Source organism: Stegostoma tigrinum, chromosome 24 (genome assembly GCF_030684315.1).
Source record: "Stegostoma tigrinum isolate sSteTig4 chromosome 24, sSteTig4.hap1, whole genome shotgun sequence".
Lineage (NCBI taxonomy): Eukaryota > Metazoa > Chordata > Chondrichthyes > Orectolobiformes > Stegostomatidae > Stegostoma > Stegostoma tigrinum.
This window is the reverse complement of record NC_081377.1, coordinates 28,994,137-29,066,225: the sequence shown is the minus strand read 5'-3', so window position 1 is coordinate 29,066,225 and position 72,089 is coordinate 28,994,137. Positions and strand designations below refer to the sequence as shown.

The following is a 72,089-nucleotide window of genomic DNA, read 5'->3' as shown; positions in this document are numbered from 1 at the left end:
CTTCAATATTTAGGTCTCAATCTGTTGTTATCCTGCAACCATATCTCTGTACCAGCTATAAGATCAACTTTATTTCTGGTTGAATTATCAGTCCATCCGTTTTGTTTCAAATGCTCTGAATTCAGTGTATTCAGTGCTCTGCAAGAATTGGCAGACTATTGTAAAAAGGGTAAAAAAAAAGGGCGGGGTGGGTTTGGGAAGAAAGGGTATGACTCACGTCAGCTAATGCTCTGTCTCCATTTCTGTGTCAGCCTCCCCTTTGTTTATCTTCAATATTCTCACACACATCCTTATTCAGTTTCTCTATTGTAGGGAAGAGTGGACAAATGGGAAGTCCTTTCACCCTTGCTAACTGAGACTACCTAGTTCATTGGGGCAATGAACATTTCCATCTGACTGGGTCATTGGACAGTGCAATCACCATTTGACTGATCATGGGATTGTATTACATGCCACATGAATAGTGCTAAAGTAACTTAGCCTTCAGCTGGCAGAATTCAATGAAATACTAAAATGCTTTCTATTGTAACATGACTGTTCAAAGCTCTTCTATCCATCACAGCATGAAAATTGACGAAGGGTTTTGAGGAGTGTCACTTGGGCCTTTTGTAGCATCTGACACTGCAGTACAGTAAGGGTTAAAGTGTGCAAATTTGGCTCAGTTTGGGAATCATGTTCATCACTCTTACTCTTCTGAGTCAGGTGGTCATGGGTCTGAGTCCAGTGTGCAACCCAGACTGACTCTCAATCCAGCTCTGAAAGTATGCTACCTTCCAGATGGGGTAGCAGTAAGAGAGTATTGCATTGTCAGAAGAAGTTTGTAGGAGTGCTGTAATGTCAAACGTGCTGTTGTATGACAAAATGCTGAACCAAGCATCTAGCTGCCCATTCCTGTGACAATGTGGGTAAGTGGTACAAATAGCTGTACATGAAAAACGATTATCCTCATATCCTAACAAACATCCTTCCTTAACTAATAAGAGAAAATTGAGTGAACAAGTCATCTGCCTAGTGAGCTGTGAGATTTTGCTATTGTGCAAAATGGCTGAGGGATTTTTTAAACATTTAGATGATTGTGGAATGTGGTTGTCATTAGCTCAGACAATATATGTTGCCCTTCCCTAACTGCACTTCTTGAACTGCTGTGTTCCACATGGCTTAGGTACATCCACAGGGCTGTTAGGAAGGGAATTCCAGGATTTTCACCCAGAGATAGTGAAGGAATGATGATATTATTCAAGTCAGGATGGCTTGTTACTTGGAGGGAAACCTGGAGTGATGATATTTACGTGCCTTGAGATGGCTAGGTTGCAGCTTTGAAAGGGGCTGTCAGAATAGTCTTTGTGAGATGTTGCAGCACATCGTGTAGATGGCACATACTACTGCCAGTGCTGATGAAGAGGATGAATGTTTAGAAGGGTGGATGGGGTGTTAATCAAGTGGGTTGCTTTTTCCTGTATGGTGTTGAGCTTGAGTGTTGTTAGAGCTGCACTCAACCAGACAAGAGGAGATAATTACAGCTCAGAAGAAACCTGGGAAGGAGCAAATAGCTATGAGAACTTCAGCAAGAAGAGTAATATCCAGCAGCTGCCACATAGCTTCCAGGTCAAGGCCCACCAAGAAAGGACAGGCAAATGGTAAGAACCAGAGTGCATTGGCTTCATTAAAGTTATCTTCAAATATCCAAATGGCATTAAAGGATGTGACCCTTGGTTTGTGTGTTATAGATGATGCAGAGGCTTTGGTTGGTCAAGAGGTGAGTTACTGCTACAGAATTCCCAATCTCTGATATAGTCTTATAGCCACAGCATTGATATGGCTGAAGGGATACATGGTAAGGTTTCAATCAGCTAGTCCTGGTTGTTGCAGGAACTCAGTTCGACCCAAATCAATCCCACTTGGCAACTAAGCCTCTTGAAGAAACAGCAATCCTAGTTTTAGATTGCATCTCACCATATCATCAGAAAATCTCTACTGAATTCAGGCAAGTTATTTTGAAGCACTGTTAAAATTGGTATTGCAATGTGTGTGATAACTTGTGTAGTTTTGACTTATTATCCAAGCTATGATGTGGTTGTCACTGGAAGGCTATAATTTACTGCCTGACACTAATTTCCTTGAGAAGTTGGTGGTTGGCCGTCTTCTGTTATTATAAATGAGAGGCTTTGGGGCCACTTTAGCTTGCAGTTAAGAGTCAAAAATTTTTAAGGCTTTTAATTGTTGATTATTTCTTCATGGGATGTGTGTGTCATTGGTTAGACCAGCATTTGTTGCTCACTGGGCGGCATGGTGGCACAGTGGTTAGCACTGCAACCTCACAACACCAGGTGACCCAGGTTCAATTCCAGCCTCGGGCAACTGTCTGTGTGGAGTTTGCACATTCTCCCCGTGTCTGCATGGGTTTGATCTGGTTTCCTCCCACAGTGCAAAGATGTGCAGGCTGGGTGGATTGGCCATGCTAAATTGCCCATAGTGTTCAGGGGTGCATGGGTTATAGGGAGATGGGTCTGGGTGGGATGCTTCAAGAGGCGGTGTGGACTTGTTGGGCCAAAGGGCCTGTTTCCACACTGTAGGTAATCTAATCTCTAATTGCCATACAGAAGGTGGTGGTGAGCTGCCTTCTTTATCTGCTGCAGTCCTTGGGGTGTAGGGACATGCACTGTGCAGTCAGGGAAGAAGTTCCAGGATTTAGACTCAGCAACAGTGAAGGAACAGCAGTATATAGTTACAGGTCAGTGTAGTGTATGGCTTGAAGGCATATTATAGGTCAGGCCAGCTAGTTTCCTTCTTTGAAGGACCTCTGTGATTTGGTTGGAAGCTTAAAACAATTTAATGTCTCCTCTTTTTCTGAGTTCAGCTTTCTAATTCACTGGACTTTTTTGACCTAACATATTGGGATTCAAGATAAAGGTTTACTCACTGGATGTGTTTAATCACATTTGTTGTTTATGGGAGCTTGTTGTGCATAAATTAGCTGCTTTGTTTCTCATATTAAATTATTGACTGCCCTTTCTCAACTGTAAAGTATTTTGGGAAGACTTAGTAGACTAATGGAAAGTCAAGAGGTGGAAGGGAGGGAGGAACTTTAAACAATCACAATCTCTGGAGAAAATGTACCAGGATAACTAATAGCATGAAAGGACAACAAATCTCCTGAATCCAGTGTCCTGTTTCCTAGGGCCTTAAAGAAGAAGTTGCAGAGATAGATGATGCTATGGTTGTGATCTTCCAGAATTCCCTAGATTCTACAAAGGTTCCAACATACTGAAAACCACAACTGTAATACCACTATTCAAGAAAGGAGGGAGACAAAAAAAAATTATAGGGCAGATAGTCCGACATCTGTCGTTGGGGAAATGCTAAAATCCATTAATGAGGAAGTAGTAGCAGAATATTAGAAAATCATAACAGATAAAGGCAGGGTCAACACACTTTTATGAAAGGGAAATCAGTTTCACAAATTTATTAAGAGTTTTTTGAGGGTTTGTGATTTCTATGTAACAAGCAAGGAATATGAGAAACCAGTAGATGTTGAGTATTTGGAATTTTCCAAATTTGACAAGGTACAACATTAAAGGTTACAGCTCAAGATGAGAGCTTATGGTGTCAAGGGGGTATATTAGTGGGGTTTGGTTTAACTGGTTTGCAAAGCAGTGTTATACAAACAGTGTGGGCTCAATTCCCATCCGTGCAGAGGTTACCATGAAGGACTCTTCTTCTAAACCTCTGCTCCCGCCAGAGGTATGATGGCCCTTAGGTTAAAGCACCACCAGTCGTCCCTCTGTAATGACAGAGCAGGCTTGTGGTCTAGTAAAACTATGGCAACTTGACTTGGCTAATACATTAGCATGGATAAAAGGTTAACCAACAGGAAACAGACAATTGAGATAAATGGTTAATATTCAACTTGACACACTGTAGTTAGTGGAGTGCCACGAGGGCCAATACCATGGCCTCAAATTTCAAAATCTCTACCAATAACTTGGATGAAAAACTGATCTTTTTTTGTCGTCAAATTCACAGATGATGCAAAATCAAAAAGACAAGCAAATTGTGCAGATTATACAAAGAATCAGTAAAGGCATATCAATAGGTTAAGTGAGTGGGTTAAATCTGGGCAGCTGAAGTACAAAGTGGGAAATGTTAGGTTGACTATTTTGACAAGAAGTGCGGAAAAATTGAATATGGAGACCACAGAATGCTGTGGTCCAGAGGGATCTAGATGTCCTTGTACTTGAATCACAAAATGTTAGTCTACTAGTGCAGCAAGTAATCAGAAATGGAATATTGGCATTTATTGCACATAATTTGAAGTATGAAAGTAGCAAAACCTAGCTATATATGTACAGGGAATTGGTGAGACGACATCTTGAGTGCTGTGCACAGTCTCCCTACTTAATAAGGCGTATTGTGATCAGAGATAATGGGAACTACAGATGCTGGAGAATCCAAGATAACAAAGTGTGGGGCTGAATGAACTCAGCAGGCCAAGCAGCATCTCAGGAGCACAAAAGCTGACGTTTCGGGCCTAGACCCTTCATCCGACCCTCTGATGAAGGGTCTAGGCCTGAAACGTCAGCTTTTGTGCTCCTAAGATGCTGCTTGGCCTGCTGTGTTCATCCAGCCCCACACTTTGCTATCTTAATAAGATGTATACTTGGCTTGGAAGTAGTCCAGAGAAAGGCCACTAGGCTATTTCCTGGCTTGAAGGGGTTATCTTCTGATGAAGGTTGACTGGTCAGGTCTGTTTTCATTAGAGCTCAGAAGAATGAAAGATGATGTTTAAACTAGTATGGCAGGGGGGTGGGAACCTGAGCTGTATACCGGAGGTGAGAGTTGATGCAAGTGAGGCAGTAGCAAGAGGTAGGCCAGCTAGTGGGAAGGAACCAAGGGATCGGTTAAAGTGTGTTTGTTTTAATGCAAGGAGTGTCAGGAATAAAAGTGTTGAGCTTAGAGCATGGATCAGTACCTGGTGCTATGATGTTGTGGCCATAACAGAGACATGGGTTTCTCATGAGCAGGAATGGTTGCTGGATGTTCCAGGGTTTAGAACATTTAAAAAGAATAGGGAGGGGGGAAAAAGAGGAGGGGGTGTAGCACTACTAATCAGAGAGGGTATCACAGCTACAGAAGCTTCCATTGTCGAGGAAGATCTGCCTACTGAGTCAGTATGGGTGGAAATTAGGAACAGCAAGGGAGCAGTCACCTCGTTAGGGGTTTACTACAGGCCGCCCAATAGCAGCAGGGAGATTGAAGAAAGCATAGGTCGACAGATTTTGGAAAAGTGTGGACACAGTAGGGTTGTTTTAATGGGTGACTTTAACTTTCCTAATATTGATTGGAACCTGCTTCGAGCAGATGATTTGAATGGAGCTGTTTTTGTAAGGTGTGTTCAGGAGGGTTTCCTAACGCAGTACATTGACAGGCCGACGAGGGGAGAGGCCATTCTAGACTTGGTGCTCGGAAACGAGCCGGGGCAGGTATCAGATCTTGTGGTGGGAGAGCATTTTGGTGATAGTGACCATAACTGCCTCACATTCTACATAGCTATGGAGAAGGAGAGGATTAGGCAAAATGGGAGGATATTTAATTGGGGAAGAGGAAACTCTGATGCGATTAGACATGAGTTAGGAAGCATGGACTGGGAGCAATTGTTCCATTGTAAGGGAACTATAGACATGTGGAGACTGTTTAAGGAACAGTTGTTGCGAGTGATGAGTAAATATGTCCCTCTGAGACAGGCAAGGTGGGGTAAGATAAAGGAACCTTGGATGACGAGAGCGGTGGAGCTTCTTGTGAAAAGGAAGAAGGTAGCTTACATAAGGTGGAGGAAGCTAGGGTCAAGTTCAGCTAGAGAGGATTACATGCAGGCAAGGAAGGAGCTCAAAAATGGTCTGAAGAGAGCCAGGAGAGGGCACGAGAAAGGCTTGGCAGAAGGAATCAGGGAAAACACAAAGGCATTTTACACTTACGTGAGGAATAAGAGAATGGTCAAAGAAAGAGTAGGGCCGATCAGGGATAGCATAGGGAACTTGTGTGTGGAGTCTGAGGAGGTAGGGGAAGCCCTTAATGAGTTTTTTGCTTCTGTCTTTACGAAAGAAACGAACTTTGTAGTGAATGAAACCTTTGAAGAGCAGGTGTGCATGCTGGAATGGATAGAGATAGAGGAAGCTGATGTGCTGAAAATTTTGTCAAACATTAAGATTGACAAGTCGACAGGCCCGGACCAGATTTGTCCTCGGCTGCTTTGGGAAGCAAGAAATGAAATTACTTCGCCACTTGTGAAGATCTTTGCATCCTCGCTCTCCACTGGAGTCGTACCTGAGGACTGGAGAGAGGCAAATGTAATTCCTCTCTTCAAGAAAGGAAATAGGGAAATCCCCGGCAATTACAGACCAGTAAGTCTCACGTCTGTCGTCTGCAAGGTGTTAGAAAGGATTCTGAGGGATAGGATTTATGACCATCTGGAAGAGCATGGCTTGATCAAATACAGTCAACACGGCTTTGTGAGGGGTAGGTCATGCCTCACAAACCTTATCGTGTTTTTTGAGGATGTGACTAGAAAGGTTGATGAAGGTCGAGCTGTGGATGTGGTGTATATGGACTTCAGTAAGGCATTTGATAAGGTTCCCCATGGTAGGCTCATTCAGAAGGTCAGGTGGAATGGGATACAGGGGAACTTAGCTGCTTGGATACAGAATTGGCTGGCCAACAGAAGACAGCGAGTGGTAGTAGAAGGAAAATATTCTGCCTGGAAGTCAGTGGTGAGTGGGGTTCCACAGGGCTCTGTCCTTGGGCCTCTACTGTTTGTAATTTTTATTAATGACTTGGATGAGGGGATTGAAGGATGGGTCAGCAAATTTGCAGACAACACAAAGGTCGGAGGTGTCGTTGACAGTATAGAGGGCTGTTGTAGGCTGCAGCGGGGCATTGACAGGATGCAGAGATGGGCTGAGAGGTGGCAGATGGAGTTCAACCTGGATAAGTGTTAGGTGATGCATTTTGGAAGGTTGAATTTGAAAGCTGAGTACAGGATTAAGGATAGGATTCTTGGCAGTGTGGAGGAACAGAGGGATCTTGGTGTGCAGATACATAGATCCCTTAAAATGGCCACCCAAGTGGACAGGGTTGTTAAGAAAGCATATGGTGTTTTGGCTTTCATTAACAGGGGGATTGAGTTTAAGAGTCGTGAGATCTTGTTGCAGTTCTATAAAACTTTGTTTAGACCGCAATTGGAATACTGCGTCCAGTTCTGGTCGCCGTATTATAGGAAAGATGTGGATGCTTTGGAGAGGGTTCAGAGAAGGTTTACCAGGATGCTGCCTGGATTGGAGGGCTTATCTTATGAAGAGAGGTTGACTGAGCTCGGTCTCTTTTCATTGGAGAAAAGGAGGAGGAGAGGGGACCTAATTGAGGTATACAAGATAATGAGAGCCATAGATAGAGTTGATAGCCAGAGACTATTTCCCAGGGCAGCAATGGCTAGCACGAGGGGTCATAGTTTTAAGCTGGTTGGAGGAAAGTATAGAGGGGATGTCAGAGGCGGGTTCTTTACACAAGAGAGTTGTGAGAGCATGGAATGCGTTGCCAGCAGCAGTTGTGGAAGCAAGGTCATTGGGGTCATTTAAGAGACTGCTGGACATGCATATGGTCACAGAAATTTGAGGGTGCATACATGAGGATCAATGGTCGGCACAACATTGTGGGCTGAAGGGCCTGTTCTGTGCTGTAGTGTTCTATGTTCTATGTTCTATGTTATTAAAGCATATACAATTCGGAGGAATCTTGATAGGGTAAATACTGAGAGGATATTTCCTCTCTTTGGATGTTTCTAGAACGAGGAGGTACTGTTTAAAGTAAGAAGTTTCCCGTTTAAGATGGAGACGAGAAAGCTTTTCTGAGTTGTCTCTGGAATTCTCTTCCCCACAGAGTGCTGGAAACTGGGTAATTGAATAAATTCAAGGCTGACTTAGGCAGATTTTTATTCTGCAGTGGAGTTAGGGTTGTGTGGGATGGCAGGAAAGTGGATTTAAGGCCACGATCCATTCAGCCATCATTTTATTGAACGGTGATGAGAGCTTGAGGGCTGAATGGCTCACTATTGCTCCATTTTCTTATGATCTTATGTCTATCAGCTGTTGAAGGCACTCAAAAAATAATCTAATTTAAATATAAAAGGTTTTGTCACAAATGCAGTTGGCAACATTTTTTAGTGGATCATTAAACTTGTTATTATCCGTCTATGTTTCCAGAGGCTTGGTAAAAAGATAAAAAAATTATGTTACCAGGACAACACTGCTCCCACTAGGGAGGATTTGCGTTTGTTCAAAAAATTGTCAAAGTACTTTAATTAGTCACTTTGTTATGTAGTTATTAATCTTATGCAGCCACTTTTGCAGACAGCAAGATTCCAAACAATAACGAAATGAACGATGCTTTAGTTTTTTTTAATGTAGAACTTTACCATGTAGATGCAGACCATGCAACCAACCTATGCCAATGTTTAGACTCCACATGAGATTCTACCTCATCCATTATCCATGTGTTGTTATACAGCTTTCTCCCTTATCTAGTTCCACTTTAATGCATCAGGGCAGTTTGTCACAATTACTTCACCTGGTACTCCATATTCTCTCAGAGTAAAGTAGTTACTCCCGAATTCCAGAGGGCAGGTAGCAGTCAACCACATTGCTGTGGGTCTGGAGTCACATAGAGTCCAGACTAGGTAAGGATGGCAGTTTCCTTCCCTAAAGGAAGGACATTAGAGAGCCTGATGGGTTTTTTTTTTCCTGGCAATCAACAATGTTTCATGGTTATCATTAGACTCTTAATTCTAGATTTTTGTTGAATTCAAATTCCGCCATCAACAATGGCGAGATTCAAGTCTAGCTCCCCAAAATATTGCTTCGGTCTCTGAATTAACAGTCTAGCATTAATACCACCTCCCCATATAGGATGCATACATTTATAATTATCCCACCAAACCCTACTTCTAATTTTAAAGACTTCTATCAGGTCAATCTTCAGCTGTCTGCTTACTCTGGTAAAATAAGCCCAACTTTTTCTTGTAATTATGTGAACAGAGTTCTTAAGTCAGCCTTGGAAATAATTTTTCCGCATTCTCTGGTGACTTCAGAGCCTTTTCATAATACCGGTACACACTCCCAAATTTAGCAACCTTGGGACTCAATCTGTGCCAGTCTTTGGAACATGGCAGTCTTCAGAGAGATGATAAACTGGAATTCACTAGTTCAGATTGGAACACTTTAATATGGTAAGTACAGCCTGAAGGGAAACCAACTGATATGACTGCCAAGCACTAAGTTAATATCATGTGCCTGGTGATATTAATTCACCTCTCATGCATCGGATTTAATATCTCTTTCATGCTTTCCCGCTTCGCTATGTCAGTACAACTGGTTAAATTGAGAAAAAAAATCAATTTTAAAAAAAGCCTGCACTTCAGAAAATGCTGGTTTTGGGGTAGCTAGATTTGGAGTGTTTACCTATAAAGGTCAGAACTATGCACAGTACTCCAACAGAGGTCTAATCTAAGTTGTACACAAGTTTAAAATAACACAATATCTTTCCAATCAATTCTATCCCTCTAGAAATTAATCTCAGTGCTCTGGCCTCATTAACCTGCATTGTTATTTTTAGTGATGTGTGCATCTATATCCCTAGAGCTCCTTGCTCCTCTCATTTTGACTCTAATTTTACCCGTTTATTAATGTTCACTACCTCACACTTACCTATACTTAAACAAATCAGTTCTCTTCTGACCTGCTTCATTCACCCTGTATTCCCACCACAGGCAGATGGATGAACTAAGCGCATGGTTTTGGAAATGGCTGTAATCTCAGGAAACTCCACCTCACAACAATTTCTTCACCAAGCCATGTGCAGATTCTGTTCTGCCAGTATGATGTGTGACATACTGATGGAGGAAGTATTTCTCTGCTCCCTAGTTACTTAAAAAAGTTCAGCGTTTTTTTTAATGATTCTGGGCAAAGTGATTCACTTCCTTTGGTACTCATCTCTTCATTAGAGACAAATGAATTGCACTTAGACTGCACTTACCGAGTGGAGTGAAACTGGAAAAAATTTGTGGCTGGGGACGGGTAGCAGGTGTCGAGAAATAGATATTTTTACAACCATTTCTGCAATGTTTGAGTGACAGTGACCTCTGAGACCTCACGCTGTAATGGATGGGCAAAAGTAAGTTTCCTCATGCTTCCAAACAGTTAAAACATGATTGTTAACATTACTCTGATTATTATGAAGTTAGTTTTGAGGTCCAGTTTCCTTTCCATTTTCCCTGCTTTCTCTCTCTCTCACACTTAGTTTGCCACTCTCTCTGTCTCTCCTGTTCTCTCGAGTCCTTTTGTTCATCTGTTTCTACTCACTTATTCCTCTCCTCTTTGTTCATGGTTTCCTCCCAATGTGAAAAGGTGTTTTCTTTCTTCAGTTTCCAACACCAAGGCACAATTGCAGTTTGTTCCTACATCAACAGCCTTCTATTGCTTGAACTCTTCCTGAATCCGACAAAGACTTGGGTTGGGGTTCCCCCTGGGACACCGCTGATCTCGGCTGCAATGGCTTTGGGAAAGTTACAATTGGCCACAATTCCTCTGGGTTAAGGCAAAGGTAAATCAGCCAGCTCCCTGTCGCTGCTCATTATCCAAACACCATGTCATTGAAAGTGCTTTTGTGTGTTGACACTGCATGCTGAAAGGGTGCAAGATTAGCAATAGCAGTTTGCATTTTTTTGAAAAAAATGACCTTGCATTCATATAGCGCCTTTCCCAACCTCAGGACACCATGCAATATCTAATGGCCAAATTTTCGATAAAATAGAATCACATCAGTTTGAGGAGGTAGCTCGCCACTACCTTTTTCAGGGCAATTAACAATGGACAATGAATGTTGGCCTAGCCAGCGGTGCCCACATCACAGGGTCGAATAAAGAAGAATGCAGTAGCCAACCTGTGCATAACAAGATCCCACAATGTGGTCAAAACCAGATATTCTACATTATAATGATGTTTGTTGAGGATGGAGTACTGATCAGGACCCTGGGATGATCTCCCCTGTTCCTCCTTAAGACAATGATGAACAGTCCTTGACAGGAAAGAGGCTGAATCAATTGAACATTGCATTCAAAAGGAAGCACCTTGAACAGTGCAGGACTCCTACAGTTCCCCAGTGGGAATAATGGTCTGGATTACACACTCAAGTCTCCAGATGAGTTTTTAACTCTCAGTCTTGTGTGGTTAGATAACTCACTGCTGTGTCACTTAAACAGCAAACTGCATTTTGGGAGTGGATCATAGAATCCGACAATCACACAGCACAGAAACGGCTTTCGGTCCAACTTGCCATGCTGAACACATATCCTAAATTAAGCCAGTCCCAAATGCTAGCATTGTGCTCATATCCCTCTAAACCTTTCCTATTCACATACCCATCCAGATGCCTTTCAAATGTTGGAATTGTACCAGCCTCCATCACTTCCTCTCACAGCACATTCCTCCCACAGTCATTCATGCATCACCCTCTGCACGAACAAGTTGCCCCTTGGGTCCATTTTAAATCTTTCCCTCTCACCTTAAACCTATGTCCTCTCATTTCGGGCTCCCCTACCCTGGGGAAAAAAGGTCCTTGGCCAGTCACCCTATCCATGCCCCTCATTATTTTATAAACCTCCATAAGGTCATTCCCTCAGCCTCCGCCCCTTCAGGGAAAATAGCCCTGCCTATTCAACCTCTCCCTATAACTGAAACCTTCCAAGCCTCGCAACATCCTTATAACTCTTATCTTCACCCTTTCAAGTTTAACAACATCTTTCTTATAGCAGGGAGACCAGAATTTGAATGTAGTATTCCAAAAGTGCCCCAACAATACCCTTTACAACTGCAACATGACTTCCCAACTCCTATACTCAATGCTCTGATCCAATAAAGACAGGTGTAACAACGGTCTTCTGCACGACCAGGCAGAGAAAGAGAACATCATGCCAAATAATGTAGGTGGCAATGCAGCTTAATAAAGGCAATGTAATGCAAGGAAAAGAAATATAAATTGTTTTCATGAAACCATCATTAATTGTGTCTTTACACAGACTCACTCTCTCACGGCTGCGAAGTATTAAAACAGTCAGGATGCTGTGCAAGCCTCAGCTGGAGTCAGGCTTTTTAAAAAGTCTGTGCTACTCCTGTCGCTTTAAGAAACCAGTTTGAGCGCTGTGATTGGCTACCGTTGCATGTATCCTGGTCAGTTAACCACCAATCAGCGACGGGTATTTGCAACAGATGGCGGGAAATATGAATTTCGCGGCACAGGCTTTGGCGCCAGAGGCTGAGTTTCAGAGTCTGTGAATTAGGCTGCATTCAGGAGCTAGTACAGTTTCTGCAGCCATTTTTCCCCTCTGAATCAGAGGGGACCTTTTACAATCCATTGCATCCTGCTGCATCCAAAGCAACGTTAGCTGTGAGACCCCGTGCAGTTTAATCTCGGGACTCTGCTAATCATTTATATGCCTGCATTTGTTGACTCTGTCTTTTATTTTGTGTTCAAATCCCGGTTTGAAGTTAACCATTTTGTTTTGCCCCTCTCTCTCTCTCTCGTTGCAAACAAAAGGGGGAGAGTGGGGGAAAGATTGCAGCCTTGCCAAAAATGCCAAAGGGAGTTTCCCCAGCCCCAGGCAGGGGAATTATTGGGGCAGTGACTGGTTCCCAGAAAAAGCTAATCAATGTGGAAAATGGGAATACCGGGCTATGTAGCCCCCAGATCCCCACCATCCCTGCCAGTTATTTCACCCAAATTGCAGGAGCAGTATATTCTGATCACAGTGATTGCCTGTATGCAACCCCTCAAGGACCTGAAGTTAGAACAATAAGGACTAGCACAGGGCGCCTGCCGGTAAGTGTAATTTTATAATTTATACATTCATTTTGAAATAATCGCGCGTTTATACTTGGTGTATTTTGCTCAGTTCCTGCAGTTATCAGGACACTGCATTAATAATCATTCAGGGAAATTTACTTAGCTCTTAGTAACATGTTTTACAAAAATGCAGCATTGATAAATTAACCCTACTTTTGTGTATGCGTTTGTGGGATGGGGGTGGGGGTGGGGGGCATGTGGAGTGTGAAGACAGGTTTCGCTTTTTGCTGTGTAACTGGATCTATTGTGATAGAGAAAATGCTCAGATGGCTGTTTACTGTAACTCTAGGCTGCCTTAATTTTTTCATTTATTTCAGGACGATTTAAAAGTTTCTCAAGCCTCCCGATTTATCATCAAAACACGTTGACAATTTTCTTAGGTGATCAAACTGTCACTGAAATTTTGCTGGGCTTGCCTTGGGTTGGCTCTAAAGTTGAGGACATTCTCAATATAATATCTTTTCAATCAAGAGGTGTCAACTTTTTGGAGGGTGCTTCCTTGTATGAAATTCAAATGAAAATGAAAGTAACCAGCCTTTGGCACTTTATTGGCACCAAGCCTTTAACCTCAATATTTTTACTGGAGGGTGGGGAAGGATGTTTAATGCCAATTCTATAGTGTAGGCAGCTTGGGGTTCAAAGGTAAAAATGGAACTGACAGTAGAATCCCCAGCAGAAAAATGTAAAAAATGAAAATGTAATGATTTCAAACTGCAGGGAAATGTTGCTGCTGAACTTTCTTTTTGACCCTCTTCTTTGTGGGAATAGGGCTGTTTCAATTTTTAAATATTGATCTTCTGTGGCTTAATACTTAGATCTAATCTTGTCTCTGTATAGCACCCACCCCTCCCCTCTTGAATTTATTCAAAAGCCCCACTCGGCATCTTTTGAGAATGAGGCAATATTAACGCAAGACAATGCTCACCTGTGGCACCTTGTTTATTACTGACCTCATCGAAGTTTCTTCTCATGGACCAGGGAGCTTGTAAAGCACAGATGATGTTACAGTACCCAAAAACACAGTTTTTAAATACTTACTTTGGTCGTGGCCTACTTTTTTGTGGGGGATGGGGAAGGAGTTTCTTATTGACTGAACTGTTTTTCCGAGGACGGACTCTAGTAGCAGAAGTTTAGTTTTCCAGTATGCAGGGGAATTAATTTACAAGGTGTATTTGTCATCTCTTGCATGCTGTATAAACATTGCTCTTTTGATTCATTGCTCTTGCTCCTTTTGGGCTGGAGTTCTTGTTCAGCTGCTCGCTCCATTGCCTCTGACAGAGAGAGCAGGGAATGCCATTTAGTCCTCTGATTCTTATCTTTGCCCCAAATATTTATTTATACACCAAAGATATCAACAATTGGGAGTCTTTGAGGACACGCTGGAGCTTTCAGAAAGCTAGGCAGGGGTATTTAATTGGAGGCAAAAATTCAGTTTCTTGATAGGTTAAGGTTTTGCAATCAATTTCTGAGGAACTTTCAGATGGGTAAGGTTTCCTAATCCTCATTGAGCACCATTTCTGTACTCATTAGCATGTCATGTTTGTTGTTAACCCACTGGAATTGCATTAATAGGCCCAATCCCATTATCCAAAATGGCAAGATCATGTACTTGCAGATATTCTTGTGTATTCACAGAAAAGCACACAAGCCAGTGCCAGCCAGCGTAGACTGTGCCCTCCGTACTCTGGACAGTATGTATAAACTTCACCAACTTGATTCCCTTTTAATCAAGCTGTTACTTTGCTCAAATGTTTAACGGGTGAAGCCTGACCTGCTCATTCAACTCACTATAAGTCTGCCATATGCAATCTGCCACCTTTTTGTAGTTAAACACTTGAGAAGGGTGAAGCATCTCCATGTTCAGTGGCTCAAGAGAAGTCTTGGCCTTGTGCAGTCTGTTAAGTGTTAACAAGTCAATGTTAGGGTTGAACACTGGACCATCCATCAAGCCTGCCCACACATGGCAGCCAGATTGCCTGATGCCAGCAAACCTGATTGGGGCGGTCAAATGAAGCTTGACTCCCTGGGGCCAGCTTTTGTGCTTGTACCCTTGTTCCATACAAGCCATTGCTGAAAACAATCAGATGTGCATGTTATCAAGTTGTGATGGAAGGTCAGTGAGCTGATGGTGTGTGAGCTGCTGAGTGTTGTAACTCCTTCACTATTTTGCATATGAACCCTCCCAGTTGTGTGGGAGCCAGTAGTACTACGGTATGCAATGCTGCCTTGGTAGCTGGCATTAAGTGACAGACATTGATGGCCCGTGAGGCATCCAGTGGAGTTGCTTGGTTGCCAACCCTCGTATTGCTATCCTCTGTAGAGGCAACCTTACGGTGCTAACTCTCACTCAGAGGGATGTCAAGTGGTACGTACTGAGGTAGAAGGCAGAAGTTATTTAGTCTTCTGGCACTGGAGCTGGGTTCTCTTGAGCTGCCCATAGGCACTGTCTTCATAGCTACCTCCTTCCAAGCTTCCTTTAATCAGTTGGGATGGTCTCTGCTGCAATCCAGAGTAAAAAACTTCCTTTCTTTCTGGGACAGCCGTAAGGAGAACCTCTTGAACTTAATGTCCACTTGTCCATAAATGTTTGATGTTTTGCTGATATGCGTATGTAATGAGCTGAGAAGAAGGTAATTGCACAAAAAAGTTCAACCCACCGCTGAGCAGAATTACCTTCTGCTTTTGAACCAGCCTTCAATCTTGGGGTGGACTTTCCATTCATCTTTCTGAGATGGTGTCTAGCAAAGCGCTATGTGGCTTCATTCTGAAACGTTTGAATTTAATTTGTAGACTTGTACCCCTTATGTTCTAGGCTGTTGAACCATTGGAACTGGTTTCTTCCAATCTAACTTGGCAGTTTCCGTTTTTAATATCTTAAACTTTGCTTGGGCAGGTGATGGTCTAGTGGTGTTATCAGAGATAACAGGTGTTAACCAAGAGACCCAAGTAATGTTCTGGGGACTTGGGTTCAAATCCCACCTTGGCAGATGGGGGAATTTGAACCCAAAAAAACTGGAATTAGGACTCTACTGATGATCATTGAAGGCATTGCTGATGGTTTGGAGATGGAAGTGATAAAACTGGCTCACTAATGCCCTTTAGGGAAGGAAACTGCCATCCTTACTTGTTCTGGATTGCATGTGACTCCACACTTACTGCAATGTGGTTAACTCTTAACTGCCCACTGGGCAGTTTCAAGATGGGCAATTAAATATGCCTGGCCAGTTTTTCATTCATCCTGTGAATCAATAAAGATCATATCTAAATTCCAGTGCTCCAACCCTTGACTGTATAATTCTGCTCTGATACACGAAGTCCAAGGGTTACACTCTGATAAATCCATATTGTACTAATTCCAAAGTTGAGCCTGTATCCCTTGAATGTGAAAGAATATGAGTTTATCATGTTGAAATCTCTGAAATCCCAGAGGGTGGAGCTTGACAGATGGAACATTCTTTTTTGAAAAAAGCATTTCCTTTTGTCAGGGGACCCGGTAGCTAGGGTATAGTATTTCAAAAATAAGTAGCCTCCAAAGTCAGACCAGAAAGTAGGAGAATTTAATTTTTCAGTGTAGTGAGCCTATGGAACACTGTCTTCCTGAGAAAGCCGTGGAGGCTTGGTTGTTGAATATTATTTAAGCTGAGCTGGATAGATTCCTATCAGACAAGGAAGCAAAAGGGAGATGGGGAAAGTAGAGTTGTGGGCACAATTTGATCTGCCACGCCACAATCTCCTCCCTGAGGAGCTGAAAGCTGGTTATAAAGTGTTGATGGAGATAATAAGATGCTGGAGAATCTGAGATAGAAATTTCTGAAGAAGGGCCTAGGCCCGAAACGTCAGCCTTCCTGCTCCTCTGATGCTGCTTGGCCTGCTGTGTTCAACCAGCTGTACAGCTTTTAATCTGTCTGTAAAGTGTCGACAGTTTGTTTGCCCACAGTGAAAACCCTTGCCCCCTCTGTGTAGTTCAAATGGCCATTCTGAGTGAGGAGTCTCAGTAGCTTAGTGATCAAGGTGCAGGAAGTCTGACTGCTTAGCTCACTCATCAGCCCAAGTACACGGAGATTGGGAGAGTCGTGCCAACATTACTTTAAACTGGGCACACTGCTCCTGATGACACACCCTCCTCCAGTAATAGCACCATGATTTGAGGATTGTGTAGTGAGTGGGCAAGTTAGTTTGACTGAACCCCTGTGTCGGCTGCATTGCTGTTATCCAGTCCTCAACAAGGCTCTATTTCTCCCCACACATCTTATGTTTGGTGATCCTGTTTTAAATGCTGTGGGTTTGGAGAGGGCTGTCCTTCTGTTATCCAATCGATTGTTAAACCTTAATTCTGAGAATCATTTGAGTGGAATTAAATAGGAACATGTATGCTCATGGAAATGGGAGAATTGAAGTTTGTGGCCTTTCTCTGAGCTCTGTGATATGTACCTCACAAGGCTGCAGTACAATTTAGGGTGTCCACGACCTAGTCAGCAGCATGTAGCTATGCCTGCTAAAGTAAATGGCTTTCCTGGAGTCTTGTTCACTTCAAAGAAATTATTCCCATTTTCTCCAGATCTTGATTTATTTTTCTCATTGCTTGCAGATTCGTCCACTGACTTCATCTCTGTAACAGTCCCCTTGCAATTCTCAGATCTCCTGCGTTTCTGATCTTTTGTATCCCCTGTTTTGATAGTTCTGCTGTTGGTAGCCAGTGGCAGACACTTCACTCTGGAATTCCCTCCCCAAGCCTTCCTCTTCTCTTTAACTCACTCTCTTCTGAAGCCAGCCTTATGATGAGCCTCCGGGCCACCTGCCCACATAATTCCTTCAGTGGATTAGTGTTGAGTAAAGACAGAAAAAACAGCAGGTGCTGTAAATCAGAAACACACAGAAACTACTGGAAAAGTTCAGCAGGTCTGGCAGCATCTGTGGACAGAAATCAGAGTTAACGTTTCGGGTCAAGTGGCCCTTCCTCGGAACTGATTTCTCTGCATAGATGCTGCCAGACCTGATTTAGTGTTGGTGGGTTTTACAATTTTAACATGATATATGAATGCAGATTTTCTCCTGGCAGCCTCTGCACCATAATGAGCCAGCTTCTGCTTTATTAATGGAGCTCAGTCCATCTTGCTTGCAAACATTTTCACGTGGTGTTGAATTCAGTGTCTTTGTTCTGTTATTTACACATTGTTAAGTATTCTGATTTGTTGAGTGGTTCATTCCAAATCTCTAGGTGCTTAACATACAAATAGACAAATTTAAGTTTAAAGTACAAAATAGAGTTGGTCCGTTTCATAATATCAAATATTCAAAAAAGTATCAGATAAACAAAATCACTATTTCAGGAATGTGTCTTGGCAGGGCTGAGGAAGAAAGAGCCAGAATTGAGATGGGCTGAATGGCTTCATTCAATGCTATCAGAACTTGGAAAGCCCGAAATGCTAGTTTAACAGTCCACTCATACAGCTCGCAGTGTGTGCTCTCTGTAACCAAGCAGATGTTACCTGTTTGTCTCAGTGGGGTTAGCAAGGCTTATGATGCTGGTAGTTTGAAGCTTTGAATGAAAGATTTTGGGAGGTGGCACAAGAACTAGAATGCCCAGCAAAAAGTCTGAGGGAAAACAAGACCTTTCTCCAAAGGGAATAAGAGTTTGTGGTATATTAATTACTAGAGCAAGCCAGTGAAGTAGCTAACATTAATTACAGATTTTTCAATTTCTGTCAAGGAATTTGAGGGTAGGAAGAACAGTGAGGGAAGTGCAATTACAGCCACGTCCTGATCAGCCATTTCCTTCTTCACCAGCAGAGCAGGTTCGAGTGACCGAACGGCCTGTTTCTAATTTGTGTTTTGCTCGGGTTCAAGAGGCAATTGGGTAAAATTTTAGGAAAAAATGTGAGGAGCCAATGAGACTGAATTGCAGAAAACCAACTTGTGTTTCAGGCCTAATGAGGTTTTCCTACCTCCCTTTTTTTAATCCTGTCCAGATTTCCTATTATCATAATCAGCTCTGTGTGTTACAAAAACAGATTGCTGGAAAAGCTCAGTAGCTCTGGCAGTGTCTGAAGAGAGAAATCGGCTGTGTTTGATGCCTGGTGTCTTTCCATGTTCTACCACTGCAGGTGTACTTTAGCTCAAATGCTGTGTGGTTCTCACAGCTGTTGGAGGTTGTCATTCAGTTGTAACCTCCCTTCAGAAAGCTGACTTCAAATTGGCCGGTTTTGGAAGGCATCCCATTTTAGTCACACCCAACTCAGCCAGTGCTGAATTATTTCTCTTCTTTTTTTTTTGAATGACAACTGAAATGGCTGCTGAGATGGTAGGAACTGCAGATGCTGGAAATCTGAGATAACCAGGTGTAGAGCTGGATGAACACAGCAGGCCAAGCAGCATCAGAGGAGCAGGAAAGCCGACATTTTAAGCCGAGACCCTTCTTCGGAATTCAGAAATTCTTCATTTCTGAAGAAGGGTCTAGGCCCGAAACATCAGCTTTCCTGCTCCTCTGCTGCCTGGCCTGCTGTGTTCATCCAGCTCTACACCTTGTTATCTAAAATGGCTGCTCGTTGGGCCTGAAGCCTAACCTTTGCTAGATCCTTTTTTTTTCCCTTTTCCCCCATCCTCTAACTGCTGTGCAAGATATTTGCTCGCACTTCAGTCTTGAAAGTAGCCATATACCAGATGGGAAACCGAACACATTCAAATGCTCACTAGCTAGTTTCAGGGGCGACCTTTTTCGAGCCAGTATTTGAATTTGTGGCTGATAATCTTTTCATAAAACTGGAACAGAAAGCTGATGCTTGTCCACCTCTCTGGAGCTTGCCCCATTAAAACGTCATCCGCTCCTGGAGGGTAGATATTTGTTTCCACGTGTGGCTTTTACAACTTTTAAGCCGGTGCCTTTCTTTTGTTTCTCTTGATCCCATGTGCTGGGGTATTGTTTACTTTGCTTTAATTTGGTGTCAGCCCTAAAAAATGTACGGAAGTAAACGGTACTTCTCTAAACTCACCTAGACCTGAGGACAGCCCTTTTTAAAGTTATGCCTGCCATCTTGGACATAAACAACAGCTTGTAGCTATATAGACAGAAACTTCAGCTCTCTGTTTCTAAGTGCTTTATGGAAGAATTATCAGACAATCTGGTGCAGAGGTACATAGCTTTAATAGGGTGAATGGCCAAATATTTAGTCCAAGGATTAGATTTTTTTTTGAAAGAGCATCTCAAAGGCAGAAAGAGAGGCCGAGAGGTTTAGGGAGGAAACTCCAGAGCTTTGGGCCCAAGCAGCTGAAGGTAAAACTACCCATGGTGGAGGAGTTCAGAGTTGATAAGGAAGTTGAGGGGTGATCTGATTAAAGTCTTTGATAGTTGGGTTTCAGTACAGAGGTACTTGGATAGAGAGAATACTTCCTCTTGGAGGGGAATCAGGAGTCACAAGGAATAAGGAGGCACAATCTTGAAATTCAAGGCAGGCCATTCGGGACAGAGATCAGGAAGCACTTCTTCATGTAAATATAGTTGGAAGTCTGGAACTTCATCCTTCACCAGTATCTAGCCTTTTGGGGTGGAAAAAGGGGTCAATGACACCTTTTAAAGATTGCGGTGGAAGACTTATTCCTTGCATAAGGGTATGGGGCAAAAGTAAATAATTGTAGTTGATGTAATTTGATGCATTTACACCCAGTTAGTTCTGCTTTCTTATCCTCCTGCAAGTTCTCCCTCAAGTCAGTGACTGCACAGGCCTTTTTAGAAATAAATATTCAAGACGACCCAGATTAGATTCTAATGATCTTAACTTCGTAACATGGTTCAGGTACTCTACCCAATAGGTCTTGGAGAAATGGAGGGTTGTTTAGATTTGAATGAGTCAGCAGCCAGGTGTGTTTTTTTTTTAAAGCGTGTGCATTGTTTTGAATACTTTGAACACTTGAATGCCTGTGTGAGTGTCACAAAACCACAACAGATGTGGTCCTACTCCTATTGCGTTCTTGCTTCCCTTCACTTCAGGGCCCAGCTGTCGTCATGGTGGGTGACACTGAGCTGTGCTGAGGTTAACACTGAAGCCAAGGCAAGGACAATGTAGAACAGTCTACTAAAACATGACTGTAGGAAACAACCCGATCTCCTCTGGGGAGTCTCTTGAGATGAAACCAAGCAGATTTGTGGCGATCAGGTATTTTATCGACTTACAAAACAAGCTGCAGCATAGGGATAGGCTATTTGGCCCATCTGTTTTATGCACACTTTACCCATTCATCTTATCAGTGTATCCTTCTGTTCCTTTATCTACTTGTGTAACTTTCCCCTATATGCAATTATGCTATTTGTCTTGAGTACTCCCAAGAGGTTGTGAATTCTCCGTTCTAAGCAATCTCTCAGAAGTATTTTAATATTGTCAGTTCCTTGTTTTTGACTCTGGAAGTGTCATCTCAGTTTAGACTTATTTCTTTTCATAATTTTAATGGCTCCTATTGAGTGAAATTAGATCCTAATCTGGTACTTGAGGTGCGCAGGCTGTTAATATGCAAAAGTGCTGTCAATAATTGACTATACCCAGTCAGGCTCCTTTTTCAGAGGTTTGAAAGGCCATATCTGGGAATTGTCTCATTTGCCTAAAGTCAAGTGCTCAGCTTGGTAGGGTAATTCAATATCTCTCAAGACTATGATGCTCATATCTTAATCTGCACCAGATCCCATTCGCCCGAACCCTGTGTACACTGACCTATATTGCTTCCTGGTCCAGTGATATCTTCATTTTCAAATTTCTATCTTTGTTTTCAGATTCCTCCATATCTCGCCCTATCTCTGTCTGTAAGAGCTTCCATCCCACGGCACTCTGGCATGACTTCCTCTGGTTCTTGCCAATCCTTTGTCCTTTCATTTTTAATTTCTGCCCCATTGTTGGCTGTGCCTTCATCGGGCTGGGCCTCAAACTCTTGGAACCACTCCTATACACCTGTCTCTCCATCAGCCTGTCCTTTTTTGAGGTGCCTCTTAACACATACCTCTTTGACCAAAGTTTTGGTCACTTTGCTGATTATTACTTGATGTGGCTCTGTTCTGTACCATGCTTTCAAACTTGCTTGTGAAGTGGCCTGGGATGATTTACTGCATTTAAGGGTACTGTGTAAATCTTAAGTTGTTGCCCTGACTTGGGGAAACAATGTAATGTTAGGAGCATGCTCACTGTGAACAAAATGCATGACCTTAGTTACTGAACTTCAGGATGGCCAAGTAGCATCTTCTCAGGATTGTGTGGTCATGACATGTCCTTTGTGGCCAAGGTAAGAGTTTGTTCTCTATCATCAAATGAAGTAGTAAGTAGCCTGAAAAGCTTGTTTTAGAGATTAGCAAAACTTTAGAACTCTTGAGCTTGTTGGGCGAGGCAGGGACAGAGGGTGATCTTGGGTTGTGATCATTTTGCCTAATGGACTTGTGTGGTGGGTCTCCAGTCTGCATTCTGAGAGTGAAGGGGGCTGGAGGTTGGGTGTTAGGCTGAGAGAGTAATTCTACACCTCCTATTTGTTAAGCTGTATGCCATAATTAGTGCCTTGTGTTCTGTGACTGTGTTGAATTATTGATCTTATAAATTTGAATGCCATTACCATAACAGGAAGGTGAATCCATCATGGGGACAGTTTGTGTGAATGAATTGTAACTGCACACAAATGGAGTGTTGTTCTGAGAGGGGAGAGGTGACAGGCTGATTGGTATGATAGGGAACAAAAGACAGTTGAGGGAGAGAGAAGGGCGTAGGGTAGTGCTAGAGGGAGAGACAGTGGGGCAGCAAGCCAGTGTTTTGGCAATATAAAACACTGCGAGTTCCATTCTTTTGAAGATTTTCTGTTGGAGACCCAAACACCCTTCTAGTTCAGCCAAAGATATTGGATATGAGACAGAAATGGAGGAGGAAGCAGAGAAGGGAGAAAACTGCTGCCACACTACAGTTTTGATTAGTTTCCACACCTCAACCACAGAATCTAACTTTTATCTTTCTTCACTGGTGCTGTTGATGTAATTACAATCTTGTCTGTGATTCTCTGAATGATCTAGATAAAATGTGCCATAACCGGTTGGTTGAGGTGGGGCCTCACTAGACTTTTCTTTCTTTTCAGCATCTTTTACAACTGGATAATAAAATAGAAATCAAAATTGTACCCCTTTCTTTATTCCATCCCCACCCTTCCCAGAAGCTGGGAGCTCATGTCTCAGCATGATTTCCTATTGAGCATTGTGATGTTTCTACAATACAAACAGGCCATTTTGCCCAATACGATTGTCCCAGTGCAGCAGACAAACCACCACCACCTCTTCTTCATCCAGCCCTATCATTTTAACCTTCCAGTCCTTTCTACCTCTTGGCTTCCTCTTGAGTGTACCTTTGCTCGTCAGCTCAGCCTCTCCCTGTGCTAGTGTCTTCCATACCTTTAATTGAATAATGGGTACAGGGGCTTCTTCTGAAATTCTATATTGGATTTATTACTGACAATCGCATATTTATACATCTTAAGTTTTTTTTTGTACTCCCTTCTTCCCCCCCCCCCCCCCACCCCCCCCGCTCCTTCTTGGGGGGCGGGAGTGGGGAATGTCATCTTCACACCTACTCTATCGAACCCTTGGCACAGTTGTCTAACATTTGCTTTTGGTACAAAAATGAAGAATGATGCTCCGTCATCGTGACCCTGCCCCCATTCTTGGGAGCGGTGTCCCTTGGCACGTGCCACTGAGAGGATTTGACATGGCTTTGTTTTTGTTTCTCTTCCACTCCCATATTGAATAGCCTGTCTGACCAGTCATGGCTCAATGTTTAACAAATCGTCCTATCTGTACAATACTGCCAGCAGCCTGAGGAGAATCTTGGAAATCCTTTCAAATTCTAGTAGTTGTGTTCTAACGATTATAGTTTTAGCTGAAGGGCAGTTCCGTTGTTAGATTGATGTGCATGTTTGGTTCCTTGGTCCACCCTTGTTCTCATTTTGTGTCTTGCAATTAACACTGTTACCTGTCATGACATGGAACAATGCCAGCAGGTTATGATTAACCTCTTCTTTGGTTATAATGTAATTCAATCAAGTTTTCCTTTAAGTCTCATGGTGAAAGTAAACAGTGTTATCCTCATTGCGATTTTTCTAAAATTATAAAGGAGTTGAATTCATTTAAATCACTGGTACGTGCCATACCCTGTTCACCATTGACCCCATGCTTGAAATCTTCATCCTGGCTCACCAGTGCTTCCTAGGTTTTCAAATGTTTGTTCTCATTCAGGTCACTGTGTGGTCTTGCTCTCTCCCATCTGTATCTTTATGCCATACTACAGTGCTTGGAGATCTCTGTTCTCCAATTTTGCCTCTTGCACAAGCTGATTTCTGTTGCTCTATTGACAACCATGAAGAATTTCCTTCTCTCTCCTGGAGAAGCCTGTCAGAATGGGACCTTTTGAGACTAGTGGATTGCAAATTTGTGTCTTTGGCAGCAACAGGACACAGAAGGAGTTTGGATGAAGACATTCATTAACTTTACTTCAATTTGGCAAGAGCATGTTCCAACTTGAGTGCCAACACCTTAATGAGGAGGTAGTTAGTTGAGTGATAGAGGGAGAATTTAAGGGCAGACTTCCAGTATGCATAGAGTTGCCCTGGTTTAGTCTCTGATTGCATCTCTCCTGTTTGCAGTCCAATCCCAGCTTATATCCACTGCCCATGTTTTGTAATTGGGTATTTTCTTTAATCTGGATGCAAAAAAGCCCAGTACAAATTGCTCCTTTGAATTGTCTGGTTTATCTCCAGAAATCATTCTCCTCTTCTTACCGCACCCTCTTGGAATATTGACCTTTTTTGCTTTGGGACTGTGGCATTAAATACTGAAGTTACCTGATACTTAATTCACTGTGATTTCCTCAACAGTGATCTCAAAAGTGCCTTGTTTCTTGCCCTTTACTCTGGTCCTGTCAGAAGGAAAGTAATTGAACTGAAGATAGCCTTTGACTTTGAGCAAAAATCAAATGGAGTGAGATGATTTGGAGAGCACTCCCAAAGGGTTGGCATAGACATGCTGGGCAGAGTGGCACTGCTTGCAATGGAAATTCTTTGCCATGGTTTATTTTGTCAAGTCTCCTCTGTGATTGGGTTTGTTCCAAAGAAGCCGGTGACCTCTGATATTTCTTGCGTCTAATTCAATAGTGTGAGAGATATTCAAAACTAGGTGTTGCACTTAACCGAAAGCCTGGTCTATTTCTAACCTAGTTTGTGGCCAAGCACTATCTGAGGTTATTCCTACAACTGACCCAGCTGAGGGCATTGAGCTTGACATATAACTTTTCCAAGTCTGTGTGACTGCTTACCTGTCCATGTAGGGTGTTAACGCAGTGAATCTCTTGGGTACTCAAGGTGTGGGAATGTTCAGAATGCAGTTATCTAATTAGACATGCTCATTCTGATAGGTTGGTACTTCCCCTTTTTTTGTAACCAGTGCTGCAACCGGTAATCATCACCAGCCCAGTGTGGCAGTGGTGAGGGAATGGGGCACTGGTGACCTGTTGGAGGGTAAATGCTTCAATTTTGATTTGGGGATCTGGCTGTTCAGACGGAGCTCAGTGGGTGGCAATTGTTTTAGGGGTTGGCGACTGGATAAAAAGATCATGTGGCTCTATTTGAAGTATGGGGCTGCTCTGACGAAGGGTTACCGGAACTGAAACGGTAACTCTCTCCCTTCACAGATGTTGCCAGACCTGCTGAGCTTTTCCAGCAACTTCTGTTTTTGTTCACTCAAGTTTCTTGGCCAGTGTAAATCCTACAATCCGCCCTGGAAAACGGATCATCTGGTCACTTCATTTCATTAGTGCTTCTGGGCACCTGCTCTGTGCATGCTAGCTGCCACTTTGTTGCATTGCAAAAATGACTACATTTCACAATTGCCTATTCAGTTTTCAGGCTGGTTGTAGAATGAGTATTGAGGACTCCGGGGGTAGAGGTTAAGTGAGCTGCAACATTTACTCTTGTTTCAGTCACTTTAGACACTGTGACCTGATGAGTTGCTTTATTTTGAATTTTCAACATCTATGGTATTATAACTTATTGCATTGAGAGCAGGAGTTCACTTTAATGTCTCTTGCAAACGACAGCACCTCAGGCAGTGAAGCACTCCTTCAGTACCGCAGTGGGGCTTCAGCCCATGGTTCGAAGCCATCGAGGGTGGTGGTAGTGAGGAGCTGAAGTGTTACTGCCAGAAGTATGGCTGGTGCATCGGGGTCAAGACACTGAAGAAGACCAGTCATTTATTTTCTGATGTGTTGTCCATAGACTCAGTCATACAGTATGAAAATAGACCCTTCGGTCGAACTAATCCATGCTGACCATAATCCCAAACTAAGCTAGGCAAACCTGCTTGTGTTTGGCCCATATGTCTGCAAACCTTTCCTAATCATCAACTTATCCAAATGTCTTTTTAACTGTACCTGTGTCCACCACTTCCTCTGGCAGTTTATTCCACACACTAACCATGTTTTTTTAAAAAAAACAGAAGCCTCCCATGTCCTTTTTGAATCTTTCTCCTGTTGCCCTCAAAATATGTCCCCTAGTCCTGACATCCCCAAATCTTGGTTGGGGGGTGGGAGTGGTGAGGGTGAGTGGGGGAAGACACCTGCTATTCACCTTGTGTATACGCCTCATCATCTTAAACCTCTTTAGGATCGACCAACTACCTTGCCACTTTTTTTTAAGACCAGCTGGTAAATTGAGCAGGCATCCACAGACTGTTAAACAGGATGGAGCTAATACGTTATTCAGGTCAAAGTGCTGGTTTGAATATGGAAAGTGAATAGGGAACCCAAGGAATTTAAAAAATTCTACAACTTGCAAATGACTACCAACCACGGAGAGCAATGAAAGACGCAACATTCTTGTTGATGCGCTGACTGAGGTCTGGCTGTGTTGTCTCTTGATCTTTTTACTCCTTTATTACTGTTTATTTGAAGACTAGGACATTTTAGTTCCCTTGATTTGAGTTGCAAACAGAATGCACTCGACAGCTGCAGAGAGTGAGTAGGCCCCATTGCATGTTTGTGTTGTGACTCTCTTTTTATGACCCGTTATTATTGCACGTCCAATTCTGCCCAAATAGGCACGCTGATAGGAGTTCAATGCAAATGGTAGCTTTAGATGCCCATTAGAAATTGTCACAAGATAAGGCTTTAATTTTATATGGGATGGGAAAGTGGGGCAGAGGCCTGTAGCCAGTGTGTTTTCCAATTACGCTCCTTAGCCAGTGTCATTGGACTTCACTGTGGAATGTGCAGGCTTATGTGGAAGCATTTAAGATTGGCTCATATATTGGTGCCCAGTACATGACAATCCTCCACTCCATGTGCCCATAGTGGTGTGAGTATGGCATTTGGGAATGATTCCTGAGATGTGTTTTTATACTGAGGTTCTATTGTATCACTGAAAATAGAGTGTAGGCCCTGATTCAGGCTTTGAAGAATGTATTTTGTTTTGTGCAGTGATATTGGAGTTTATGCTTTGGCTTTCTGCTTTCACCATCCTTTGTGCCTAGAAATGGATGTGGACTAAAAAAGGAATCCTGCAGAGGTTTAGCGGATAGCAGGTAGAGAGTTAAGCGGGCATTTTCTGTGTTGTATTACCATCCTGTTTATTCCATGCACCTCCGAGCAACTTCTCGGAGCTTCTAATTTTGGTTGATGTGTAGCAACCTCTGTTTAACCATGGGGTATAGGGACATTGGGTCAATGGTGCATAACCTGTTAGCAGGGCCTCACCATGCATTTTATAGGTCCTACCACATCACCTATTCATGAGCTGAAATCTGTGAAAGAAAGGGACAAATTTGCTTTACAAAGGACTTTCCCAATCCCGGGATGTGCCACTGAAGTAACTTTCAAAAATAAATGTTGCCATTCTCAGAATGTATAGAATGGACAACGAATTTATACACAGCAAGCTCCACACAAATTGTAATGTGTATCTACCATTTTGTTGTTTGAGGGACAAATATTGACCAGGACACCAGGGAGAATGTCTTTTGACTTTCTTCAAAGAATGTCATGAAGTTTTGTATACCCTGTATCACCTCTTTGCACGAGATGGTATTCCTGACAATGCAGCACTCTGTGTTGAATTGGAAGCTATAAATTAACTAAAGAGCTGAAGTATTTAGGGTGGGTACTTGAAAGCATGCAGCCCCATCTGGGTTAGTAGGTTCCACCCTCTGAGCTGCCTGCAATTCCAGACTTCCCTTCCTACCGTCAGAACGTGTCTCCTTGAATCACCAGCACAGTTTCTGTATGGAAAGCTGGCTTGCTGTGATTCCCCTGCTACTGATGCTCTAGTAGCTGTTTTCTGACTCTCTCCAGTGTAATCTGTGCCAGCAAGTCCACTGTGGAAGGAATGTAATATTTGAACTCAATCGTCAAGTGGCAACCAGCCAGGAGCACGTAGCGAGCTCACATTTGTTGGAATAAGTGACAGCTGTTTTTAAGCACTAAGATCTGTAGTTTGCAGCCTGGTGCATTGCAGTCTTAACGATTCTCCATCCCCCTGGGAGTAGGTTCTGTACACATGATTACTGGGATTCGGGGAGGCTTTAAAAGTGAGCTCTCTGCTTACTTGATAGCTTCTCCACTCCCTTCCTGTAAATTTCTTTCTCACTGGCTTGTTTTTGTCTCTTTAACTTTATCCAGTTAGAGACAGTGCCTTGTGATGTGTCCCCACATCCTGAGTGGCTTTTGCCCTTCGGTTTCCTTCCCCCCTTGGCCAGTGTGACTCATTGTTTCATCATGGTGCCTCTTGAGTCAGAAACTTGTGTTCAGACATCTATTCCAGAAACTTGACTGTCCACTTCACTCATCCTTGCTGTGTTAGGCAGAGGGAGTGCTGCACTCTTTGAAGCGTTGTCTTTTCAGGGCAGTTGTTAAATCAAGGCCCTGCTCGTTCTTGGGTGAATGCAAATGTTCTTCAACATCATTTTGAAAGGGATCAAGGATGTTCTCTCCAATATCCTGGCCAATGTTTATCTGCAGTTAATGTTGACTTCAGTTTCATGGACAGACTGGAGAAGCTGTTGTTATTCTCTTTGGAGATGATTGAAAGATTTGATAGAGCTGTTCAGTCGTGCTGGTCTGAGCAACTCCAATAGAGGAAAAACTGCTTGCTGTTGGCAGAAGAATTGAGCCAGAGGACTGCAATGTGAGATACAGGTAGTTCTGCAATAACGCATGTTTTGTTAATGCGAATTGGCTGTAACGTGATTGAATAGCAGATGCTGTTTGTATAACACAAACTTTCTGCTGTACAAGTATCGTGATTGTCGGTGGTAGTTTTCATGGCAGGAGATCCCCCAAGGACTCTGCTGTCGCATTATAGGAGAACAGCCTGTAATTAGCAGGAGAACCAGAGTAGAAGAAAAGCTTTTTTTAAATGCAACAAATGGTCAGGATCTGGAGTGCGTTCCTGAGAGTGATGACCAAATTGGAGAATGATCAAGAGTTGCAGAGAAGGTGCATTTGACTCAAAACATAAGCTATGTTTTCTCTCTCTGCAATTGCTGCCAGTCCTGCTGAGTTACTCCAGCATTTTTATTTCAATTCCATAGAATCCCTACATTATGGGAGCTGGCCATTCGGCCCATTGGGTCCACACTGACCCTTCACAAAGCTTCCCACCCTATCACACTCAATTTCCCTTGGCTAATTGACCTGGCCTGCAGACTTATAGACAATTCACCCAACCCGCATATCTTTGTTCTGTGGGAGGAGACCAGAGCATCTGGCAGAAACCCATGCAGACACAGGGGAGAATGTGCAAACTCCACATGGGCAGTCGCTCAAGGATAGAATCGAACCCAGGTTCCTGGAGCTGTCACTGAGCCACCAGCATTCTGCGTTAGGGAGATAATAGGAACTGCAGATGCTGGAGAACCTGAGATAACACGATGTGGAGCTGGATGCAGGCCAAGCAGCATCTTGTGAGCCGGAAAGCTGATGTTTCGGGCCTAGAAGAGCGTAGGCCCGAAACTTCAGCTTTGTTGCTTGGCCTGCTGCGTTCATCCAGCTCCACACCTTGTTATCTAGCATTCTGCGGTATTTTGCTTTCATCAAAAGTGAAGATTTGCCAATCTTTAGAGACAAAGTGGAGAGCTGCACTTGCTGAGAATCAGGTTGTATTTGATTGGTTAAGTGGCCCCCTGCTGTGCTGTTACTAGTCTGGATGTTTGTAACCAACCTGCTAAGACATGTCATGACACACCTAAAGAGCGGGTGTAGTGCTTGAACCCAGGGACACTGCCAGTGTGGATTGGAAACCCTACCTGCCTTCCCCCTACACTGAAAGTTTTGTAATAAATTCAAGCAGATAGATGGGCTATGGTGACTTTCCCTTTTTTTTTATTATTTAAGTTTTTTTTTTAACCTACTATTCTTGACATTTTATGACCCATCTCTTGTGGCAGATGTGACTTGAACCCTGTCTACTGGCCCAGAGGTAGGGACACAACTGCACCACGAGAGCCTTTCCCTCCTATCTTGAGACTGAGACCAACTGTTGCATCTGAGCAATTGCCTTGATTGAGATCAGTTAAGTGTTTTCTGATCCTCAATCTTGCTGCATAGCTATACTCAACATTACATAAGGGTGATTATATACATATTGGAAATAGAGAACAGTGGCCTGTTGATGAGAAGGCTTATTGCTTATTTTAAAAGTTGGCAACTGTAATACCCTTTATAATGCTCCTGTATATGTATGGAGCTGAGTGCTGGGGTGATCCAGTTCATTGCTGCTTTCTCTGTGCTCCTATTTATATAACCCATGCTGCTCCCACGCCTGTGGAATGCAACTTATTTGTATGGATACAGTGGGCTCTGCAGCAGTTCATGATGTGCTGTGAGATTTTAAAAGGCAGTAACTTGCATTTATTTCACACAATCACAGGCAGAAATGTATGAAAATAATGTTATCCTGTAAATAAAGAGAAATCACAGAAATCTTGATACAGAAGGATCGAGGTGTCCTACACAGAACAAAAAAATAGTCAGCAGGGAATATAAAGTGATTAGAAAGGTACATGGATTATTGGCATTTCTCTCAAGGAATTTGGAATATAAAATTGGTTTATTCCGGTACAGTTGTGTTGGACATTGGGGAGACCATGTCCCAGTGTGCAATTGGCCTGACATGATTAAGAAAGCGCACAATTCGAACATTGTAGAGAATGTTCACTTGATTTGATTTCTGGGGTGAGCGATTAGCTTCTGAAAAAAAGGTTGAACAGGGTCACTTGGTCTCCTCTAGAATTGAGAAGAATGAGAGGTGATCTTAAGGTCCTAAGGTGACCTGGCGGGATAGATGCTGATCAGATACTTCCTTTTCTGGGACGAACAAGAACTGGCAGACTAAATTATTAAAAATGTCTCCCATTTAAGACTGAGATTTGGAGATAGTTTCTCCTTGTACAGAGCATTGCAAGTTAATACAACTTGCCACCACCACTCTCTGGAGAAGGGTCATTGAATGTTTTATGTAAAAGTCGATAGATTCTTGACTAAAAGTAGGGAGGGGTTCAAAGATTGTGGGGAGGCAGGAAACTGGAGCCAAGGCAATGATCTTATGAAATGGTGGAACAGGTTCAGGGGAGCTAAATGGTGTATCGCTCTAACTCATTATGTTCATAACAGCCCATTTGGCCCTCGAGATCTATGCTAGTGTTTGCGTTTCACAAGGCTCCTCCCACCCTAGCGTCATCTCACTGTATCAGCATGTCCTTCTGTTCTTTTCTTTGCTGTGTTTATCTGCCTTTTCCTGTAATGTGTTGGTTATACTCGCAATATGCGGTGAATTCTGTGGTCCAGGGGAAATGGGGGTTTCTTCAGAATTTGTTATTGGATTAATTGGGCTGTCTTTTTATTTATAGATTCTATCTTGTGGTCAGAAATAAGTTTTACTCTCTTAGTCCGTGACATTACATTTCCATCAAATAAACCTGGACATCTTAAACGTATTTAGAAGACCACCCCCTCAATCATATCATCGCTGAAGACACCTGGGGTTGCTTTACAGCTAATGAATTTATAGTTTTGGAAACGTAGATGCTGTGATAGTCTAGAAACAGTGACAGTCAGTTTTGGCACAGCAAGCTCCCATAGCTGCAGGATAAACAACAATATGATTGTTCTTGAAATCAGAGTGATAAACATCAGTTCCTGACACATGGAGGAAACCTCCCCGACTCTCTTTTTTTGTGTCCCCAATAGTGTCATGGGATCTCTCCCATGCCCCTGAGAGGCTTATGTTTTAACATCCCATTTAAAACTGGTGTTCTGTGGTTGTGTAATTTTAGATTATGTGCACACGTTTCTGAAATCGCACTTCCTCCCATAGGCAGGAGTGCCACCACCCACTGAAAGAAAAAGTAGTTCTCACTTGTTCAGATTATGACGTTTATATTCAGTTAATGATTCGGAAGTTGTCAAAAGGAAATTTCAGAATTCTGAAACTGAGCATTGATGTGAGCTGGGCTTCCGTTGCTGTTTGGATTGAAAGCTTTCTTAGTAAAGATGTTGTCCATCAAAGTACATTTTCTTCATCTTGTTCTTTTCCTCCTTCTGTCATCTGCAGCTCCTGAGTGGCTTCTTGATTGAATCAGAAGTTTGGAGCTTCATGTCCCTTGCCAGAAACTTGAATGCGTAATTTTAGGCATTGGTGGCAAATATGGACTGAAGCCCATCTTCACTGCTAGGTTTGAGGAAGAGCTGGGAGGGAACATTGATTAGTCATTAGAACCTCAAGACCTCGAAGTACTTACAGATATATTGAACTTTTAATTCCAGCGTGTCCTTTTTGTTTAAATAAAAGTGCTGCAGCCAAAAGATGACTGCAAGTGTAAGTTCCGTGGCTGGAGATAGCAGGAACTGCAGATGCTGGAGAATCTGAGATAACAAAGTGTAGAGCCGGATGAACACAGCGGGCCAAGCAACATCTTAGGAGCAGGAAAGCTGACGTTTCGGGCCTGGACCCTTCCTACCTTTTCCACACTCTTCAGAGACTCTCATTACACCCTTCCTACACTCATCTTTACTGGCTCCATCCTCACCTCTTTAACTTGTCTGTCTCCTCTCCACCTATCTTCTCCTCTATCCATCTTCTATCTGCCTCCCCTTCTCTCTCCCTATTTACTTCAGAACCCCTTCCCCATTTCTGAAGAAGGGTCTAGGCCCGAAACGTCAGCTTTCCTGCTCCTCTGATGCTGCTTGGTCTGCTGTGTTCAACCAGCTCTACAGCTTGTTATCTAAGTTGACTGGCAGAATCCTGTCAATGTCGCACCTGTGCAGAGTCAGAAATCACAGGGCACTGTTATAGTCAAACAGGTTTATTTCACATCGCAGGCTTTCAGAGTGCTGCTCCTTTGTCAGCTGAAATCTGACTCTGTCCGCCCCAGTTCAACATTAGCACCTCCATATCATGGGTACCTATGCAGAATCGGAAATGTCAACTGGAAAAATAATGAGGCTAACTACTGTTCTCAATTGGGAACCATCTCCAGGCATGTTTTGTGTACTACTCTTTCAAGTGTCTACAAAAGGACTTAAAACTGGCTGTAACCACTATTCTGTGTATGCAGCTGATACACTAGTGTGCTGTAATAGCTATTCTATAGCTGTGACTGTTGAGCACCCCTGCACTGCAGGTCAGAAACAACAGCTTAATTTTGCTCTGTATGCTACTAACCAGCCACTATTGAAAATAACTTCAATCAACCTGCAAAGCAAAGTATGTTTTAAGTCCAGTATTAGCTCCCACCGTCAACACGACATGTATAACATAATGGTCACTGCATTCTTCTGTATACTTTTCACGATGAACTCCAATTTAACTTGTGAATATCTTCTGTAATTTTCTTACCTTTTTTATACCCCATTATTCATAACTGTGTTTTGTCTTGCATTATTTCTTGCATTTAGAGACTAATAAACTCACTCTTCTATCACCTCAAGAAAATTTTTGGTTAAATTGACTCCGTTTAAAACGATCTAAAACTTGGTCTGAGGTAAAAGTATTCCTAAGGGAAGGATGTCCTTCTAAATTAACCTGTTGCTACCAATTGAAAGAAGTTGGGGTTACAGCTGAATGAAGAGAAGCCAGTCACTTTATCCCTCTCAAAAAACAAAAGAACTGCAGTGGCTGTAAATCTGAAACAAAAAAAGTTGCTAGAAAAGCTCAGCAGGTCTGGCAGCATCTGTGCAGGAGAAAACAGAGTTAACATTTCGGGTCCAGAGACCAACCCTCATCAATTCTGAAGAAGGGTGACCGGACCTGAAATGCTAACTCTGTTTTCTCCTTCACAGATGCTGCCAGACCTGCTGAGCTTTTCCAGCAACTTCTGTTTTTGTTCCTTTTATCCCTCAATCGGGAGCTTAACCATTTTGGGGTAAGAGGTCTGGAGCCATACAGTTTGGGGAGCCTTACTGCAACGAGAGTTGTCAGTGGTATCCAGGCTAATATTTATATCCCTTCAATGGGCATCACTTCATATTTTTATCAAAGTTCACTTATTCTTCATGTTGCTGTTTTGTGGAATCTTTCCGTGTTCAAAGTTGGCTGCCACGTTTCTTGCGTTCCAATAACAACTGTTTGTTTCAAAAACAAATCAATGAGAAATCAGTTTGGGGTATTGAGGTTTTTTTAAAAGAAGTGCTAGAGAAATGCAGGCTGTTCATTAAAGACCCATGTGTTTGGATCGCTTATGACTAGAGGGGATCTTGTTAAAGAACTGATGAAAGGGATGTTGGAAGGAGATTGGGCATTTGTGTGAAGTGAATTGCTTTGTGCAATTGGGGGCAGCTGTGGGTGTTCTAGACTTGAAGTTTCGAGCTATTTCAGCAAAATGTTCCAACATGTTTTGACCTTTGTTTCAGAAAGGTTGTACCTTGCCATTTTGAAACTGTCTCTCCTACTTGCATTTGTGTAGTGCTTGTTTTTTCTCCCCCAGAACTTCTGGATGTCCTAGAGAGGCTGGCAATTTGAGACACAGCTATTGTTGCGTGGTTGAGAAACACTACAGCAAAGTTGCATACAGAACAGAAATACAATGACAGGCAAATAATTTTGTTTTCTGAGTCTCTTATGATTCCTCAGAGTTTGGTCATGTTCAGCTCACTGTTCTAGGGGTCTTCATGTCGTCAGCAGTTTGTTCATTCAGTCAGTGTTGTCCTCATCCAACACCTATGTATGCTGTTGATCTCTCGCAAAAGCAGAATCTGATTTAGGTTCCATTCGCTGGGCTCCTCATGGGGCTTATTATCATTGGACTGAGCTTTCTGAAGACACAATCATACAAATAGGGCTATTAAGCCCTCAACTTGTTCTGCCATTCAGTGGATCACACAACCGCAATCATACCAGTTGAACAAACGTTCCTGTTTTTATTTGTTGAGATTCTCTAACTGTGAAGCATTTCTACTCGTGGAGTACAGCTGCTTGCTGTACCTTGGACACTGTGATCACAGTACAGTTTGACACCCTCTTAAACATTGCCAGGGCCTAGTGCTGATGAACTGAAGCCAGTTTCTTGCATCAGCTGCAGTGTAACTTAGCTAGTCCTGGTGCTGTTATACAGTGTCGACTGTATCTGAGCCTTGCACACCACCTCGCTGTTGAGACTGTGCAGTTGGAGATGTGGTGTTTTGAATGCCTCAGGTCCCAACATCTCCTTTTTGGCCTGATCAGCACCACTTCTGTCAGTCTGCACACTCCGGTCTCAAATGAGATTTGGGCCCACAATCTTCCGCCTGCGATTGGCTACTGTCCACTGAGCCAAGGATGCGGGTACAATGCTGAGGCGCCTTTCAGCGTTAAACAATATAAGCTCTTGCTGTTCAGACTTTAGTGATTATGGAGAAGAGCAGGAAGGAAGGTGTAGAGTGGACACTTCAGGGGAAACGTTCCACCATCAATCAACCCACCCCTGCTCTTGAATTTGTTTATTGGCCCTTTTTTATAATTTTATCTCCCATCTCCTTTCCACCCAGTTGTCTGTCCTTTCCCGGTTCATTTGACAGGCATTGACTATCTTACCCCAACACAGCATTCCTGTTGGAGTGTTTCGGGAGTTAACAACTGCAGCATCGTACACATAACGGAAAACGGAGTGACAGGAGGTGAATAAGCAAACCTTCTGCAGGGTCCTAGCTCCAGCCTGGTTCTGGCTCTGCCACTGACCAGTTTATCTGTCCTTTGCAAGGCGGTTTCCAGTCCCACCAAAGTGACTGGTGGTAACATCGGTAGCGTTGCTCACCCTCCTAGGGTTTCAGTCTTGATTTGATCTGAGGTCTGTCCAACTCTGATCCTGTAATTTTGTACTGTGCATTTTTTAAAGTTAAAGATGTGACCTGAAAATAAAGCAATAGTCTTTTTAATTTGGATACTTGTGAACTCTAATTGTGCAAACAGCATAATTTTAATGGTGCATTTTTCCCTTCAGATTAACAGGGTGGGTACCTCTGGTAGATTTTGAGAAAAGTTATTGGATTGGCAGTTTCCACTTGTGTGCCCCCTAATAGTGTAAGCATGCTTATAATTCTTACAGGTACTCTTAAACCCTCTGAAGCTGAGAGCTGGGGAGATTTGGGCTGCAAGGGGAGAAGGAAAGAATAACTTTCTCACTCCTCCTATCCCTGAGGTTCCCCCTCCCTCTAAGTGGTACGTATGCACATGTGCATACAAACACACACCTGTCAAGGTGATAGCCAACAGGTGTAGCCCCGTCATGGTGCGGTGTTACCTCAAACCTGAGTAAATCCATTCAGTGACATTGAACTGTTGCCTATTCACTCGAGAGTCCCGATTTAAAGGTCAAAGGCCCACCTTTTTCATCGAATCACATCTGCTGTTGGGCCCTGTAACGACCACCTAAAGAGGAGGCCAGCCAGTGGCACACATTGGGGCAACAAAGTGTAATGCATCTGAAGGACGGGAATATTGGGGCAGGGATCGAAGATTTTGGTTAGAGGCAGATAGCGGATGATTGTTAACAATGCAGGTGAGCCTCCTTCTTGCTTCAGGCTCTTACAATAATTTGGGGTCTGCTCTTTAAAGGGGCAGGACCTCATCAGCTGACTAAATGTGAAGGCCCTTTTTCCAAATTATATAGGAGCCTAATAATGTGCAGAGTCTAAAAGACTATTGCTGCTAATGTAAATTGTATCTGATGTGCAGGATTCACCTCATCTCTGGAATTCAGCTCTTTTGTCCATGTTTGGATAAGGCTAGATGCCAAATGGCCCTGGCAGAACCCAATCTGGGTGTCTATGTGCAAGTTACTGCTAAATAAGTACCATTTGAGAGCATTGCCAATTTCTATCATCTGATGAATGGTGTTATTGACATGAGTTGGTGACTAGCTTAATCGGATGTGTTTTGCTTTTTGTGTCCAGGATATACTTAGGCATTTTTCTACATTGTTGAGTAGATGCCAGTGTTGTAGCCATACAGAAAACAGACCCTTCAGTCATGCTAAGCATTATCCCAAACTAAACTATTCCTACCTGCCTACTCTTGACCCATGTCCCTCCAAACCTTTCCTATTCATATATTCATCCAAATGTCTTTTTAACATTGTAATTGTATCCACATTGATCACTTCATCAGGAAAATCAGATAGTTTGATAGCACAAGTCATCAGAGTCACAGCTGGGAATGTTATCAGCACCCATTGCTTCTGCATGTAGCTGTTCCTTGATATTCTGTTCTCCTGCATTAAAGAGACTATAAGTGCACATCTTTTGTAAACCGTTAGTACTGAATGACTAATATTCTCTGCAGCTTCCAGTGTCTATTATCCAAGTCTCCATTTCTGTTCCATGATGGCAAAGCACACTCCTGGGCAGTGTAAGGAGATGTGTTGGCTTGAAGTTCCAGCACACTACTGCTACGTTACTGATGTTGACCAAAGGCTCTGCAATAAAGACATTTGCAGAGGCAAGTTGGCGACAGCTCTCTGCAGAGCCTGCAATGTTAAGATCACTGAAAGGCCATTTGAAACCTGGGCCCAGAGGGAGAACCAGGGTAAAGGTCAGTGAACCCCAAATTGCAAAATGCACCTCGAGCAGTAAGATGGTTTAAAGACCAGAAAGAGTAAAGTGATTTCTTTTTTCTGTGAAGACCTTTTTTGTTCATTTTCCTGATACAATCATGTGCCAATGGTTGAGTCACCCTGCAGCTTAGTGAGCAACGGAGTGAAATCCATAAAAACCAGAAGAACTGCAGAAGTTGCTGGAAAAGCTCAGCAGGTCTGGCAGCAGCTGCGAAGAAAATAACTTTTCTGGTCCAGTGACTCTTCCTCAGAACTGCTGAGATTTTCCAGCAATTTCTTCTGTTTCTATAATGGAAGCCACAACAACCAGAGTGCCACGAAAACGTCAGCATATCGCTTTGGGGAGTCATTGATTCTCCTGAGGGTGGTCTGTGTTGCCATGCTGAAATCTGAAACCCTCTCCACAAACACTGATGAAACTGTGGAAGGAGGGGGAGTTTATGACGATGGGAGTCGACTGGGAAGCCCCCACCCTGAGCTTGATTAGAGTTTTGCTGAGGATTAAAGAATCTCGGTTAAGATGCCGGTCAGCTATGAACTAACTAAAAAGGCAGCATGGGGTTGAGGGATAGAATGGCTGCCTCCTGCCCCTATTGCAGTCAGGAACAAATATTAAGATCCATACTCTTATCACCTATCCGCCACATCCCTGGCAGCCACATGTAAGCAGAGTGCTAGAATGAGTGGAGGTCCCAACACCATAGGACCAATGATAACAAGGTGTTGAGCTGGATGAACAGACCCTTCAGGGCCTAGGCCCAAAATGTCAGCTTTCCTGCTCCCCTTGGCCAGCTGTGTTCATCCGGCTCTACACCTTGCTATCTCAGATTCTCCGGCATCTGCAGTTCCTACTATCTCTTACCCCAGGATCAATGATTCCTGCAAATTGTGTAGCTCCCCTGATGCCTTGACAATCAGCATATGCAGAACATCTCAAAAGTCTTCTGACAGACTAATTCCGAGCACTGAGAAATAAAACGTGGAGTGTTCCTTGTGCCCATGGTTGGAGGGTTTCCTCAAGTCCATGGCTCCACTGCCATTACTATTTGCTGAGATAGGAAATGGGCTCATACCCATGTTGGAGGTAAAAATGAGAATGAATCCATCGAAACAAATTTGCATTTGTGCACTGCCTTTACCTTTGTGCAGCATCCTAAGGTGCTTCGTAGAAGGATAATTGAGTAAACCATGCAGCAAGATACTGAAATGGGACCTCACTCCAAGAGAGCACAGAGTGGAGCTGGAGCAACACAACAGGCCAGGCAGCGTCAGAGGAGCAGGAAGGTTAATGTTTCGGGTTGAGACCCTTCTTCAGAAAGGGGAGGGGGGTTTGGGGGAAGGGAGCTCAGAAATAGAGAGGAGAGGAGGGGTGGGGCTGTGAGAAGGGAGGTGGAACGGTGTTTAGTGACATCTACAGGTCTTACTATCTCTCGCTCAAAGAGAGCGGTTTTAACTAAGCAATTTGGAAGAGGAGTGAGGGGCGGAGAGGTTTAAAGAGGGATTTCCGTAGCTTAGAACCTAAGCAGCTGAAGGTGCAGCTGTCAGTGATAGAATAAAGGAAGCCAGGGATGCTCAAGGGGCCAGAATTGGGGAATGCAGACATCTCCAAGGGTTGTCAGGCTTCTCTCTGGTTAAAGTGCTGAACTAATTAACACTCCTAGCTGAGCTTTGGATGACTTAATATAGCTGTTGGCAAATTGGGGAATGTTTCTGTAAATTGTTGACAAGGCCCAGGCACCTGCCCTGAAGAGTCTTGTTTGCTGCCTGGGATATAGTTTAATTTAAAAACATAGCGAACTCCCAGAAACAGCAGTGTGATCATGGCCAGATTTTGCTGCTGATTTTAAGGAACAAATGTTCGTCAGGATGATGGAGACAACTTCCCGGCCTCTCCTCTGCATAGTGCCAAGGGATCTTCTGTATCATGTTGAGCGGACAAGTGCCATAGTTTAATGTCTCCTCTGGAAGTTGGCATCTACAACCATGTAGCACTCCTTCAGTACTGTGTTGGAACTTGTGTTCTTGGGCTAAGATGCTACCAACTAGGTTGGTACCAATTAGGCTGGCACTAAGTTTCATGCCCAGTTCCTGGAAAGCTTCGTGCTGCAAAAGATTGGCCCTAATTTGATGGGTAACTGGCAACTTCTATCAGAGGGCATAAAATGTCTGGGACCCTCCATTTGGGGGTGGGGGAAGTGAAAAAGTAGATTTACAGTGTACCTATTGCAAAACTAGTGATCTGCAATTGCTGGATCGAAACTTTTTTGTTTTATTCAATTGCCACTGCTAATGTCAGCTACCTAAAAGCTGTTGGATGATTAAAGTGCTTGAGCTGCCCTGGGAGTCTCTGGGAACCCATTGTGTGGCTGTGACAGTGCTATTCAACACCAACATAATTCATGGTACAGCAGAAGAAAAGATATCATTCAGCAAGTCGAAGCTGAATAGTGGTGGGGGTGGTGGAAGACAGACCAGAATGCGCAGTGACACTGCCAGAGTTTGGGAAGTGTGCGTGGTGTTGGAGTAATCTAGCTGTGTGAACAGGCTCTGGGAATTTGAGAACAGCATGCAGTGAGACTACAGCAAGGCAGTCATCTGGAGGTGGGGGCATTCCAACTGTGTCTGGCGAGTGGGCTTGAGGTGTGAGCCATTGGAGCATGCTTCTGGAAAAATGATCTTTGAACTGAGGCAGAGCTAAAAGGATGGGGGGGGTGGGGTTTAAGAGAGTGAGAGAGATAGGTAGGGGGTAGCGGGGAACCCGTGGAAATGGGGTCAAGTAGAAATGGATAAAGTTGGAATGTAACAAGGCATTCATGCAGTAGGTTAGCCAGCGTGGAAGGAAATGGAGCGAGGTGTCTGTATGTCTCAACTCTTGAATTCCTCACCTAGACTCCCTTGAACACTGATTACAAAATGTGAAGCTGGATGAACACAGCAGGCCAAGCAGCATCTCAGGAGCGCAAAAACTGACGTTTCGGGCCTAGACCCTTCATCAGAGAGCTTAATCAGAAGGGTCTAGGCCCGAAACGTCAGCTTTTGTGCTCCTGAGATGCTGCTTGGCCTGCTGTGTTCATCCAGTTCCACGCTTTGTTATCTTGGATTCTCCAGCATCTGCAGTTCCCATTATCACTCCCTTGAACACTACTGCTCCAAGACACTACTCAACCCAATCTTTTGATTTTGACCTATACTTGTATAGGACTGCGAGCATTCTGAAATAAAATTGGACGCCGTTAGCTACGTGTGAAAGTGATGTACTATATTAGAAGGAATGTCACTTCAAGTTTCTGTTGTACCTGTGAAGGAAAGGGCCTGTGTCCATAAGCACTAGATGAGGGGAAGACCCAGACCGAGCACTGTGTGCCTCTCAGCTGGCCAGAGGTCCCCCTCGATTCTCAGGATATCTGGCAGAAAGATGCCATCGAGGTTAGTAGGCCCCATCAAAATGATAACGACAAGTCAGAAAGGGGGCAGAACCCTGTGAAGCAGGAAGGGAAGGCTTCTTGGCCCATTTTATACTTGTTCAGCGTTGGACTTGGAACTGCAGGTGTCAGGGATTGGTAATGCTGCAAGGAGTGTTCTTGAAATAAAACCTTTTTTTCAGCCTGCACTTGGTACGCAATTCCTGCGTACCAATCATTCAATGGCCAGACTGAAGGTTTGTTGCGGGAAGAGTTTGGGTTTCTTTTTGTGTGTGCATGGCTGAGCTACACTTTATTGCAGCTACAATCCAGCGACGCAGAAGAGAGCACTGGATCCTTCATGACACCCCTCACCCCTCCTCTGCGTTTTGAGGGATAACTAAGGCCTCTGTTTAGCAATGTGACATGCTAGGACAGTGACCATAAGCCACAGGAGATGAATTAGACCATTCTGTCCGTTGAGTCTGCTCAACCATTCAGTGAAATTGTGGCTGATCCTAATAATCCTCAATACCACTTTCCTGCTTCATCTCCATAATCCTTTGGTTCCCTTACTGATTAAAAATTTATCTCTGCCTTGAATATAGTTAACATCCCAGCCTTGACAGATCTCTAGAAAGGAATTCCATGGCTTCACTAACCTCCAATTCCTCCTCATCTCTATCCCTACTGGAAGACTCATTACTCTTGGATTATGCCTTCTGAGCTGAGATTCTTGCCAAAAGGGAAATAAACTCTCTTCGCCCACCAGCAGAGCCGTTGTTGTTTTCAAAGCCTCTGTGGTTTCACCCTTCCCTCTCATCTCCTACAGTCCTCCGATCCCTGCGCTCCTCCAACAATGGCTGGCTGCCTGGTTCATCTTTTACATCTAATTGTTCCTCCATTGGTGACCTCACTGGCTTGTGGTAAAGTGCTGGAATTACCTCTCGCTCCTGAAAATACTGGCCAAGGGTTTCAGCTGAAGCCTCGTCAACCACCGCCCTTTCCTGAGCATCGTTTCTGCTCCAATAATGCAATTATTAGGGCTGTGGAGCAGTAATCAACAGCTCTTAGAACATAGAACAGTACAGCACAGAACAGGCCCTTCAGCCCACGATGTTGTGCCGACCATTGATCCTCATGTGTGCACCCTCAAATTTCTGTGACTATATGCATGTCCAGCAGTCTCCTAAATGACCCCAATGACCTTGCTTCCACAACTGCTGCTGGCAACGCATTCCATGCTCTCACAACTCTGCGTAAAGAACCTGCCTCTGACATCCCCTCTATACTTTCCACCAACCAGCTTAAAACTATGACCCCTCGTGCTAGCCATTGCTGCCCTGGGAAATAGTCTCTGGCTATCAACTCTGTCTATGCCTGTCATTATCTTGTATACCTCAATTAGGTCCCCTCTCCTCCTCCTTTTCTCCAATGAAAAGAAGTCTGAGCTCAGTCAACCTCTCTTCATAAGATAAGCCCTCCAGTCCAGGCAGCATCCTGGTAAACCTCCTCTGAACCCTCTCCAAAGCATCCACATCTTTCCTATAATACGGCGACCAGAACTGGACGCAGTATTCCAATTGCGGTCTAACCAAAGTTTTATAGAGCTGCAACAAGATCTCACGACTCTTAAACTCAATCCCCCTGTTAATGAAAGCCAAAACACCATATGCTTTCTTAACAACCCTGTCCATTTGGGTGGCCATTTTAAGGGATCTATGTATCTGCACACCAAGATCCCTCTGTTCCTCCACACTGCCAAGAATCCTATCCTTAATCCTGTACTCAGCTTTCAAATTCTACCTTCCAAAATGCGTCACCTCACATTTATCCAGGTTGAACGCCATCTGCCACCTCTCAGCCCATCTCTGCATCCTGTCAATGTCCCGCTGCAGCCTACAACAGCCCTCTATACTGTCAACGACACCTCCAACCTTTGTGTCGTCTGCAAATTTGCTGACCCATCCTCCAATCCCCTCATCCAAGTCATTAATAAAATCTTCAGATGACATGGGGAGGAAGTGAGGTCTTGTCTGTAGCAACTCGAGTGGTTGGCTGCCTGTCTCAGTGAGAGAGTGGGGTTGGTACAGAGGTTTTTTTTTTGGTGACAGATCAAATGAACAAGGTGCTCTAGTTGCCACATTTTGTGATAATGTGCCTGGGAAGAAGACCTGGGTTTGGAATCCAGCCAAGCAGCGTGGGATCGCCCCTCAAAAAAAGGCTTTCGCCGTGACAACGCCCCTAGTGATGAATGGCTGCAGTTAATGGTTTTCCTCCACGATATCTTGTGGTTTTGAAGCCCTCTGAAGGTGTGGTAGCTCCTCTGGTGTGGTTTGTGCGGTTGTTTTTATGCTGTGGGCTCCTGTACAGTCAGAACTGCAGAAGTCCTGGCCTGCTGAGCTATGGGTGTGACTTGTCTCAGAGCCAGAGCGTGCACTATAAATGTTACAGAATTTTGGGATGAATGAGAAATGCTAATGATTACAACGATTTAGCTTCTAAACTCTTGGGCACTCCTTCCTGGTTTCCTCCTTCCCTGCAGCTGCTGAGCCCTCCTCCCTTTTCCTAGATGCATTGCCTCTCTGTCAAATAGCTGCTTCTTGCAGTTGTGCCTAGAAGTAAGCGTGAGCATTGCAGTGGAGTCCCGCTCTCCACATCTGTGTTGACAGGAATCACTGGTTGAGATCCTGGCTGTTGTTTGTCCCTCTCTACAACAATTGCGTTGCCAAACTTTTCGGATTTTATTGGACTCGAGGAATTAGAGATTAATCTCTGTGCTTTGGCTGCAGTAACAAAAATATTCTGGGGATAAAATATCATTGGGTCAATTAAATTCTCCACACGCCTCTCATTGGAGGTGAGGTAGTGAACAGCGACAAGTCAGTTTTGAATAGGGGACAAGAATTCAATGGAGTTTTTGAGAATCAGACTGATTGCATGGCTTTTGAGTTTGGCTTTGGCTTTGGAATTGGGATTGCATGGCTTTGAGGGTGGGCGGTCGTTCAATGTAAAGATGTTGGCTGGCATGTGGTGTCATGCGGGTGGAAGTGTAGAGTTTTGATCTTCAGGAACACGTCCATCAGCTGGCAAGGCAAACGAAAGGTACAACTGTCATTACTTGGGGTGGGGAATTTCAAGACTAGGGTGCATATGTTATAGTGAGATAGGAAAGATTTTTTTTTCAAAAATGACATGAGGTGCCTTTTTTTTTAAGTGGTTCATGAACTTCCAGAAGTGGTGATGGATGCAGGTAATGGTGCAATGTTTAAATGACACTTAATAAGTAAATGAAGAATAGGAAATATTTGGAGGGATATGGATCCAGCATAGGCAGGTGGGGCTAGGTTATCATAGTTTTGTTTGGGATTATGGCCTGGTTGGACCAAAGTGTCTGTTTCTGTGCTGGTTGACCCGATGACTGACCGACCGACCGACCGACCGACTACTTTGTGCCTAGTTGGGTGGCGCATTTTCCTGATGGGTCATTGCAGGAATTTGCTGCTTTTAATGAGGCTGTCGGACCTCTCTCTGGATGAGGTGGAGGAGGGTGTGTGCTCTGGTCACTGTTTGACCCTCATTCATTCACTCCATGCCTTTCAACCTTGTTTTTGCGACTGTTTTCATGTTATTTAGCTGGGCCCGCATATTGTCACTTGAGATAAAATTGTTGCCATTCAGCAGAATGTAAATATTATCACTTTGTATAATTAAAGTGCACTTTTTAAAATTACAGCAGTGTGCATAACCAAACTGGGTCTCCTCTTTGAATAGTGTACACATTTCAGAATGTTCAAGGCCATTCATTTGAAGGAAGAATTGCATTTAAGTAGCATCTTTTCATGACTTCTGGATGCTAAAATGCTTTGGAAAGGATGAGTCACCTGTTCTGTAAGTTCATCTTGGCTGCATCGTAAGGGATGGGACATGTTTTTAACAAATTGTCGAAGGGGTATTTATTAGTCAAGACACTGAAGAATTTTGCTGCTTATGTTTTGAGGAAGTGTTGTGCAGACTCTGTTAGTCACCTAAAAGGCAGGTGGGGCTCTGGCTCTGACTCTCCTCCACCAGTGCAGCCCTCATGGCTACATTGACTTATATATCTGTCTGTCGATTGTGATTTAATATCATGCTAAACACTTGGGTTTTAAAGATGAGAAAGTGAACTGGTGTTGAGAATTCATCCATTGCTTGTATTAAAAGGTATATAACGAAGAAATGGGTGACAACAGATCACTAGTTAGTACTACTGCCTCATGGTACTAGAGACCCGTTTCGATACCAACCTTAGGTGACTGTCTGTCTGAGTGGAGTTTGCATGTACTCCCTGTGTCTGTGTGGATTTCCTCCGTGCCCCGGTTTCCTCCCTCAGTCCAAAGATGTACAGGTTAAGGGAATGGGCAATTTAGCATAGCAATAGTGTTCAAGGATGTGCAGGCTCGGGATAGGGTTGAGTGGGATGCTTTTGTTTTTGGGAGGGTTGGTGTGAACTTGATGGGCTGAGTGGCCTGCTCCCACACTGTAGGGGCCTTATGATTCTGTAAAGAGCCTTCTGGAAGGCAGGATAGTGAATTTGAATGGAATAGCAAACTGTGAATAAATAAAGAAACTGTATCAAATACTCCAAATATAGATGTTTGTTCATCCACATGTTCAAAACTGTTACTACACCTGTCTGGAGTAGGGGAGACTTGAGCCAGGTCTCTTGCGTCAGCAGTAGGAACATTACCACTGCATCACAAAACCTGAAAGAGCCAGTAGGCTTGGAGCCCATCTAACATCTAGCTCTGCCACCCACAGTATCTCTTAACCAGTTAAAAATTCTTTCAGGCATGGACTTGCATAAACACATTTTTGGAATTGCCTGCAAACTTGGTGTGTTCCAAGTTTGTGCTAGTTGTACAACTGACTGCTGAACCAATCCCTTGGGCCGAAATTCCTGCCAGTGGTTCTCATCCTATTTTGTCTCTACTTTGTTGAAAGTGGTTGGAATTATATCTGTCTGCCTCTCATAGCTGAATACTTGCTATCTAGCTTCTTGTTGAAGAATAGATGTGTGGGACATGAATATGGGGGTGGTTGAGCGAGCCTTGTTTAAAAACAGGGCTGTCTTCTGATTTTTGTTTTGAGTGGCATGGGAGCTGAATAACTTCAGGAAATTTTTAAAATGTAGCCTTCTTTTAAGAGCTTAAATCAAATCTCTGATCCTTTTTATTCCCCCTCCAGGCAAAACGCAAACTGGACTTGGAAGACAGTGGGCATCAGTATTTACCAGAATTTCGAACTCCCAAAGGCAAAGGCAAAATGCCTGCCAGGATACCTAGCCCGAAAAGTAAGAGTTTGTCATTGTCCTGTGTCAAGGTGAAAAATGGAGGCGTATCCAGGTTCTGTGCAGCTGATTGTGGAATTGAACTCCTCTTTAAAGTTGATCGGACCTGGGTTTGGGGGAAACTGAGATTTAGAACTTATTTGTAGCTTCTGTTCTCCCCACTCTACTTCATTGAGCCAACAGTTATTGTTTGGGTTTTCAGCTGTTGATCACGGGACCTCGCTTCCCGTTTTGAAAGGGCTGGGCTGAAGAGATTTTACAAGGAGCTGTGTGAATATGCTACAACTGTTCACAGTCTAAAACTGCTGAATGAGGCCAACTGGAACTAGCCAAGCCACACTCTGCTAGGGCCTATTACTTTTCAGGTGAAGGCAGAAGAATTGAGTTGAGAGGGGTTATCCCACCCTGCCCCAGCTTTCCACAATTCGCTCAGCTGTCTGTAGCCGATGGTCATCCCCACTGAGATCATCTACACAAAGCAATTCATCCTAAAATAGACCAAGGCTCTTTCTAGATAAGTGTGGAGCTGGAGGAACATAGCAGGCCAGGCAGCATCAGAGGAGTAGTAAAGTGGACGTTTCAGGTTTGGAGGAAGGGTTCCTCCAGCTTCACATTCTGTTATCTCTGAATCCAGCATCTACAGTTCTTACTATCTTTTGGGCTACTTCTAGCCTCCAATTATGGAGGGGCCTTCAGCTATTACCATTTGAAAGTGTTCAGAAATGGTACTGAGATCCAGGGACCTCCATTAGAATAGTCTGGATTATTCTCCAAGGCTGATACAGGACCACATGAAGTTTGTTGGTCAGTTAAATAGGGAGGAACTGTTTCCACTAGTGAGGAGTTTGGTTATCAGAGCATAGCGGAGTTGAACAGAAATGTTTTGCAGCGACTTATGATCTGAAATCCACAACCTGATAGGAGGGTGTAAATGGTTTCAATCATTATTTTCAAATTTGCTAGGCCTCTGAGAAAGAGTAGAGGAATAGGATGTTTAGCCTAAGTTATTTTTTTTAACTAAATGGCCACCATAGTCATGATGGATTGAATGGCCTTTTTCTGAGCTTTATTACTGTAAATGTCAGCGTTTTGCTCCCTTGCCTATGTGAAAGCATCTCTATCATTATCTAAACTCTAGAGGATACAGGCATGGCCTCCTCAATCTTTGTCTAAGGCTATCACTCCAGGAATGAGCCTCCATTGCACTCTCAGTGATATCCTTCCCTAGGTCAGGACTAAAACCGCACACCTGTAAAGGTGCGGTCTTGCCAAGGCATCCTACAATTGAAGCAAAACTTCATATCCTCCAGTACTCTCCTCCTCCCTCCTGCAATGAAAGCCACCATTCCATTTTCCTTCCTAAATGCTAGCTGCCCTTGCATGTTGACTTATGAATTTCCTAACCTCTTTTTAAGGCACATTCTGAACATTGTCCAATGTGCAGGCAGAGAATGCAAGAATGGATTAATGAGATCGTGTTTTTTTTTCCTTGTTTTAATCGTCACTCGCAGCTCCCAAGTCTCCTGGGGAGAAAACGCGATATGACACCTCGCTCGGACTTCTGACCAAGAAGTTTGTCCATCTCCTTAGCGAGTCTCCAGATGGCGTCCTGGACCTGAACCGAGCAGCAGAAGTCCTTGAAGTCCAGAAGAGGAGAATTTACGACATCACCAACGTTTTGGAAGGAATTCAACTCATCCGGAAAAAATCTAAAAACAACATTCAGTGGATGTAAGTCACTGCACTTTTTTTTTGGTCTTTTTCCAGCTAGCCCTCAGTCTGCAGCTAGTCACTGAGTTCCCAAACTTTTTGCTGGTTCATAGGATCAGTTCGTTGGGAGCTGCATTGTTAACTCTGTGGACAGCCCAGTGGAGGCTTGTGACATCAAATTGCCTTGTGGCCCCGCACTCCCCATTGATTTAAAGTAAACCACTCCTCCAGGGGCCAGTTCAAAAAAGGAGCAGACTTGTCGTTTTGAATTGTCCAATAAAATCTTTCCATAGCACTTTCATATAACAGAACAAATAGCGTTGCATTCCATTTTGGAGCAGCAATGACTTCTTACAGCTTGCAGCAGTGTCCTGGAGAATAGTCTTTCACTTTTGGTGAATCCAGGCTTTTCCAGAAGATTCGGCACCCTTCCTTGTGGGGTGTGAGAGGTATGTCTGTGAATAGATCCTGAAGTGATATCTATAGGCAGGACATCCCTCCTGAGTTTAGAGGTGTAGAATTAGGTGATCCAGATCTTGGAAAACAGTGAGAGCTCCAATTTGTGGGAACTAGATCAATCATTGAACTCCCCCTCTCTAATGGGAGGCCAGTTTCCTCTCCCAGCAATTAACTCGGAGTGCCTCTTTCCAATAAGTCATCAACGTGGCCAGTAATGAAACATGGTCCTTTTTTACTTTCTGTAATTATTGAGAGGTCATTTGAGGTGACGGGGGCCATGCCAGTGTCCAAGGGAGGAGACACTGAGAATTGTAAAGTATGCCGACTTGTCTTGGGCTCATGACCTCACTGCCTTTTCTCCTGCCTGTTAAAGCTGGGATTGGGAATGGGTTAACATTTCCAGCCTGGCCAAAGAGTTGCCACCTCACAAACCAATGGCCAATTGGAGATTGAGTTGACCCTTCTTAACCGATTCTCCAAACCAATGAAACAACTTCTTCCCTAGCTCTAAAATTTTCTAAAATTACAAGTAAGCAAAACTCTTCAGAGAGAATTTTAAAAACACAATGCTTTAATCCCTGTATGATGTTTCTGTGTAAGCTTTGATTACAGCGGTGTCTCAAATTAACTTCCAATTCCAGTGCTTGAGTTTCCAGGGAATTTCAGAGGGTTGGCATGACTTGCTAAAGCAGTGTTCTTGATATTAAACCTCCTTCATATTCTGTGATTTGTGTTATCCCTTCCTTTGCCTCACTTTATTTTTAAAACACGACATGGTATGTAGGATCAGAGCCATCCAAAACTGGGGCTCTCTTTGAACTATGTATGATGCAGGTTGCAGACTGAGGAGAGAAGGCTCACTGTCACTGCTTTCCTACCGCAGGGGCCGCAGTCTGTTTGAAGACACCTCGGTGGTGGCGAAACAGCAGTGCCTCAGGCAGGATCTGACTGACCTTGTGAGGAAGGAGCGATCCCTTGACGACCTCATCCAGAACTGTAGCACGCAGCTGAAAATGCTGACGGATGATGAGGAAAATCAGAGATATCCTTCCACGTGTTAATGGTTCTATTCACAATTTCTCTATAATGAGTTTTACCTTTATCTCGGAGATAATAGGAACTGCAGATGCTGGAGAATCTGAAACAACAAGGTGTAGAGCTGGATGAACACAGCATCTTAGGAGCACAAAAGCTGACGTTTCGGGCCTAGAGCCTTCATCAGAAATGGTCTATTCCAGAAACGTCGGCTTTTGTGCTCCTCTGATGCTGCTTGGCCTGCCGTGTTCGTCCAGCTCTACACCTTGTCGTATCTTCATCTCATTGGTGGAGCTATGTTGTGTATCTCCTCTGTCCTTCGTCATCCTTGTCCTGTCCTTTTTTTTTTTCTATTTCCATCATCTAACATCTACAAAAACAAATGCATCTACTCATTCACACTCCTGTTAATGTGACCTTGCTGTGTGCGCATTAGCTGCCTTGTTTCTAACTCGGTCATGGTGGCTGCACTTTAGAAATCACCTCAGTAGCAGTGAGGTAGTTTTGGGATGTGCTGAGATTATGAAAGTTGCTGAATAAATGTGGCCCCTCTTGTGAGCCTTTCTGGGAGCTTGCTTCGTGTCTTCCTCCAGAAATAGGGCGTGTCAAACATAACGACTGAGTGCTTCAGTCCTGGAGATCATGGGGGTGCAGTGCCTTATGGCAGCATCACTTACCTCCTGCGTGTCAGTATCCTGATTGGGTGGTGGTGGAATTGACTACCGCTGGATGAGGATTTGTTACATTCCGTGTGCCTTGCAGTCGTTTATTTCCCGCCTTGACCTTTGCTCACGCTGGCCTATGTCACATACCAAGATATTCGCTCAATCGACAGCTTCCAGGACCAGACGGTGATCGCAGTGAAAGCGCCACCGGAGACTAGGCTAGAGGTGCCTGATGTCTGTGAGGTAAGGCACACTGTCCTTCCTGCTCTTTCCATCCTCTGTGGCTCACCCCAATGTCCCATTCAGTAAGTTGCATTCATAAATGCATGGCTGCCACACTGTTGCAGTACCGAGGGGAGTCCTGCACTGTCAGGGGCGCCATCGCTGATCTTGTATCAAAGCTTTTTATGACCCCTTGGGTTCTTAGTTTCCAGGCTACTACTTTTTTGTTTTGTTTTGAAGACGTTACAGGAGATTTTCTTCAGTCAACATTTTGAAAACTCTTTTTGATCACATTGCTATTTTGGGGAGTTTGTTGCATATTAAGTGGCTTGTGTGGTCCTTGCATTTCAACAACAAAGTACTTCATTCCAAAAGCATTTCGCAAACAATTACATGTTAGGTACTATACTAATAATGCAAATCTCTCTGTTGAGCTCCATTTTTGACATTGTGAAATTCCAAACCACATTGCAATCAATGAAGTAGCTTTGAAATATCATTGTTCTTGTTGTCATCAGCAGTGTATTAACAACCGGGAGGCAGCGCAATGGTATCCTCGGCTTAATCTTCTGGGGTCATGCGTTCGGGTCCCACTATCACAGATGGAATTTGAATTCAATAAAGTCTGGAGTGGAACCTAGTTAAATGTTGATCGAGTAGCCATTGATTTGTTGTAACAACCATATTGTTCACTAATGTCCTTTTTTTGGGGTGGAAATCACAGCCCCGACAGAGTGGAAACAGGCCGTTCGGTCCAACAAGTCCACACTGACCTTCTGAGCATCCCACCCATACCTATCACCCTATAACCCATGCACCACGCTCAGCATGAAAAAGTTGCCCTTTGGGCCCCTTTGTAAATATTTGCCCTCTCATCGTAAACCTGTACCCTCTAGTTTTGGACTCCGTTGCCCTGGGGAAATGCCCCTCACGACTATTTACCTGGTGTTGTGATTTTTTGACCTCCCAAGTGGAAAACAGTGTGTGCTGGAATGTTCAGCAAGTCAGGCAGGCTCTGTTAGAGAAAGGACCCAGCTCTCTAATAGCAATTTCACGGTCTCAAAGCTTTGAGCAAGAGAACAGGATAAGAGAATAGAACGAGTGTGTCTGCGTTCAGACCGAAAGCGTTTTTCTTTTTAAATCACCGGGTTCTGATTTTAAGATTCCTTGTTCCCTGACCAGCAGAGAAAGGATTCACACATGCTCTCTCTCCTTTAAAATTTTAAAGACAGAAGCCAAATTCAGATCATTCACTAGCTTCTATAGGAGGATGTTACTCAATGTGTGAGGGGTTCATCAATTGATTCATCGTCAGCCGGGACCTTTGGTTCATGTTGCACTACAGGTGGCCCTCCCCGACGCACACTGTCTGTGCATACCAACATATAAATCTATGGGGTGAATTTGCATTTGCAGATGCATTCTATTATGGTCACCAAAGCATACAATTTGTCGACAGTCAATGTGGCATTTTATAAATTTCTACTTTGGAAATAAAACCAGTCTGACTCCAAGTTAATACACAGCCAGATTCTAAACAAGGCCTCACACCTAAAATGCATTGTCTGACCCGGGATGTCACCTCTGGTATGGTGATTAAAAATTTTTGTTATCTCGGGATAGTGACTTGAAATTCTGGAATTTGCATTTTAATCCTTTCTAGCTGATTACAGATTTAACAGCCATCTTGGGTTAGTTCAACACATTTTCAACAGCTAAATTACCCTTTGATCTCTTGCTTATAAATGCTGTCTCTGATGCCATCCCCCTCACCGATACCTGAAGAAAGAACGTCACTCCAAAAGCTTGTCTTCAAATGAACCTGTTGGGATTTATCCAAGGATTCTATGGGAAGTGAGGGAAGAGATCTCCAGGGGCTTTGGCGACGATCTTTTTGCCCTCGCTGTCCACGAGTATAGTGCCAGAAGATTGGAGAGAGGCAAATGTCATTTCTTTGTTCAAAAAAGGGAATAGGAATAACCCTAGAAATTACAGGCCAGTTAGTCTTAGTTCAGTGGTGAGCAAACTATTGGAAAGGGCTCAGAGATAGGATTTATGGTCACTTGGATAGGCACAGTTCGATTCATGATGGTCAGATTGGATTTGTAAGGAGTAGATCATGCCTCACAAACCTTATTGAATTCTTTGAAGAGGTGACCGAATATGTGGATGAAGGTAGAGCAGTGGATGCGGTACACATGGATTTAAGTAAGGCGTTTATTAAGGTTCCCCATTGTAGGCTCATGCAGAAAGCAAGGAGGCATGGGATAGGGTGAAATGTGGCAGATTATCTTCTAAGGGTCAGCCTATTCTGAATTCAAAGGGTGGTAATGGATGGAAAATATTCAACATGGTTCTCAATTACGAGTGGTGTACCACAAGGATCTGTTCTGGTTTCTCTTCTATTTACGATTGTTGTAAGCGATTTGGATGTAGGAGTGGAAGGGTGCATTGGTAAGTTCACAGACGATACAAAGGTGGGTTGCGTTGGTGACAGTACGGTAGGCTGTTCTAGGTTGCAAATGGACATTGATGGGAAGCAGAGCTGGGCTGAGGAGTGGCAAATGGAGTTTAACCTTAAAGTGTGAGGTGATTCATTTTTTTTGGGAGGGAAAATTTGAAAGCAGAATACAGGGTTAACGGAAAGATTCTTGGCAGTGTGGAGGAGCATAGGGATCTTGGGTTCATGTTCACAGTTCCCTGAAAGCTGCCACCCAGGTGAATAGAGTTGTTAAGAAGGTGTATGGTGTGTTAGCTTTCATTAATTGGGGGATTGAGTTCAAGAGCCGTAAGTTATGCTCCAGCTATACAAAAGCCTGGTTCAGCCACATCAGTGTATTGCGTCCAGTTCTGGTCGCCTCATTATAGGAAAGATGTGGCAGCGTTGGAAAAGGTGCAGAGGAGATTTACCAGGGTATTGCCTGGAATGGAGGGAAGATCTTACGAGAAGAGGTTGAGAGAGCTAGGTCTTTTCTCTTTAGAATGACATGGATGAGAGGTGACTTGGAGGTATACAAAATGATCAGAGGTATAGTTACTGTAGACAACCAGAGACTAGGGTAGAGGTAGTTTTCATGAGGAGACATAGTTTTAAAGTGAATGGAGGTAGATGTAGTGGAGATGTCAGAGGTAGGCGCTTTACTCAGTGGTCGGGACGTGGAATGCATTGCCTCATTAGGGGCATTTAAGCGGCTATTAGATAGTATAATGTAGGGGTGGAGGTTAGATAGACCTTAGGATTAGGGTAAAAGTTCGGCATGACTTCGTGGGCTAAAGGGCCTGTACTGTTCTATGTTCTATAAGCTGGTGTCATGTGATTTTTGAGCTTGCCCACCCCAGCCCAGCACTGGCACCTCCACATCTATTTGGGGGTGAGGTGTGAAATGCTTCTTTGCTAACTATGAATTGCTGTTCCTGGAAAAAAAATGGCAGCTGACGCTCACTGAATTAATGCTTTTAAATGTGTGGTCAATTGATCTTTGTTAGGCATTTGGTGTGAAATGATATGGACACATGGTGGGCTTTAATCATGTTCCCGCTGAATGGTGATGACCTCGTGACACCTTCTGCTCCAAACTTAATGAATGGAGAGTTAATCTAGTTTATAAACCTCCCTTGGGGCCCTGTGGTGTAGTGGTAGTGTCCCTCCTTCTGAGCCAGGAGCCCCAGGTTTAAGAGCTTTGTAAGAATATCCCTGAACAAGTTGATTAAAATATCTATAAAGTTCTCTTTACTTATGGAAAGCACATTGGGACCACCTAGTGGCTAGGGATGGAGCTACACAATTATGGCAGATGCCAGCCGGCTAAGTTTAGAACCTACAATATTAAAACCTGTGCATTGTTGAAATTCAAAATTTGCACCTTTTTTTTCCATATGTGGTGAATTCCCTCATACACTTGCACCCCACCTCCAAAAAAGAATACACAACTCTCTGACTATCACTATTTCTACCACATCTCTATCTCCTACAACCGTCTGATCTCTGCACTCCTCCAATACTGGCCTTTTTGTGCACCTGTTTGGTTTATCCTGCTTCACCATTAGTGGCAGTGCCCAAACTCTCTCCCCTCTCCCTCGACTCGCGGCTCCTATCTCCTCTTTTATAAGGTACTCATTAAAATCTACCCCTTTTCTGTTTTTGGTCACCTTGTCATGGTCTAATGTGGCCTGATGGCCATTATTGTTCCTGTGGACCATTGGGAAACAGTTTTCCATCCAACAGTTGCACGGTGGCTCATTGGTTAGCACCGCTACGCCTCAGTGCCAGGGACCGGGTTCGATTACACCCTTAGGTGACTATCTGCACGAGTTTCTTCCCACAAGATGTGCAGGCTAGGTGTATTGGCTGTGCTAAATTGCCCATAGTGTTCAGGGCTGTGCAGATTAGGGGGAATAGTGTCTGGTTGGGACACTGAGCGTCAGTGTGGACTTGTTGGGCCAAGGGGCTTGTTTCCACACTGTAGGGATTCTATGATAAAAATGCAAGTTGTTGAAAGACCTCATTGGTGCCACCTACAGAAAGTAGCCAGTACTGCAGGGGTTGTCACACTAAGTTTCGAATGTTGGATGGAATCAGCTAACCTCTAACTTCTGAGACTGACCAGCATCATGTACTCCGCTTTAGCAGGAGAACCTGCAGATTTACCTGAAGAGCACTAATGGTCCAATCGAGGTGTACCTTTGTCCGGAGGAAGTAACGGAAGAGAACAGCCCGATGAAGTACAGCACGCCCAAGAAGGATGATGGAGGTGTCTCTGCATGCATCCCAAAGCATGAGCCGGGGGCAAGAGCTCTGGTCCAAAGTGAAACAGAATGTCCGAAAATTTCCTGCAAACTTGAAATTAAAGAGGAAGGTAATTTGATGTGAGAGGAAATCCTGGAGACACCCAATTTTTGGTCCAGGCAAAGAGCATTTGGGATTGTTTTGTAAACAAAAGCTTTGAAATGGAAGGGCAGAGCGATTTGAGAGAATCTTTGTAATGAACTGATGCAACGAGCAATTCTTTAGGCTTGTGAACAGGAGCAGGATTGGGTTATTGAGTGTGTGAAGGATGAGTTGTTATTGACTTGAGGGGGGGTGGGGTCTTTGCTCACTAGTTATTATTCACTCCACTTTCCTGCAGCGCTCCACCCTTCCCTATAACCTTTTAACTCCCTGCAGAACACGAACCTGACTTCTCCAGCCTTGAAAATTCAGTGACCCAGCCTGTGGTAGAGATTTCTTGAAACTGAAGAAATTTCCCCCACATCTGTTTTAAATGGGAGACCCCTTATGGTTAAACTTTCCCCCTTGTGGGGGAGGTAGGCAATATGCTTTCACTATCTACCCTATCAAGCCCCATCAGAACCTTGTGCTCAATGAGGTTGTTCTTTTAAATTCCAATGTGTGTCAGCCCAACCTTTTTCTTTATGGAATCATTAGAGATGTACGGCATGGAAACTGACTCTTTGGCCCTACTTGTCCATGCTGACCTAATTATCCTAAATCAATCTAGTCTCACTTGCTAGCATTTGGCCTTTATCTGTCTCAAAGCTCCCTTCTTATATACCCACCCAGGTGCTATTTTCAAATGTTGTAAGCCTTAACTACTACCCCTGGTAGCTCATTCCATACACATGCCACCCTCCATAAAAATGTTCCCCCTTGGGTCCCTTTTAAATCTTTGCCCTCTCACCTTAAACCTACGCTCTCTAGTTTTGGAATCCCCAGCTCTGGGGAGAAGTCTATCCATGCCCCTCATGATTCTGTAAACTTCTGTAAGATCATCCCTCAGCCTCACACTCCAGGGAAAATAGCGCCAGCCTATTCAGCCTCTCCTTGTTGCTCAAACCCTCCAACCCTGCCAACATCCTTGTAAATCTTTTCAGAACCCTTTCAAGTTTCACAACATCCTTCCTATAACAGGGAGACCGGAATTGAACGCAGTATTCCAAAAGTGGCCTTACCAATGACCTGTACAGCTGCAACATGACCTCAACTCCTATAGTCAATATGCTGGCCAATGAAGGCAAACATACCAAATGCCACCTTCGCTATCCTATCTACCCATGACTTTTTTAGAAAAAACTGAGCCTGCACTCCAAGTCCTTGTTCAGTAACATACCCCAGGGCCTCACCACAAAGTGTGTATGTCCTGCACTGGTCTGCCTTTCCAAAATGCAGCATCTCAACCTGTTCATCGCAGGAATCTGCCTAGTTTGCAGTTTTCCAAGCAAGTATATCCCTCTTTAAGGAGATAGTCTTGTCAACACCCTGTCCAGTAGGAGCAAAACTTAGCTGCTTTTTAGACTTAAACTCCTTGCGGTTGAAGCCACCGTTACAAAAGCTAATGGAATGTTGACCTTTATTGCGAGAGAGCTGAATTAATATGGGATGGAACTTTGTTAGTATACACCAACCCTTTTAAGAATCCTTTGTGCAGTTCAGAGATTGCACCTTGTAAGGATTTATTGGTGCAGGAGGGGATGTAAAACAGATTCTCGCAACCGTATAGGAGCTAACAAGTTGTATTGCAAACAGGTTAGAACATAGAACATTACAGCACAGTACAGGCCCTTCAGCCCTCGATGTTGTGTCGACCCGTCATACCGATCTCAAGCCCATCGAACCTACACTATTCCATGTACGTCCATATGCTTATCCAATGATGACTTAAATGTACCTGAAGTTGGCGAATCTACTACCATGCTACTGCATAGTCTTTCCAAGAGTGGGGGACTCAATTACTAGGGGTCATGAGTTCAGAGTGAGAGGAGGAAAGTTTTTAAGGGAGATATGCGTGGAAAGTTCTTTACGCAGGGTGGTGGGTGCCTGGAACACGTTGCCAGCGGAGGTGGTAGACGCAGACACGTTAGCGTCTTTTAAGATATATTTGGACAGGCACATGGATGGGCAGGGAGCAAATAGACACAGACCGTTAGAAAATAGATGACAGGTTAGACAGAGGATCTTGATTGGCACAGGCTTGGAGGGCCGAAGGGCCTGTTCCTGTGCTGTAATTTTCTTTATTCTTTCTTTGTTCTAGGCTTCTTGTATTCTCTTACTTACAGAAGATTGGGCTAGTGTCCCATTTAGATTTTGAAGCTGAGTTTATAGGGAGTTGGAGAGAAACTATTTTCTCTGCAGAGAATCTTGAACAAAGTTAAGTTAGTACAAAATTAGAACGGGACTGCTCGTGGAGGAAGTCAATGTTTCACAAACAATGGCAGAAATTGGGAAATCTTCAAACACCAGGCCTCAACAGCCTTTTTATTGGAAGATTTTAAACTCCTTAGTAGATTTGATGTGAGATAATGATTAATGAACCAAGGCTGGCGTGCGGAGGGGCAAAATCCTGCCCCTGTGTGGTGCCTCCTTCTGTGGCTTAGTTATGAAGGTGGGTGGACAGAGCTGGGATGCAGATGTCCGAACAATGTTGAGAGGCTGAATGGCCTGTCCCTAACTATTTAACAGTACTGGGTTCAGCTGAATGATACTTGTTTTGTGGTTTTCCTCCTCCTCCTCCTCCTCCTCCTCCTCCTCCTGTTCCCCTCCTCCTCCTCCTCCTGTTCCCCCCCCCCCCGTTGCTGTTCCAGATGACCTCAAACCAGTTTTGCCGAGCTCGCTGCTGGACTGTGAAGATGGGGTCCTTGGTCTATCACATCACCTCCTCCAACAAACGGAGGACCAACTCCCTTCCACGTCCTACAGTGATACCCCTTTTGTCAGCTTCTCTCCACCCTTGGACCGGGAGGATTACCTGTGGAGCCTGGAGGATGGCGAAGGGGTCAGCGACCTCTTCGACTCCTATGATCTCGATGAATTGCTGCGCAACTAGTCCCTCCTACTTGACCTGACGACCTCCGATACCCTCGGACCCCCTGCTCCGTCAAAAGGTTCTATTTCCCCGAAGGTGATGAACGACTTTAGAAAGAAAGTGTCCGCCCCAGCAGTTTACCTTTGAACACTTTTAAGGAGCAATAGTGGACTTCCTGCTGATATTGCCAGGGCATCTTGAGAGTTGGCAGGACTTTGGGATTCCAGATACAGGGATCGTCAGGGATTGGGTGTGAGAAAGTCAGGAGGCAGGTGCAGAGGATCTGCTCCTTCTGACTTGCAGTCTGTGCTGCCTTGAGTTGGGAACAGGGCTGTGTCAAAGAGGGAGTTTTGCCACTGTGCATGTACACACACGACTGGTTTTATCAAAGGTGACCATATTGGTGCATCTGAGATCTAGTTTACAATCCCTTACAAATTCTGGGGTGAGCTATGCGGCAGGCAATGTCATACATTGGGCTGTTCTTCCCTGTCGCCACTACAGTTTTAAATAAGTATTAACCTTACCTTGCGCCCTGTCATCATTTGTTTGTTTGACAGATTTTGTGTCCACTTCCACCTTTTTATTCCCAGCCTTCTTACTCCACTGCCATTGAGCTGTGTCAGTTTCACTCTGGCTCCATTTGAAAGCAATGAAATACATTAGTAACCCTAATCGTATCGCACTGTGTCCCTTACTTAGTCTGTACCCCCACGCCATTTCAGACTGGGCTCCTCATTTGCGGAGGGATCATGTGGAAATAGATTTAGGAATTGTAGATTTTGCGTGGCAGGTATCTCTTGACTTGTCTCCAGTATCTCCTCTGTTCCTGTGTTTCTGCCATTAGCTGAGTAGGTTGGTTTTTGTTTAATGGTTGTGTAAAAGTTTGGATTCGCCGAACAGTGTGGCCTGAGCCAATTAACCAGAGACTGAGCACACTATTTACTTTCCTGTTTTGTACAATTCCTAGGAAATCGGAAAGCAAGGACCGAGGCTGGCCACCACTGTCAAAGGTCCTGTTTTCTCATTTGGGAGCTGGTAAAGATAGGCTCAGCCACCCCTCCCACGTGGTCAGCAGGTGGAAGGTGAATTTAAACTGGCGCAATCGGAAAGTGGATTGTGGCCTCCATTTCCAATCAGCCATGATCATACCGAATGGGAAAGCAGGCGTGGCTCAGGGCCCAATGGCCTACTCCTACTTCGAATTTTTATGTTCCTTTCTGCCATGCCAATTTCCACCCTGGTTGGTGGTAACCGCATTTGTTGTAAATGAACTTGTGCAGTGGAATTTTCCAAAACTGTTCCTTTTATTTCAAAAAATAGTGAGGAATGCTCCATCCTGTGACCCAATTTCCAGTCGTGTTGCTTGCCCTATATTTGCTGTGCATACCCCATGCAGGATGACCAGCAGATGCTTGCAGGACTTTTGGACAGGTGACCAAATACCCCTTCCAGTTCTGTTGGCGTGCTGGCACGTGGACTCCAAGTCATAGTCATACAGCACAGAAACAGGCCCTTTCACCCAATCCATCCGTGCTGATCAGGTCTCCAAAATTGAACTAGTCCCATTTGTGTGCATTTTGGCCCATATCCCTCTCTAAACCTTTCCTGTCCAAATGTATTTTAACTGTTGTAATTGTGTCTGCCTCTACTGCTTCCTCAGGTCCCTTTTTTTAAAGAAAGTCTTTCCCCTGTCACCTTCAACCTATGCCCTCCAGTTTTGGATTCCCCTTCCCTGGGAAAACAGGCTCCTCACCTTTATCCATGACCTTAAACTCTCTCTAAGGTCACCCCTTTAGTCTCTGACACTCGAGGGAGAAAGAGGTCTGTACCAGGCACAGCCCTTGGAAGGTCTGAGCAATTTAGAAGGAATATTGGGAGATGAGGGGGTGAGGTTAAACGGGCTGGGGATGGATACCAATATGGTTGCTTGTGGCGAGACTCCCTCTAGTGCGAGTTTGTTTAATGGATTGTTCCTCTGCCTGTTTACTGATCTGAAATGGAGGTTTGGATTTCAATGGTGCTTTTTTTTTTAAAAAAGAAGAACATCTTAAATGATGCCAGTTTTAAAACTCTGCTTAAATTTATCAACTTTTGAAATCACTGTTTCTCAGGGGATAAGGGTGGGCACCAGTCGCTTCCTGTCAGTGAGGGTGAGCCCCCTTGATTATCTTGAAAGCCACTCTGGCTGTCACTGAGGTGTTGGAAACCAAGTTCGCTCTTCTTTTCTGCATCCATTGCTTTTATTTTGAGGTGCCACAGTACGTGTGACTAATTTAAAACTTCATCCCGACAGCAAAAACGAAACTCCCTTTTCCGAAGCAGCGTTATGTTGGCACAAAACTGGAAGGCACCGTGCCACTAAAAATGTGGCTTTCGAGCTGTGCGTCGCCATTTGCTGCCTCAGTGACCCTGCTGTTCTGAGCTTTATGGTGATTTTCTCACATCTTCCAACCTACAGAAAATCAAGTCCCCACTGCATGGTGGATAAATGCTTTTAATGAGATGTGTTTTGTGAGTCATTGTTTGTTTAAATTTTTTATGGTGGAGTTTTTATAGCGAGCCATTCCCTCTTGTGTGCCTGTGCTGGCTGACTTGCTGAGGGAGTTGTGCCTATTACCCTGGCCTATTCTCCTACTTTGTGATAGAACTGGCCTTCATCTTATTTCTCATGTGTGTTTGAGTGTGAGACAGCTGATGCCCACCTCCTGACCAAAGCAATGTTTCAACATTCCTGTTTTCAGAAGTGAGCAGCACCTGGTGAATCGCCAAAAACGTTGGTAAATAAATCTGTAAATACTTTCTTGAAACTTTAAAAAAAAATTGTCGATGTGTACATAGAGCGGTGGTTTTAGTCATAGGCTTTATAAACAATTATGTATAGCTGTTTGTGTGTGTGTGTGTGTGTGTGTGTGTGTTTTGAGCAAGTGCTGTTGAATTAAAGATGTACAGAATTGATTGCTGAGATTTTTGAGAGGTCAGCAGGAATTGCTTTAGGAGGTTGTGTGGGTTAAATCAGTGGCAAAGGAGAATAGCTCCTTTGGACAGGGTGGTGTGTGGAGGTATCCCGCCTATGTAGCTTTCCTTCTTTACTTTTGTGAATCTTCCCATTCTATTTATTTAATAAATAAATAGATGCCCTCAATTTGTGGCCTGTAGAGTTAACTGTGACAGACTCCATTTCTGCATATTGTGCTCCCAGCAACAGTTCTCCTCTCTGGTTCCAGTGGGACCTTTTTTGTTATAATGGTCGCTGCCATTGCATGTTGGGGAAGAGTACGTTTTGGCATGCTGGACGTTTAAGGTTGCCAGGTGTTCCTGCCTGTCTGGGATCGCTGCGTTTTTGCATTGTTTCTCCTTTCTTTCGACCTGATATTTGAGATCTTGCCAGCTATGAGCTCACTGATCCAGAGAAGTGTGGTCTGATCTAGTTTCTTACACTAAGCTGAGACCACTGTGGTTTAAAAAGCTGCTTTCGTGCAGTTCTGTGTTTCGTGAGTAGGTAGTGATTTGAAAGGATTAGGAATTTGTGACTGTAAGTTGCCCAGTTTTTTTTAAAAAAAGAAACAAATTACTGCAGATATTGGCAATTTGAAACAAACTATGAAAATGTTGGAGAAGCTCAGCAGACCCTGCAGCATTTATGGAGCAGACCAGAGTTAACATTGAGTCCAGTATGACTATATTTTAGAACTCTTCTCTTCATACTGTACTTGATGTCCATGGTGTTTTCCTCTCCTCCAATCTTGCCAGACCTGCTGAGTTCCTCCCAGCGTTTTTATAGTTTTAATCCTTTAAAGGAACCCCATTTAGTTGATCGGTTTCGCTCACCAGATTTCATGGTGGCTCCATTTGAAAGCACCACCACGTCTGGGAAATTCAAGTCTGTTATTTTTGAGGTGTATTGGAAACAACAGGTGTAAGTTGGTCATCTTGACAACAGTAGTCTCTTTTTAACGTTGCTTCCATTGAAGTCTTTAATCCGATCATATTCAGCCTGCCCACTGATAGTCAGAGTCACAATAAAAGGCAGTTCCCTGTCCCCCACCCACTAAGCAGCCAGATCTTGCTCTGGTTTAGTGTGAAATCTGTTCCGAATTCTGGTTTACAGTAGATTTATCCACGTTGGATAAGTTTGAAATTGGTCAACTTGGGGTCTGCAGATTTGCTTGGACCTGTTGTAGAAGGTGCTGAGGTCTCACTGTGTGCTGAACTTGTCATCAGCCATGTCCACCCTGGATCCATTGAGATCCCAGAATATGTTCAGGGCTGTAACAGCTTCCATCCTTCTGCCTGTGCACACGGGTCTCTATTGACCACAGTTCCTGATTCATGGCGCTGAGGCCTTGATCTGGCTGAATTAAGGACTCTGTGTTTGCAGGCTTGTGGAGAGAGGAATATTTGTGGGGTAGCACTGAATGTGACAGGGGTTTGAGACCAGCCTGCTGTGCTGTAAAATCCAGCTGATCAGGAGGAAAATGAGGATGAATTGCCAAGGAAGTTTTTTCGACTATTTCGACTAAACTTAGTGTTTGCAAAAGCAATTGAAGCTAATACCTACAAAGCTGTCACTTTGCACCAGGGATGTGGAATTTCAGGCAGGTTGTACTTATGCAGTATCAGCTCTGACCAGCAGAGGGAAGCCTGACAGTTTTGAGACCACCTCCCACCATACCCTGGGACAGCAGCATGCTGGTTGTTGATAGACCTCTTCACCCCAAGGCTTGGTGATTGAGGGGGAGGAGCGGGCAGGCCACAATGTTACAGGTACACTATAGCCTCCCTGTACTGCATGAGATCAAACTTGCCTGATCAGTTCATTTAATCCAATTTCATTTTTTTAACTGCATCAACTTTCCCTGCCATATGTTGTCAGGGTCACAAACTGTGAAGGTGGATCTGGAGGTTTTGGTTACACTTGAGCTCCCATGCTGGTTTGTCTTGCCCCTGCGCTATTGGTCGGCCAGCCATCAATGTATTTTCCAAACATTTGGAATGTGAACTCTCCTTTACCCAGTGAGATCATTCTGGACATTTTAAACCAAAAGGCATTTTTATTCCCTCTGGGTTTTATAACAAATGCAAAGAGAAAAGTCAAACTTTCTGTTTTAACACTTGGGTGATTTCATTACACTCCCAGAGGATTTGACTCTGATTCATGGAGACTCCTGAGTCATCCTTGTTGCTGATGTTTGGAGGATATGAGGGAGGTTGGTTTTCTTTGTGCCGTTATGCCTGTCTGCTATGAGGGTTGCATTGAATTTGTCATTCTTCCATTCAATTCCTGATCCTTGTGACTTTGCATTCTCATCAACTGAAACAGCAAAGGATTTTAACACACTTTTTTCCATGTTATTATGCTGGCAAGTCACTGTTATCTTTAATTTCCAATGCTCTGGATTCCCAGGTTTTGAGCTTTGAGTCAGTTAGGGACTCTGTTTCCCAAATCCAGGGCAAGATGGAAGTTTATTTTCAGCTCTTTAAGCTCAACAAGAATCACATTTACTACAGTCTTTTACAGTTAGTTGGTGTGTACCATTTGTTGTGGCCAAGGACATTACTAAGTTCTCTCACTACTCTTGTGTTGCAAAAACAGTTTGCAGTATGTTGCAGTGTGATGCACCGGCAACAGGTACATTTGTCAGATCTGCTACAGTTGTTCCCTGCTGTACAGGTTTCCTTCTCCGAGACCTTGCCTGCTACTATTTGTCTTTCATCTTCTGGAGCCTCAACTGTTGGTTAATAATCTCCTCCTAACTTCCTTTCCTGGATTCTGGCTCTGTTACACACTGTCTGCTGTGCACTCGTAGGTTGGCCTACTATTCGTAAAGCTCCTGTTCTTGAAATTGTCTCTACTTAATAGCACTGACCAAAAATTGTCCTTAACTTTGTCCAGGTTAGTGGATAATTGTCTGAGTGAATTTCTTTTATCTAGTTTTGTTGCGTGGACTTAAGGAATTAATAATATTGTTTTTAAAAATGATTCACTTGATTCCAAATGAATTATGCAGTCTGTGTAGTTGAATGAAGTAAATGTGGCTGTGTATTATGTGTTCACTGACTCTACTCATCCATTATTGTGTCCACATTTGGATAAAATCCCAACCTAATTGTCAAGTTTTGGCCCTGGCTTTTTAAAAATTGTCCCCTTGCGGTGAACAGTTGCCCAACAATGAAATGCTGACTTGGGCAAACTTTCACTTGTAAATGTAAATTGCTATTTGTAACTAGCTTAAATATCATCAATCATATGTTAAAATGCCCTGTATGAAAGCATGTGCTGTAGCATTTTGTATCAGGTTTTTAAAGAATTTTACTCTTGGAGGTTTGTGCAGTCTCTTGCAGCTTAAGATCCAGCTGTTTTCTCTTTCTTTTTTTTTCTTTGCCTTTTTCTTTCCCCCCTCAGTCAGTGGAAGAAGTACTTTCATTCTCCTGGTTTGAGTGAACGGTCTTGTAGAACTCGGCATCTACACAAGACTCAAGTCTGTGGTATGCCAGGAATTGGAATTAGACTGTAATAGGCCATTCAGCCTATTGCTTTCTGTGTCAAAATTCTGAAAAGAGCAATCCACTTCCTTTTACTATTTAAATATTTATTTTGCAAATTTTTTTTTTGCTTCTCCTCTTCTTAAATTTAAAAACCTATTTGGATTCTCTTTCCATCAATGTATGGTAGAAATGTTGCCTAAATTTAGCACAATGTTGCTGTTTGAGTCTGGCCCAAGCAGTTTGTGTTGGCAGGTTGTTTTTACCATCTTAACCATCTCCTCCATTTGGATTGCACGAGAGACCAGACTGGCATCAGACAAGGCAAAAGGAAAGGAACACCAGCAGTACTGGCACCAGAGATCTCGGACCTCACTTCAGAGATCTAACATGTAACCTATTTCATGATACTGAACGACAGGACGTTGGAAAGGCATATTGTATTATCAGTGTCCAGTTTTCTTTTGTGATATCTAGAGCACAAGTTCTTCTTCATGATGCTAATTGGACCTTGCCACTACTTTCTGTCCTGGTCTTTTGATCTGTTTTCATGTGATGCTGAAACAGCAGTGTGGAGAGTCTGTTGCCATCATGAGGGTGTTAATAGTATTAGTGTATAGTGAACATTACACTGTTTATGGCTGGATCATGGTACAACAGCAAACAATTTTAATAGGCTAGTCCTCAAAATCTGTATTTTGAGTGATTTGAGGTTGATCCAGGTTTCGCAGTTCCCCTCTTCTTAGCTCACTGCCTCACCGCCCCCTACCTAAATTCTTTACCACCTCTTCTGAAGTCAAAATTAAAACCAAATAAATGATCATGAGCTTAAATCTCATTCTCTTTTTTTTTCCCCTTGTGGAATGAACTGGTTGGAGTACTGTGAAACTGACTGCAATGTAATCTTCCGTTTCCGCTCCTAATCTCTCCACGGGCAAAGGGGTTGCTGTTGTTTACTGGAGAACTGGTCCTTTTACATGCGGTGGTTGTGAAATACCCTGCCCCTCAGTCAGTGCCCTGAAACTAGCATTTACCGAGGGGTGCCTGAAGCCGCTTCAGCTCCTTTGGGAGAGTTTGGGTTAGCAGTGTAAGGTGAAAGTCCCAGTTTCTGGAATAACTAACAATGCAGGTTATTGAATCTAATAATCTTATCGTACTCATCTTTTATAGGGTCAAATCTAGGGGAGCTGTTTGTATACTACAGTTTCAGTGATGCATTGGGCATCATTACTTTCATGTGTATTTCTGTGTTTTTCTTTCCTAAATTCTCTTTTTATCCTCTATAGGGAAGAGTTCCCAAACTGTACACCCAGTTTGGTGAGCTCTGTCCAACGGTGGTCTGAAATGGACTTTTCTGACTTGTTTGTGTCTTGGGCCTTCTCCTTGGTGCTGGACCTCTTTTTGGAATGATGAGGTATTGTGTTACTGAGAAGGTGAAGGACTGTGCTAATACTTAATCACTAGACTTGGGTGTAAGGGGGCATGTCCTGAGACAAAGCTGAAAATGAGTAAAAAGGACTGTCAAGAAATACCTTGAATTGTTCTGGTAGCTTTTTGCACCTTGGTATGAATAACATATCCAACTACAAAAGCTGGGTGTTGTTTGAGGCTGTTCGTTCCACCATTACTACTAAATCGAACACTGATCAACCAAGGAGGCTTGTCTATTTAACAGAAGTCTGGCAGGGAGAAAGCCAATTTGGGTGATTGCAGATTGGCTTAGCATTGTTTCTGTAAATGAGTGGATTCTCCATCTTTAAAGAGATGTCCTGTAATTGTAAAATTGTACATAAGAATGATTGTATATTTACCCAGGTTTGATCTGTTGCCTTAGTTTCCAGTGATTTGTATTTAAATGTTGGTTTCCTTTTTTCAAATTAATGAGGAAAGGAATGCTAGGATCTTGAATGTGTAAAAGTTGTGTTTTTTTTAAATGCAAAAAAAGTGTGGCACTTGATTTAGTATTAAATGAATTTAAAAATAAAAGATTGATTCTCCAAGCCTCTGGGCCTCCCATTAGGGAAGTTTGTTTGTTGTCTTTTGTCCTTGTTCCTGCTAATCTTTTTACATTTCTTGGGCCTTGTGAATAAGGTATTCATTTGGTGTATAGTTCCACCACTACTCATTACCTCCACCCAACACACTGTCTCTCAAAATTGTACCACTTTATTTTTTGGAATACCAAGTCAAGCCCAGCGCAAAAAAAAAACTTGTATAACACTTTACCTGAACTATAGATCTGTGTTTCACAGCCACTTAGGACTTTTGAAGTGTCAGTGCTATTGTATGTGGGAAATGCAATAACTGGCAGGGAGCTGATGGGCAGCTCATCTATGAAAGAATTGTTTTGGAGGCTCTAGCATCTAGGGCTTAATTCTGAAATGCAGCATTTCCCTCAGGACTAGACACATTGTGGTGTCAGCCTTGACTTCTGTGCTCATGTTTTTGGAGTGGGAAATTGAATCCAGAATCTTTCAAATTTGAAACGAATGTGTCTTACCGTCTACAGTAGCATCTCAGTTTTGACTGTCACTGGATTGAACAGAAAGCGGAGTTGGTTCTCTGCTGGACTCTGGTAGGGGAAGATCAATCTATCATAGCCTGAGGGACTGCCTCCTGTGATCTGAAAGCTACCAGGGTCTCACCTGAGGATAAACCAGCTTCCTTCATTTCCCTGGTGTGTTAGTGTCCTACTGCTAACATGATCTAATTTGCAGCCTCTTTTTAATTGGAAAGTTACCCCCCCGCCCCCATGTTAAACATGTTGATATAGACCCTATTTCCATAGCACTACAGTACAAAACAGAAATACCTCCATAACAGAATAGCCCATATAAATTCAGAGTGGGACAGAAAACAGCACGTCAGTGGAGGCTAGACAGCACTGAAGATTTCACCTAAGAAGGGAGATGAAACATTTGTGTGAAAACCAGTCAGCACAGTCAACTAACCAACCGCTCCAGCTTTTCAATTAAGGGGCAGACTAAAGCAGTTGGCACAGACTTAATCCCAGCAAAGTTACTTCTGCTCTAAGTGTACATTCACTCACTGCACAGAAACTTGCCTACAGTGTGGTTTCCAGGTTCACTTGATTGATCACAACATTGCTCACAGACTTCAGGGAGGAGAAAGTATGTTTTATACCAAGGTGAGGATTAAAACAAGAGCCGACATGAAAATTGCTGCATCGTGTCCGCAAACCAGTTTGACCACAGATCAAAGCAAAAGGGAGTCATATTAAAGTCTAATTCATAGCAATGACTAATTTCTTACTCTCTCTCACACCTGTTAGTAAGGTGCAAGTTTCATTGTTTAACAGGTGTTACAAAGACTCTTATTGGTCATCTATCTACTTAGTATCCACGCACAGCTGGGATGTCACGGGTTTGCTATTGTGACAATCTCTCAGGACAGGTTTGTATTTTGGATGACTGCATTTCTTATTGTTGGATGATTCAGTGGGCAAAACATTTCATACAATACTTATTGCCTCATAGCTGTTTAAGAAGCCCAAGGTGTGGGTGTGCATTGGGCAAGAGACTAGACTCCTCAATTAGGATTCTCTCTCTCTCTCTCTCTCTCTCTCTCTCTCTCTCTCGCTCTTGTACTCTCTCTTGCTCGCACTCTCTTGGTTGTCCTGTAATCTTAATGATTGGAAGCTCTATAGCACCAGTAATTGGCAGCGCAAGCAGTCTGCAAATTATAGTTCTCACAGCAGGGAAGAAAGTGATGTGACTTACTGGATGAAGAAGATTTGGTTAGAAGGATGCCTGACCTGGAAAGGATACGGTTGGAAAAGGTGCCCCACCCACTTTGTAAGACTGGCCACAATTTACACCTTCAAAACACACACGCACACACACTTACAGCCAGGTTGGAAGTAAACCTCAAGTGTTCATGAATTGCCCATTGAAGGCAGTAAGCATTGGCTGTATAGAGTGAGGTGCGGATGGTGGTTGAAGAGAATCAGATCCATATTTTCATTGTTCTTTGAATAAAGAAATGCTTCCTGGCATCAGTCCCGAAGACTCACTCCAGACTCTGAGGAATACAGCAAGTGTCTTTGTTCAGCATTTCCCTATATTTCAAACCCTGTGGCTCCAGTAAATCTGCGCCTTAGTCTCTCCAAGACCAACATACATCATTTTAGTGAACCTGTTCAGCCTTGTACCGCCACACCCCCAGGGCAGGTGGGACTTGAGCCTGGACCTTCTGTCCCAGAGCAAAGGATACTACCACTGCACCACAGGTAAGAGCTAAAGTCAACATAGTCCCACAGCTTGTGGATTTAACCTGAGGGTTGCCACACCTCCGGAGAGGGGTGAGATTGGGAAGGTTGGATGTTCACAATAACCTCAGCTACTACAGGCATTGAACCCATATTGTTGGGATTACTCTGCATTGTAAACCAGCATCGAACAACTGGAATAACTAACCCTGACTGCTGCTCCACAAACCCCCCCCCCCCCAAGATTATTGTGTACCTGACATCAGGAAGGATACAAAGATAAAATCCAGCTGTAATCTAACCAGAGATAGTAAGAACTGCAGATGATGCTGGAGAATCGGAGATAACAAGGTGTCGAGCTGGATGAACACAGCATGCCAAGCAGCATCGGAGGAGCAGGAAGGCTGATGTTTTGGGTCTAGACCCTTCTTCAGAAGGGGTGGGGCTTGAGGTGTGAGGAGGGGAGTGGTGGGGGGAAGGACAGGTTAGGGAGGTGGGGATGAGCAGACTGGTTTTGGAATGCATTGGGGGGAGGGGAGACTTTGAAGCTTGTGCAGTTCATATTGATACCATTAGGCTGCAGAATTCCCAAGTGGAACATGAGTTGCTATTCCTGCAACCTTTGGGTAGCATCGGTGTGGCACTGCAGGAGGCCCAGGATGGACATGTCTGAGGAATGGGAGGGGGACTTGAAATGGTTTGTGACTGAGAGGTGCAGTTGTTTAGTGCAGACCGATCGTAGGTGTTCTGCAAAGTGATCCCCAAGCTTCTGCTTGATTTCCCCCGATGTAGAGGAGGCCACAACGGGAACAGCGGATACAGTATATCACGTTAGCAGATGTGTAGGTGAACATCTGCCTGATGTGGAAAATCTTTTTGGGGCCTGGGATGGAGGTGTAGAGGCAGGTGTAGCACTTCCTGCAGTTGTAGGGAAAAGTGCTGGGTGTGGTGGGGCTGAAGGGGAGTGTGGAGCGGACAAGGGAGTCCCAGAGAGAGTGCTCCCTCCGGCAAGCGGATAAGGATTTATATTTTGGATCTATTTCTGAAGAAGGGTCTAGACCCGCGACGTCAGCCTTCCTGCTCTTCTGATGCTGCTTGGCCTGCTGGGTTCATCCAGCTTTACACTTGTTATCTCATAATCTAACCAGATCTTAATTCAGCTGCAACATGATTTCCATCTGTTTATATTCCAGCCACTTTCACTTGAAGGCTGAAATTTCTTTGAATTTTTAAAATACTTCAAAAAGTGTTCAATAGATTTTACTTGTGAAGTATAAACACCCAGGTTTGCAGCTCCAGGTTATGAGCTACTCCCCATGTATTTAAAAAAAAGTGCCTTTTGCAATCTATTCCCTTCAACCTGTGAAGGTAGCATTTAACTCTGATAATTACTGACACTTGAGGACAATTTTTTCAAATGGCATTTGCCTTGTGGAAAAACGAGCCTCAGCTTTGGTCATCTTCTCACATCTGGATGTGGGCAGGTGTACTGGTGATGTTGTATTGTGTACCTGACTCAAAAGAGAGTTTTATTTAAATAGGTCAGGAGATGCTGCAGACTGTCTCAATGTTCTGACATGTTTGGTGCAGTCTTTAAATGGGAGATGGTGCAACTTAGTCATAGACCAATTACGCCTATGTGAACCTTGGAAAATAAGAGAATAATTAGGGTGCAAGAGCAATGAGCTCTGTGGATAGAGTTGCAAATCATGGAAAATAACTGCAGCATAATGAAGACACAAATGGGCAGACAAATCATTTTTGGTGGAAAAGATGAGGAATAACTGAATAAAAACAAAATGTAACTCTAGCAGGCACCACCTGTGGGGGAAAAAAGAAACAGCCTTAATATTTCAGATTGAAAATTCTTTGTGTCTCTAGAATGAGGCTTGGATTGGTTTATTCACTCACGAACAAGTGGAATTGACCCAAAAACTCCTGACCAATTTTGGGGAACTTTAGAGGTCTGTTTCCTGTGAAGGATCCCTACCTTTTTGATGTAACTGAAAAAAAAATTGGTTTAAGCTGGAAAACTCTGAACTGGCAATTGCCTTGAACACAGTAGATATGCCTAACTCTCCCCGTACTTAGCAAAATGTTTGTGCCGGTTATCTCCTGAGATTAATGTGTCATTTTTGCACATTAGCAACAAAGCTGCTATCATTAACCGTGTCTTTTTGCTGAAGTAGTTACAGTGAGATTAACAATGATTGGATGTATCATACTTAATTTCAATGCACTCTTACAATTATTTTTCTGATAAATCAGCTTCCCTTGCAAAACAAATGACAGAACCATTAGTTAAAAGGCCTTAGTTTGCTTTCCCATTTTCTGGTCTGACTTCCCACCCTTTGTGTACGCAGTCTTTGTCCCTCTTTCTCATATACACAGTCTTCCTGTACAACAACCTCCTGTACCTCAGTCTAATGCAGGGAATTGCAGCAGCAAGCTTTTACATAGCAGGACACCATGAACAGTGCTGAGATGACATCCAAATAATCCTTTATTTAAACAGTGTTGTTTGTAGAACAAACATTGACTGGCTGACCATGGCAAACCTCAGAAACTCATGTTAGGGAGGGACAAGGCAACAACAAGCAGAGTCCCTGTTGCTGATTATTCCTAGACAACAGATGTAGCCACATGCTGAGTCTTGCAGTGCCCACAAGCCCAGGCACAATGCCAGGAAAGAAAACATTTGGAGTGATTGGAAATTGAGTCCGGTAACAATGGAA

General features: G+C 43.6%; 1 protein-coding gene across 1 annotated transcript; it reads left to right on the top strand.

Annotated features, from left to right (window-relative positions):
- The first annotated feature begins 12,387 nt into the window (after positions 1–12,387).
- On the top strand, positions 12,388–67,071 carry e2f2 (E2F transcription factor 2). Its single transcript, XM_048558431.1, has 7 exons — positions 12,388–12,921; positions 46,648–46,753; positions 48,262–48,481; positions 49,803–49,961; positions 50,748–50,862; positions 55,469–55,697; positions 58,420–67,071. The coding sequence occupies exons 1-7, from the start codon at positions 12,676–12,678 to the stop codon at positions 58,659–58,661; spliced, it is 1,317 nt and encodes a 438-aa protein (XP_048414388.1). The 5' UTR covers positions 12,388–12,675; the 3' UTR covers positions 58,662–67,071.
- The last annotated feature ends 5,018 nt before the right edge of the window (positions 67,072–72,089 follow it).

Coding starts and splice junctions, on each gene's coding strand:
- e2f2 (XM_048558431.1), top strand. CDS start 12,676: ATGCCAAAGGGAGTTTCCCCAGCCCCAGGCAGGGGAATTATTGGGGCA. Junction 12,922..46,647: donor CTAGCACAGGGCGCCTGCCG/GTAAGTGTAATT, acceptor TTCCCCCTCCAG/GCAAAACGCAAACTGGACTT. Junction 49,962..50,747: donor GATGATGAGGAAAATCAGAG/ATATCCTTCCAC, acceptor ACCTTTGCTCAC/GCTGGCCTATGTCACATACC.